Source organism: Pistacia vera, unplaced genomic scaffold, assembly GCF_008641045.1.
Source record: "Pistacia vera cultivar Batoury unplaced genomic scaffold, PisVer_v2 Contig891, whole genome shotgun sequence".
In the NCBI taxonomy this organism is placed as follows: domain Eukaryota; kingdom Viridiplantae; phylum Streptophyta; class Magnoliopsida; order Sapindales; family Anacardiaceae; genus Pistacia; species Pistacia vera.
The window spans coordinates 232,515-304,603 of record NW_022196769.1 but is presented as its reverse complement, the minus strand read 5'-3'; the positions used below and the strand labels follow the sequence as shown (position 1 = coordinate 304,603).

The 72,089-nt window shown below is 38.2% G+C and overlaps 1 protein-coding gene and 1 non-coding gene across 2 annotated transcripts; one reads left to right on the top strand and one right to left on the bottom strand.

The window, feature by feature from the left end:
- Positions 1-32,047: 32,047 nt before the first annotated feature.
- On the bottom strand, positions 32,048-32,154 carry LOC116119529. The gene has a single exon (XR_004126407.1). It is a non-coding gene; the product is annotated as a small nucleolar RNA R71 (small nucleolar RNA).
- Positions 32,155-38,084: 5,930 nt separating this feature from the next.
- Positions 38,085-41,700, top strand: LOC116119512 (hydroxymethylglutaryl-CoA synthase-like). Its single transcript, XM_031405454.1, has 5 exons — positions 38,085-38,492; positions 40,220-40,285; positions 40,722-40,862; positions 40,943-41,092; positions 41,304-41,700. Exons 1-5 carry the CDS (start codon positions 38,085-38,087, stop codon positions 41,508-41,510), a joined length of 972 nt encoding a protein of 323 aa, XP_031261314.1. The 3' UTR covers positions 41,511-41,700.
- The last annotated feature ends 30,389 nt before the right edge of the window (positions 41,701-72,089 follow it).

Below are 72,089 nucleotides of genomic sequence, written 5' to 3'. Positions count from 1 at the left end.
TTATATGAAGGAAGTGGTAAAACTCTTGGATGCAGACATCATCTACCCTATTTCAGATAGTCCTTGGGTGAGCTCGATGCAAGTGGTTCCAAAGAAACAAGGTATCACGGTAATAAAGATTGAAAGCAATGAATTGGTACCGACTAGGATAGTCACGGGTTGGAGGGTATGCATCGAGTACAGGAAGCTGAATGAAGCAACAAGAAAGGATCATTTTCCACTTCCTTTCATTTATCAAATGTTAGAAAGACTTGCGGGGCATGCATATTATTGTTTCTTGGATGGCTATTCAGGCTATAATCATATTCCCATTGCCCTTGAAGATCAAGAAAAGACGACATTCACTTGTCCATATGGTACCTTTGCTTACAGAAGGATGCCTTTTGGGTTGTGCAATGCACTGGCGACATTCCAGTGATGCATGATGTCGATATTCGGTGACATGGTGGAGCGGTTCATAGAAGTCTTCATGGATGATTTCTCTATATTTGGTTTTCTTTTGATAGTTGCCTGTCTAACCTTTCCTTTGTTTTGCAGTGATGTCAAGATACAAATCTAGTGCTTAACTGGGAGAAGTGTCACTTCATGGTTCAAGAAGGAATAGTACTCGATCACCGAATTTCAAAGAATGGCATTAAAGTGGATCGAGCCAAAACAGAAGTGATTGAGAAGCTACCACCACTTGTAAATGTCAAGGCACTCTGGAGTTTCCTGGGGCATGCGGGGTTCTATAGAAGATTTATAAAGGATTTCTCCAAAATCTCTAAACCTTTTTGCAATTTGTTGATTAAAGATGCCTTTTTTGATTTCGATGATGAATGCATGCATGCTTTTCAAACTCTTAAGAAATTATTAGTGTCTGCACCCATTATTGCAGTTCCCAATTGGGAACTCCCATTTGAATTGATGTGTGATGCTAGTGATTTTGTATTAGGAGTGGTTTTAGGACAAAGAAGGAATAATGTTTTGTATGTAATTCAGCATGCTATCAAGACACTAACCGATGCACAGTTGAACTACTCCACTACTGAAAAAGAGGTTTTAGCCATCATTTTTGCATTTGACGAATTTCGCTCTTATTTGTTAGGTGCTAAGGTGATTGTCTACACAGACCATTCAACGCTCAAGCACCTGCTGGCAAAGCAAGAAGCAAAACCAAGGTTAATAAGATGGATCCTACTACTGCAAGAGTTTGAATTGGAAATCCGAGACCAAAAAGGGCCAGAAAATGTGGTAGCAGATCATCTATCAAGGATTGAACAACCAGCACAGGGAAGTGAAAAGGAAACTCAAATCAAGGAGACATTCCCGGATGAGAAATTGATGAGAGTTGAAGAAGCACCTTGGTATGCGGATATTGCAAATTACTTATCATCAAGAGTGCTTCCAAATGGCATGACTTTCCAGCGAAAGAAGAATTTTTTCTCTGACTTGAAATTCTATTTCTGGGAAGAACCGTTTTGTTATAAACACTGTCCAGATCAGATCATACGAAGGTGTGTCCCTAAAGAGGAAATAGAGAGTATTTTAAGGCATTGCCATGAGAAGGAAGTCGGTGGTCACTTTGGAGGAACTAGAACAGTAGCTAAGGTCCTTCAATCTGGATTTTATTGGCCAAGTCTATTCAATGACGCTTTTCGATTGGTTCAGGAATATGACCAATGTCAACAGAGTGGAAATATTTCAAAGAGAGATGAGATGCCGTTGAATAACATTTTAGTCGTTGAACTTTTCGACGTGTGGGGGATTGACTTCATAGGCCCTTTCCCGAATTCATATGGAAATATGTACATCTTGGTGGTTGTTGACTATGTGTCGAAATGGGTGGAAGCAGTTGCATTACCCTTTAACAATGCCAAAGTGGTGTTGAACTTTCTGAGGAAAAACATTTTCTCAAGATTTGGAGAACCACGGGCAATCATCAGTGATGGTGGAACTCATTTTTGCCGAAAATATGGAGTGACACATAGAGTTGCTACACCATACCATCCTCAGACTAGCAGGCAAGCAGAACTTTCAAACAGAGAGCTGAAAAGAATTATAGAAAAGACGGTTAAGGCATCTAGGAAGAACTGGTCATGAAAGTTAGATGATGCATTGTAGGCATACCGTACTGCGTTTAAGACTCCAATTGATATGTCTCTGTTCCGTTTAGTGTTTGGGAAGACATGTCACTTGCCGGTGGAACTCGAGCATAAGGCATATTGGGCAGTCAAGTAGCTAAACATGGATTTACAAGCTATTGAGGACAAAAGAATGCTGAAATTGAATGAACTTGATGAGTTTCGTCACGAAGCTTATGAAAATGCCCATATTTACAAAGAAAAGACCAAGATGTGGCACGACAAGCATATAATGTTAGAGTAGATGCCCTAGAGCCAATCAATTATTGTAGATTGACTCTTTGTAATAATGTTCATTAATCAATAAAAGGCATTTTATTCTATACCGCGTAAATCATTATTATTGCATTATGTATTGATATATGTCCTTAGAATGGAAGAATTGTGATGAGGGTATCAAGTGTTTCAAATCTTGATAGTGAGAACCCTATGAGCACATATGGTGGCCATTCTAGAAACGTTGTAGCCCTAGTATTATTCTGAAGTAAGGGCACAGATAATATAGTAAGGCTATCATAGTGTTGAACAACCCTGTCGAAAGGCAGTGACTGATCTCACTTGTCAAGGTTGTTTGGTGACAACCTAGTGCAACAGATGGGTGCTTGCTGTAGGCGGATATACCACAACAAGTTCACTGGACTGACCCACCAGAGGATTCCATATGAATGGTAACCCCAGTGTCTACAGAACAAATCCTCTAATGAATGGTGGTACATGTGATCCTTCGACTTGAGATCACCGAAGCGCCTTGTGCACCGATTGGTGCAGTTTGACACTAGCCTAACGCAGTTCTATTCAGAGCTATCAATACTGTGGTGATTGGCTGCATTAAGGAGTGTATCAAGGCTACGGTGGATTGACAGAGGATTCATCACTCCCAGGTACGGGAGAAGTTATCTCACGGTGTAATTCAGTATATGGCAATGACACTAAAACTGTGGCCACGGTGGGATTGAGTTGTTGCTCTATCCGGTTTATAATACAGGTCATTGGTCCAGAAACTGAATAAATAATATCGAGAGTAACTGGAGGTTGAAAATATTTATATGCCTTTGTCTCGTCGAGATACAGTATGATGAAGGGATCTAATTGTATAGTAACTATATCGTTGACAAGTAGCTACTTTGCTGAATCCGAATCTATCGGGTGGCCATGATGCCTTGCTAGGGGCCAATCTTGGTCTATGTATTAGTGAGACGATTAATTGGTGTTAATCGCGATACTATACACTGTCGGTATGGTAAGGAGCCTATGGGTCACACACATAGAAGATAATTTAAGAGCCAAGAAGAAAGAAGGGCGTTTTTCGTCTTTTTGGGCGAAAGGGTATTTTGGTAATTTCACAGTGAGATTAAATTTGCTGGGGTCGTAGCCTTTATTTAATTTGTTAGAAAAAATTAAATAAGTGAAATTACGTTTAAATGTGTGTTTGCACATATTTAATTAAATCATCATTATTGTTAAATGTTAATTAAATATTAATTGATTTTAATTGAGATAATGATGAATTAAATTAAAATATCTAATTGGAAGTGTTTGGCAACATGGGGTGTTTGGGTTGGAGCCCAAGCCCATTCCATGTGGGAATAGGGCAACTAAGTTTGCCTATAAAAGGAAAAGTGTTTGTGTGATTTGTGAATAATTAAATTTTGCCCTTTTGAAAGAAAAGAAAAACACACAACACATACACACTCTCCCACGCCACTTTCACTATTTGATTGAAAAATCAAATATTTCTCTTTTCTTCTTCTTGATTTCTTAAGACCAAGGAGGATTTAGCAAATCCCTCCTTGGTTCCTTGCGATTGTCTTCGTGTGGACTTCTACAATTCGATCCTAGACTTCTACGGTTCGATCCTATACTTGGATCGGTAGCAAACACGTTCAGAGACAATATTGGTGGAGCCTCCAACGTGGGTATGAATCTAAACTTTAGATTTATTTTTCTGCAGATTCTTGATGTAACATAAACTGTAATTTCTGTACCCTGATTTTGGGTTCTAAGGAACGATCCATTGTTGTAAAATTTTTGTTTTCTGCTGCGCAATAGGGTCGTTTCCTAATAGTGGTATCAGGGCCTAGGGTCCTAGATTTTATAGTTTTTATGAATGGTTGATTACATGTGTTTGTTGATAGCATGTTGCCTTGATGAATCTACCATGAAAAACTTGTTTTTGTTAAATCTGTAAATCTACTGTTGATTGAATGATTCAAATGATAAAATGGTTTAATAATGTGTTGATGGATGTTATGTTGGTTGGTTGATATTGTAGTTGAACGTATATGCGTTCGATTTGATTTGGATTCGTGATATTGCACAAAAACTGCAAAAAATGCGAACTGTACGATTTGGGGATTTCTAAGTTTTGCTGCGGCGAAGTGCTTTCTGGAATTTTTCGCCGCGGCAAAGTCTATAGCTTTTCCAATTTTCTGTTTTTCGCGAAGGGACTAAACTACAGTTTTTAAGAACATATAAAGCCAATAATCATTCTGCACATTTAAGAGGGTAATTAATAAATAACCCACCAAATTCAAAAATTGATTGTTTTTGAAATGAATGCTATTTACTTGTTTGTATATTGCATGGTACCCGGTACATGAGCCTTAGACCTGAGGTGAATGTTTTAAAATTTTTGGGTATGTATGGCTATAAATTTTTAAATAGGGCCTGCGTGTCCTGTCTTTCTCCTCTTCTCAATGTACATTCTCTTCTCATCTCATTCCCCTCGAATGTAAATCGAGGTTTCTAAATTTGTTGATGTAAAATTAGTTTAAGATTAATTTTATTGTAAATTTAGAATGATGTATTTGTAATATACTTAAAGACGGAGCAAAGGACGAGGCAACCATACTTGAAGACTCAAGATATTTATTACAGGGACCCTAGGTGACCCATCAATTCCTCTAGGCTCGAGGAAATCGGTTTTAGTTGGGCCATGTACCGACACATTTTAATATTGAGTTTAGAATGCATGCTAAGGTTGAATGTTGAATAACATGCCAAACAATGTCATTCTAACAAAGATAATAATCTGATGAGACATTAAATAGCAAACCCTCAATTAAAGTATATTAAGTCACGTAAGCCTTCCATCACTATGGTTTTAATCAAACCACTGTTCGTCGAAACCTTGTTTATCAAAGCGAAGGGTACACTTCTACTAGTGGGAGGTTAAAATGCATTGGAGTTTTCCTTAATGGTGATGGGTCGACTTAAAATGACGGTTTTGCTTGTTCACCAAAGCGAAGGTTGATAAACGTGTCATAGGCATAGTAGAGTAGTATGTAACGCCCCACCTAAGGTACGTCATTATTGTTTCCTCTTTCGTTTGGTATATTGTTTGATTGAGTGTTGTTTGAATGCTTGCCCTGAAATTGGTTGAAAATAGAAGAGTTTAGTGTACCAACGTTCGCCGGGCGAAGAAGAATCTTCGCCGCGGCGAAGATGTTTTGAAACCACGGGAAACTCTCGGACAGTTTTGCCGCGGCGACAAAAGTTTTCTTCGCCGCGGCGACAGGCCGATTAAAATGTTTGTTAAGTTTTAGATATTTTCTCTCTAAGGGCAATTTGTATTCTACCCCTAATTAGCAGGAAAAAGTGGGGAGTTAATTTAGGATTTTTCATGGAGAATATGTTGTTATGGGGGTGAGTTTGTAATGAATCAAAGGATATAGATGGAATTCCCAAAGAAGATAAGGCAAAATGGGAATGCTTTGGTATAAATTTCATTAAAAGGAATTAAGAGTTAGCAACCCCTCATTCTTCTTCTCAAAACGCAACTCTCCATTCTTGTTCCTCTCAATTTCTCTTTCTTTGATCAAGGAGTTCCAAGGGGTTTTTGAAGTGAGTTGTGGGTAGAAAAGCAACCTAAGGCTCCTAAGTAAGGATTTCTACTGTGATTGTGAAACCTTGTGAGTTTTAGTTTATATTGAAGTTTGAGGTTTTTGTTCTTTTGGTTAAGAATAGAGAAAATCAAGCAAACCAAGTGAAGGAAGGGTTGGTGAAGTCTCTTCCATAACAAGGTAAGTAAATCCCAACCCAAGTTGAGATTTAAGAATTTTCTTGATTAGGGTTTTGATAGAAATGATGTATGTATGTGATATACATGTGATATGCCATGTATGGAGGTTTAAATAGAGATTTCTATGCCTTGTGAATGTTTACACCTTGCAAATATGAGAAATGAGTTTGTTGGGTTAGAAAGGTAGTTTGAGATGGAATTGAAGGGGTATTGTGATCCCTTTTTGGAAGTGTTTTATTTGACAGGTTTTGTGGTTATGTGAAGGGGTTCTCCCCATTTTGGATGGTTAGAAAAAGTTTAGAATTATTGCTATAGTAGATTTTTTAGGGCACTTGAGTTGTTTGATGAAATGCCTAAGAGAGGTTTGAGTATGAGTAGTGAACCTTAATTCTTGCAACATTGCATGTTGGCATTTCATAGGTGCATTGGTGGAGTTGAACCATCCATAGGCACTAATTGTCATTGAAAAGTGACCTAAGAAAGTGTAGGAAATTTGTGTATGCAATTACCCTATGAGTAAAGCTTGGTGGATACAACTACTCTAAGGGTAGAGAGATTGAAAAATGCTACAATATAGTGAATTAGAGTAGTATAGTTGGGATGATGCTTTGTGATCATCACCCGACAGTTTGGGAATCGGGTTGATGCTTTGTGATCACCACCCGAATAGCCCTTAGAGATGGGTCGATGCTTTGTGATCGTCACCCATGAGTAGTAGAATTGGTAGATGCTTTGTGACCACTACCCGGTTAATTGTTAGATAAGTGGGTTGATGCTTTGTGATCATCATCCAACATTTAGTAGAAGTGGGTTGATGCTTTGTGTCCATCACCGACAGTGACTAGAGACGGGTTAATGCTTGGTGATCGTTACCCAAAAGTCATGAAAACGGGTAGGTGCTAGGTGACTCCACCCATAGTTAGGAAAACCGAGTAGGTGCTTTGTGATCCCCACTCAGTAGTCACTAAGAACGGGTTTGGTACTGTGTAATTCCACCCGATAGTCATGGAGAGTGAGATGGTGCTTTGTGAACGCCATCCGACCGTACCTCCGGTAAGATGAGGCCATGATGTTTAGTAGAAACAGAAATAGAAACAGAAATAGTATAAGGAAGGAATTAAGAGTTATACACACGGGGACAGACAGATAGAGGGTTTTACTTACTGAGCATTATTTTGTGCTCACCCCGTTATTTTCCTTTGTGGATGCAGGATCTAGGTGTTGATGCAGTCGGAGGGGCGTCGGCAAGCGAGGAGCAATAGCTACCACTGTTTTCCCCTGTTTTTGTCTTTTAAAATGAATTTTTGTAAACAGTCTCTTTATGTATAAAAGACATATGAATTATAATGAAAAAAAACTTTGGGCCCTTTTCTATTGTTATTATGCATACATGTACTAGTTTTCAGCAGTTGTTCATAGTACACATTATGTGTACGTGGTGACATGTAGTGGTTCACTCTACTGATACTGAGAATCACACCTAAGGACAATGGTTGGAGCCATTGGATTGTGTGATTGGCTTGTTGGCTTTTTCACATTTGAGGTTGATAGTGGGAGCTATCAACTGGTGTGGATTAAGTTTGTTGGCCTACCTAATCAACTCATTTTGGCTTGTTTGCTAAAGCGAAGGTTTGAAATGGGCAGGATGGTACTCGGTCCACTAAAAAGTCAACGGCTTTCTGGAGTTATAGTGAGGGCTATTGGCTTGAGTAAAATAGTGGGAGCATCATTTAATAAAAGACCATATTAAATAATAATGAACTTTATAATAACTTTATCTTTTCTACAATTGTAGATTCACCAAAATGAGCATTATAAATCTGCGACCGATAATCGAGGAAGAAAACGGTTGGATGGATCCATATTCTCATACTGGTATCATAATCTTCGGACTATACTCAAGTCAGAAAAGAAATTGTATATCCTTGAAAAGCCTACATGGCTGAGTCTATCCTGATGCCACTCAAGAAGTTAAGGATACTTATCAAAAGTTCCTTGAGGATGCGATAGCGTTCAATGCTTGATGTTAGCATCGTGACACTATGCTGCAAAAGCACATGAGAATATGGATGATTCTTCCATTATTCTACATCTCAAGGAGCTATTTGAAAACAAATGCTTGACTGAGAGGTACAAGGTGTCAAAAGCACTGTTTGGGAGTCGTCTAACTGAGGGTGCCCAAGTTGGTCCTCATGTGCTCAAGATGATCTAGCACATAGAGAGTTTCAGACTTTGGGATGTGGCTTGGATGCAGAATTACAAATGGATTTAATTCTGCAATCCTTGCCTGACTCTTAGCTCCGTTCATAATGAATTTCAATATGAACCACGATGGAGAAAACCTTGTCAGAACTTCTGAACATGCTAAGGACTGCGAGCAAACTTGAAAAAGTCCAAGCCTGTTTACGGGTTGCTGCCAGTAATGCAAAGGGTAACACAAGGTAAGGCCAAGCAAACCCAACCCAAGCCCAAGCCCAAGCCCAAATGACATGTTGCTCTTGGGCCTAAGAGTGGCATAGGGAAGGGCAAGGTAGTTTGCTTGTTTTGTGGCAACCCTGGCCACTGGAGGAAACACTGCAAGCTTTCCTCGCAAGCAAGAAGAAGTCAGAGGCTACGACTTCAGTATTTTTATGATTGAGATTAATTTCTCTCCCAACATCTTGGGTCATTGACACGGGATGTGGTACTCACATTGTATTGATGTGTAGGGACTAAGGCAAAGTAAGTGCTCGCCAAGGGAGAGGTGGACCTACGAGTTGGAAATGGAGCACAAGTGGCTGCATTGGCTGTAGGGACTTACTGTTTTTCTTTTCCTATGGGTTTGTTATTGGAACTACTAACTGTTATCACGTACCTTCTATTCTAGAAATTTATTTCAGTATCCGCTTTGGATAATATAGGGTATCATTTTGAGATATCTAATGGATTGTTGTCCTTTAGCTTGAATGGTATTCTATTTGGAATTGCAAGGTTATATAATGGATTATATGTTCTTGATTTAAATAATAAAGATATTCTCAACATTGAAACCAAAAAGCTAAACATAGTGATCAAAACTAGACATATCTCTGGCACTGTAGATTGTCATGTTAATAAGACCCGCATTGCAAAACTTCTAAGGGATGGAGTTTGGACCCTTTGCTTTGATTCTTGAGGCATCGAGTCATGCCTGTTAGGCAAGATGACCAAGTCTCTCTTCAGAACAAGGTGAAAGGGCTACTGAGCTGTTAGGCATCATCCATGTGATGTATGTGGTCCACTAACAGTTGAGGCCAGAGGTGGATAATCATACTTCATCACATTACATATTTGATGATTTCAGTAGATATGGTTATGTCACCTTATGAGACTAATATGAAGCCTTTGATAAATTCAAGAATTCAGAAATGAAGTACGGAATATGTTGGGCAAAAGTATTAAAGCTCTTCGGTCGGATCGAGGAGGTGAAACTTAAGCTTAGGGTTTTCAGAATACTTGAAGGAATGTGGGATAGTATCACAACTCACCCCTCCTTATACACCCAAACATGGAGTGTCTGAAAGGAGGCACGGCCCTTACTTGACATGGTTAGGTCCATATGAGTTTTAGTGATTACCTGCACGTTCTGGGGTTATGCCCTAGAGATTGCGACTCCGTTTTGAACCCGTGTGCCATCAAATCTGTAAAGACTCCATATGAGCTATGGAGTGGGCAAAAGACCAATTTGTCTTATCAAAGGATTTGGGGTTGCGAAGCTATGTTAAGAAATTGACTTTGAACAACTGGGCCTAAAATCCCGTAAATGTATATTTGTGGGGTATCCAAAGGAGACCAAGGATACTATTTCTACCACCTAGAAGAGCGAAAAATTTTTGTTGCCGAGCTGGTGTCTTCCTAAAAGGAATATTTCTAAAAAGTACTAGTGGCAGAAAATATAAACTTGATGAAGTTCTAGAACCACAAGATATACTAGACGAAGGACGTGATGATGTGCCACAGGAAGTGGTTGACATCATGAGAGATAATCCACAACTTGTGAACAAGTGAACCACCTCAGGTAGCACAAAGCTACAGATCTAGGAGAGTACCCATGGGCCTAAGAGATACGGTTATCTCGTGACTCAACATGGTGACATACTAGTCTACTAAGACGATGAACCCAGAACCTATGAACGCTATATCGGGTCCAGATTCCATTAAATGGCTTGAAGCCATGAAATCTGAGATGGACTCCATGTACAGAAACCAAGTGTGGTTTCTGGTGGAACCACCTGAAGGGTAAAACCCATATGGTGTAAATGGGTCTTCAAGAAGAAGACTGACATGATGGCAACGTGCATACTTATAAAGCACGACTGGTTGCCAAAGGTTTCAAACAAATTTATGGCATTGACTATGAGAAACCTTTTCATCAGTTGCCATGATAAATCTATCCGGATTATACTTGCAATAGCTGCATATCATGACTATGAGATTTGGCAAATGGATGTCAAAACTGCTTTCCTGAACGGAAACCTTGAGGAGGATGTGTATATAACTAACCTGATGGTTTTGTTCTTGATAGTCAAGCTAATAAGGTATGCAAGTTGCAGAGATCTATTACGGACTCAAGAAAGCTTCAAGGAGCTGGAACATTCGTTTTGATGAAACCGTAAAAGAATTCAGTTTTATTAAGAACGAATAGCCCTGTGTTTTCAAGAAAGTGAGTGGAGCGCAGTAGCATTCCTAGTGTTGTATGTCGATGACATACTTCGTCGGGAATAATATACCAAACTTGCAGTTGTAAAGCCTTGGTTATCCAAGTGCTTCTCCATGAAGGACATAGGAGAAGCAACCTACATCCTGGTATAAAGATCTATCGTGATGATCACGTAGGTTGCTTGGCCTAAGTCAGAGTGCGTATTGACAAGGTACTAAAAAGATTCAATATGGAAGAATCCAGAAGGGATTTTCTCCGATGTCACATGGTGTTTATCTCTCTAAGGAATTGTGTCCTAAAACCCAAGATAAGAGATAGGATGAAGAGGATCTCATATGCATCAGCAATTGGATCCATCATGTATGCCATGCTATGTACTCAATTGATGTCTCTGCTTTGAGCACTTGTATAGATATCAATCGGATCCAAGTGAGCGTCATTGGATGGCTGTCAAGAATATTCTTAAGTACTTGAAGAGGACTAAAGATATGTTCTTGGTTTATGGAGGGAAAATGAGTTCATTGTAAGAGGATACAATGATGCTAGTTTCCAAACGAACAAAAATGATTATGTCACACTCAAGGTTTGTATTTTGTCTCAATGGCGTTGCAGTGAGCTGGAAAGCTCCAAGCAAAGCACTGTAGCGACTCTACAATGGAGGCTGAGTATATTGCATTATCAGAACGGCCAAAGAGGCAGTCTGGATTAAGAAGTTCATTATTGAACTGGTATGGTTCCTACGATTGTTGATCCTACAGACATCTATTGTGACAACAATGGAGCAATTGCTCAAGCTAGGGAACCACGATCTCATTAGAAGTCCAGACACATACTCAGACGTTTCCATCTTATCAGAAAGATAGTTGAGAGGAAAGATGTGTAGATTAGTAAGTGCATACTGACGACAATCTCGCAGATCCATTGACAAAGCCTCTGTCACAGCAGAAGCATAAGGCACTTAGATCTTTTGGTATTAAATACAGGAATGATTGGCTATAATGCAGTGGGGAGATTGTTAGAGTAGATCCCTAGAGCCAATCAAATTATTGTGAATTGACTCTTTGTAATAATGTTCATTAATCAAAAGACATTTTATTCTATATCGCGTAAATCATTATTATTGCAATATGTATTGATATATGTCCTTAGAATGGTAAACTGTGACGAGGTATCAAGTTTTTCAAATCTTGAAGTGAGAACCCTATGACACATATGGTGGCCATTCTAGAAACGTCAGTAGCCCTAGTAATATTCTGAAGTAAGGGCACAGATAATCGGTAAGGCTATCATAGTGTTGAAGGACCCTATCGAAAGGCAGTGGCTGATCTCACTTGTCAAGGTTGTTTGGTGACAACCTGATGCAACACATGGGTGCTTGCTGTAGCGGATATACCACAGCAGTTCACTGGACTGACCCATCAGAGGATTCCATATGGAGGGTAACCCAGTGTCTATGGAACAAATCCTCTAACGAATGGTGGTACATGTGATCCTTAGACTTGAGATCAACGGAGCGCCTTGTGCACTGATTGGTGCAGTTTAGCACTAGCCTAACCAGTTCTATTCAGAGTAGTGAATACGTGGTGTGTTGGCTGCATCAAGGAGTGTATCAAGACTATGGTGGATTGACAAGATTCATCACTCTCGGGTACGGGAGAAGTTATCTCACGCGCAATTCAATAAATGGCAATGACACTAAACTGTGGCCACGTGGGATTGAGTTGTTGCTCTATCTGATTTATATACAGATCATTGGTCCAGAAACTAAATACATAATATCGAGGGTAACCGGAGGTTGGCACTATTTCTATGCCTTCGTCTCATCGAATACAGTATGATGAAAGGATTGAATTGTACGGTAACCATATCTTTGACAGGTAGCTACTTGCTGAATCCGAATCTATCGGGTGGCCATGATGCCTTGCTAGGGCCAATCTTGGCCTGTGTATTAGTGAACGATTATGGTGTTAATCGTGATACTATACACTGCCGGTATGATGAGGAGCCTATGGGTCAAACACATAGTAATTTAAGAGCCAAGAAGAATGAAGGCGTTTTCGTCTTTTGGGTGAAAGGGTATTTTGGTAATTTCACAGTACAATTAATTTGCTGGGGTCGTAGCCTTTATTTAATTTGCTAGAAAAAATTAAATAATTGAAATTACATTTAAATGTGTGTTCGCACATATTTAATTAAATCATCATTATTGTTAAATGTTAATTAAATATTAATTGATTTTAATTGAGATAATGATGAATTAAATTAAAATATCTAATTGGGAGTGTTTGGCAACATGGGATGTTTGGGTTGGAGCCCAAGCCCATTCCATGTGGGAATAGGGCAACTAAGTTTGCCTATAAAGGAAAGGTGTTTGTGTGATTTGTGAATAATTAATTTGCCCTTTTAAAGAAAAGAAAACACACAACACATACCACACTCTCCCACGCCACTTTCACTGTTTGATTGAAAAATCAAATATTTTCTCTTTCTTCTCTTGATTCTTAAGACCAAGGAGGATCTAGCAAACCCTCCTTGGTTCCTTGCGATTGTCTTCGTGTGGACTTCTACGTTTCGATCCTATACTTGGATCGGTAGCAAACACGTTCAGAGACAATATTGGTGGAGCCTCCAATGTGGGTATGAATCTAAACTTTAGATTATTTTTCTGCAGATCTCTGATGTAAAACATAACTGTAATCTTGTGCCCTGATTTTGGTCTAAGGAACGTCCATTGTTGTAAATTTTTGTTTTCCGCTGTGCAACCTCGTTTCCTAACATATAATGAAGAAAAACTTGAAGTGGGTCAAAAAGTACTGCTTTACAATTCTAGAATTACTCTTTCCTGGAACTTAAGTTTAGATGGTCCGGACCCTTCATAGTTACCCAAGTCTACCCATATGGAGTTGTTGAGATCTCACATGAGGAAAAGGGTACATTAGGTGAATGGGCACGATTGAAGTCATATATAGATGGGCTTTGAGCTACGAGTCACTGCCTATCAAACTCGACATTCCAGAATGAGATCCCTGGGAAAAGTCGAGCTTCCAACTATAAACAAGCGCTTCTTGGGAGGCAACCCAAGTGTTTTTCAATTGGACTATTGTAACGACTCCATTCTTATAAAACCATCATAGTAAAGTACATGTAAAAATACCATAAAAAATTGGGCCCAAAATTTTTCTTTCATTAAACATATGATTCTTTATACAATATATACAAGATTTGTAACATATGTGAAAACCATCAAAATAGGGTGACAGTGTAGCCATTTCTCTTCGTGTGCCGATGTCCATCCGACGGTGTCCTCATCTAGAACCTGCAAAACATAGGGAACAACTGGATGACACAACATGCTCAGTAAGTAAACCCATCTACTCAATTATCCCCGTAACTCTCCCTCTAATTCTTTCCCTACCATTCTACGGACTCTTCTCTTATGAACTCTCTATTTCCTCTTCTCATAACTCTTTTATACTAGCTCTCTTTCTAGTAAGTCACGGCCCCATCTGATCGGAGGCACGACTGGGACTCGCTCCCACTCCCTGTGACTTCTACTCATTCTAGCCGATCGGACTTGGTTATGCATGGATTCGGAACCTTTGGCCATGTGAGTGCATAGAACTCTCGGGTAACTCGGGTATAGCCCTCATCCGCATGTACTCTACGGCTACACCACTTCTCTTTCTGATACTCTGCCGCTTTCTCTATCGGCGTACATGCGGGAATACTCTACCCGTACTCACAGGTTCCCCATCGCACAACCTACTTATTCTCTTATTAACCACTCCTCTAGCTTTTACTCTATGTGCTCATTCCTCATTCTCTCTACTCTTAGAGTAGTCTAAACTCAAAAGTCTCTACTCTTTCTCTACTCTCTTTTCTAATGCATAAGTAAAGCATAGTTAATGCACATCAATGACTCATACTCATTAATGCATTTATGAAAGTAACTATGACATGTAGCAACAATTAAGGCTTTCTACCCTTACTTATGATTCTCTTGAGCATTTCATCATACAACTCATGTGCATAAATAACTCTACTCTAACTCTAACTTTTCTGTTTTCTTTAATCAACCAAAGGGAGAAAACTCCCTCATAAGCTCTAAATTTCCTGTCAAAGAAAAACACTTCCATAAGCTTGCTCAAAACTTCCCCAACTTCATCAAACTCAACCCAACATCAAGCAAATAAAACACTTCTCATAACTCAATCAACTACTAATCTCATTCAACACTTCTACTCAAAGAGTTCTTAAAACTCAACTAGGTTAGTTTACTTACCTTAGAAATTAGCTTCTTTAACACTTCTCTTTTCCTTGGGAGCTTGCCTTTTCTCTACACTTAACCAACAACCACAACATGAGACTCTAACAAAACATAATAAAACTCTCATCTAAAACAAGAATCCTTACCTTAGGATGCTTTGGATTAAAACCCTACAAAAGTTACTCAAAAAGGCTCTTGGAAATCCTTACAAGATTGAAGGAAATTTGAAGAGTTTGGAAAAATGAGAGGCGGTGGAAAGGGAAAATGAAGAGTTTCCAAAGACTAAACCCCTTTAAATATCTCTTAATAACTCATTCTTCCCATTTTGCCTTTGCTCTTTCATGGAATTTCCATCCATATCCTTTGATTCCTTACTAACACACCCCCATACTAACATATTCTCCTTGAATTTTCTTACATTTCACTCCCCACTTTTCTGCTAATTAGGGATAGAATGGTCCAATTGCCCTTAGGAAGAGAATATCTAAAACTTAACAAACATTTTGGTCAGACTGTCGCTGCGGCGAGGAAGCTTCTGTCGCCGCGGCGAAACTGTCCAGAACATTTCCCCGTGGATTCAACACCTCTTTGCCGCGGAGAAGATTCTTCTTCGCCCCGGCGAAGCTTGGCACACTGAACTTCTTCTATTTTCAACCAATTTCAGGGCAAGTATTCACACAACACTCAACAAAGGTCAACCAAACAATATTACCAAGAGACCAACTCAATAAGACAAAAGAGGAACAATAACTACGTACCTCGTGGGGCGTTACAACTATTTTGTGATGTTTTTTATTTTTTTTTATTATTTTATTTTGAAAGTGTTTTTGTTGAGTTAGAAGATAGTTAATTGAGGTTGTTTGCGTTGTTTCAGGTGAAAATCGACAGCTTTAAGAAGAAAAACATTAAGTCCACATTTTCGCCGCAGAATGAAATCTACTGGATGGAGAAGAAATTAGTTTAGACTTCGCTGCGGCATGAAATTCACTGTAATTATGGACAAAATTTTGCAATTTCTCGCCACGGCAATTTTTAATTTCACCACGGCATCGAGAACTCAAGGTTAATTATTGCATATGAAACCTAGGTTTTGCCGCGGCAACACAGACAATTATTTAACAACAATTTCCTTCACCTTTCTTCACACAATCACACCCTAGCCATCATAGTACATCCCTTTCTTCTAAAGTCTTTTGCCCTTCCCAAGCTTTTCCACTACAAATCACACATCTCCCAATCTCCTGAACAACCTTCATTATTATTTTCGCACGATTCATAGGGACATTTGCAAACCTTGGCGAAAACCCAAAGTTTCTGACATAAAATTTGGGGCTTTTACGGTTTTGAGGCAATGTGGTGTGATTGAAAACTGATGCTTGGTTGATTTGGTAAGGAGTCTTTCCCTACGGTGTTAATTTATTGATTTTGATGTTAACCAATGGTTTTTCCAAGTTCATTGAACGTTGAGTTGTGGGGGTTTTTGGAGTTGTGAATTTGTGGCCTGTTGTGTGATTTTAGGTGTTTTATTGTTTGTTGTGAAGACCTTTTGGTCGTTGTTGTGTTGGGGTGATTTAGATAGGATTGGGTTTGTGACATTTTGAGTTAATTGTGTGGAAAGTGTGAATTTGGAGTTGTTTGTAGTAATTTTGTAACGCCCCTTAAGGTACGTATTTAAGATTGCTGTAATACTTAAAAGTTCATTGATTCAGTTTCAATTGAGTTGTATGTTGTCATTGGTCAAGAATTTGCTTTGAGTTTGGTTGAGATTTGGTGAATTTTGGAAATCTAATCTTCGCCGCGGCGAAGGCTTTGAGTTTGGTTGAGATTTGGTGAATTTTGGAAATCTAATCTTCGCCGAGGCGAAGGAGACTTCGCCGCGAGTAGGTGCACACCCGCGGGTAGGTTCTGCCCTGTTTCGCCAGGGCGACGGAAAGTTTCTTCGCCGTGGCGACAAGCCTAATAAACGTTTCTTGAGTTTTCTAGAGAATTCTTCCTTTGGGGCACAATGACCATTCTACCCCTAATTAGTAGAAAAAGTGGGGAGTAAATGCAAGGAAATTTAGTAGAGAATGTGTTGGTAATAAGGGTGTTTTTTGCAAAGAATCAAAGGATATGGATGGAATTTCCAAGGAAGAGCAAGGGCAAAATGGGAAATGATGGTTATAATATGAGTTAAAAAGAGTTAAAGTGTAGAGAAACCTTTTATTCATCCATTTCCACCCCATAACCATTCTCTAACTTCTCTCATTCTCCATCCATCTTCCAAGATTTCCAAGACTTTTTGAGTAGTTTTGAGTAGATTTTTAATCTAAAGCATCCTTAGGTAAGATTCTTGCTTTAGATGGAGTTTTAGTATGTTTTGGTTAAAGTCTTATGTGTTGATGTTTTTGTTGTTAAAGTTGTAGAGAGAAATCAAGCCAAAGGAGGAAAAGTGTTAGAGAACTATTCCCTCACAAGTATAAATCCAACCAAGTTGAGTTTTGAATAAGCTTTGAGTAGAGATTTATTTTCACTATGTGTATATGTTATCTTACTGAAAATTGAGATGAGATGTGTGCTTAGTCCTGTTGTTGGTTATGATTAAATTATGAGAAGAGTTTTTAATATTGGATGAGAGAGTGAAATTGAGTTGAGTTGGAGGATTGTGTATAATATTTTTGGGAGTGTTTTCTTTGCCAGGAACCTATACTGTATGAGGGAGTTTTCCTCCTTTTGGAGATTAAGAGAAGAGTAGAGTATAGATAATGACTTGGGTATGCACATGAGTTGTTTAAGGAAATGCCTAGTGAGATCTGCCCTGTCACAGCTGTGATTTTCTAAGTATTTTGGGCATTTTACAAATTGAACTGGGCTGAGAACCAAAACATCTAAGTTGTATCCCTGTGTTTAAGCTTTAAAACGAGACCAAAACCGTAGCAATCTGAATGTATAACGCAAGTTATGCCCTTTTTATTGCAACCTGTGCAGAATGACGTTTTTGATGCAATGTTGCATTCAGCATTTCATAAGTGCATTAGTGAGCATGAGTTTGTCCTTACACATTTTCTTATGCACTTAAGAAGTAGCTTGAGACATAGTAGAGAATGTATATAAGCTACTTTAAGAGTAAAGAGAGAGAAAGAGAGTATGAGCACTAGAGAACGAAGAGAAAAGGAATAGAGTAGGTTATGCGATGGGGAACCCGTGAGTAATGGGTAGAGTTTCCCGCATGTACGCCGCATTGAGAGACGGCATGAGTATGAGAAGAGAAAATTGGTGTAGCCCTGAGAGTGCTACGGATGGGGCTATCCCGAGTACCCAGAGAAAGATTATACACTCACATGGCCAAGGGTTCCGAATCCATGAATAACCGAGTCCGATCGGCTAAAATGGGCAGAAGTCACTAGAGTGGGAGCGAGTCCCGACCGTGCCTCCGGTAAGATGAGGCCGTACTACTAAAGAGAGTTATAAAAGAGTTATGAGAAGAGAGAGTAGTGAGAGTATAAAGAGAGGTAATGAGAATTGTAAGGAAAGAATTAGAGAGAGATAGTTACGGGGATTTATGTGTAGAGGATTTACTTACTGAGCATTATTTGTGCTCCCCCCCCTTGTAGTTGTGCTCACCCCATTGTTTTTCATGTTTTGCAGGATCTAGGTGAGGACACGGTCGGATGGGCGTCGGCAAGCGAAGGGAAATGGCTACACTGTCCACCCTGTTTTGATGTTTGGTACATGATACAACTTTTTGTATTTAAAGAATGTATATATTTAATAAAAGAAAAATTTGGGCCCAACCTTTTTATGTTATTTTATATGTATTTTATTATGTACATGTTTTATGAGGATTTGAGTGGAAAGCGGCTATTACAATTTTGGTGAAGTTTTGTGTGGGTTGAAAGTGTGTGGGATTTTTTGAATAACAAGAAAATGCCTTTTAAGAGAACGGCTAAAGGAAAGCAAGTGGACAATAGATTTGCAAATGATAGGGCCAGAGAGCAGTATGAGGCTAAGGCCAAGAGGAAGGATGGAAAAATCATTCCTGAGAGGGGGTTAGATGCTCTTTATGCTTCCGATTGGGCTGAAGAATTAGATTGGCTCACTTTCGTGAAGGAACCACCGCAGCTAGCCTTGGAACCACTTGTTAGAGAATTTTATGCAAACCTCATTGAGAGTCAACACGGTTGTGTGTATGTTAGGGGTTTGCAAGTGTCGTTTACTGCACAAATTATCAATGATTTTTATGGGTTGCGCCCCATTGAGCAAGATGAGTACAAAATGTACAAGAACAATCCAGATTGGGACGAGATACTTAGGGTCATTGCCAAACCAGACGCTTATTGGAATGTTAGTCCGAAAGGAACAAGAAAATTGAATGGGAGCGATCTGACTACGGTGGCACGGATTTGGCAATATTTCATATGTATAAGGTTAATGCTTGAGACGCATTTTAGTTCATTAAATGCTGAGAGGGTAGTCCTGCTCTACTGCATCACTACAAAGAAGAAGATGAATGTTAGAGAGATCATTTTCAATTACATGAAGCATGCAGCAAAGCTCAGTCAACCAAATTATGCCTTCCTAAACCTTATCACGGACATCTGTAAAAAAGAAGGGGTGACATCTTATCCTTATGAGATAACCATTCATGCAGCACCGATTCTTAACGTGGCATTCTACTGTAAGCTAGTTGGAAATGTAACGCCCAACATGGAGGTACATGATCTAAATTATGTTTTATAGCCCTTAGTTAATTTTTGTTAGAATTATTTTAAGAGAATATGAAGAAAATGCCTTAAACTTGTATTAAGGGTAAAATAGTCTTTTCACTCAAAATTAGTTAAAATTGTGGGGAGTGAAAAGAGCTAGAATTTCATAGAGAATACAATAAAAATAAGGGCATTAAGGTAATTGACTAAGGGACAAGGATGAAATTTCTAAAAAAGTGTAAGGGCAAAATGGGAAAGCATGTTTATAAAATAAGATGATAAGGGTTTGTAACCCTTATTTCCTTCATTCCACTGCCACTCTCCTCCTCCACTTTCTCTCAAATTTTCATTCACTTCTCCAAGGAATTTGAGGGCTTTTGAGTAGATTTTCATAGGGTTTTGATTCTAGGCATCAAAAGGTAAGAATTCATGCTCTTTATCTATGATTTATTTGTGTAAAAGTTGAGTTCTTATGAAGTTTATGCTTAGGGTTAAGAGAAGATTTGAATCCAACAAGAGTAGAGAGCTTAGGAGAGAACTACTCAAGCATAAGGTAATAAATTCCACTCAAATCCAGCTCAAGTTAAAGTTTAAGAAAATCAAGTGAGAAGAATTTCCTTTAAATATGTATATGTTATGATTATTGAGAAATTGAGATAGAATGGATGATTATTTATGCTTGTTGTTGGATTATTGATTGAGGAGTGTATATGATGGTTTGAGGATGGGTTGAAATTGGAAGAATTGGAGAAATCTTTTGGAGTGTTTTGTGCCTGTAGGTATGGTGATGATATAAGAGAGTTTTTCTCTCAATTTGGGTGGTTTAAGAAACCAATAGAATGATAATTAAATTAGGGTTTATTCATACACAAATATTGTTTGATGAATGCCTAAGAGAATTATGGGTGGAGTAAAACCTAATTTATGTAACATTGCATATGTGCATTTCATAAGTGCATTTAAGTAAGAAATTTAAGCATGGACCATCCATAGCATTATAAGTGTATGTGTAGAAACTTAAGAAAGAATGAAGAATAAGGAATAAAGAAGAAAGATAAACCTCTAAGAATAAAGAAAAGGAAGAATAAACATTAAAGAATTAAAGAGTGTAAAGAAAGAAAAGAATAGGTTGTTGTGATGGGGACATGAGTGTTAGAAGAAATTCCCACATACATGCCACCTTAATTGAGTGGCATAAGAAGAAGAAGAATTGTACGGCCCGTAAGAGTGTATGGGATGAGTTGTACCAAAAGAATTTCCTATATGCACGCCACCTTAATTGAGTGGCCTAAGAAGAAAGAAGAAAGAAGATTCGTACGGTCCGCAAAGTGCATGTAGATGAGACTATTTCATTCACACGGCCAAGGTTCCAAATCCATACGTCAACTGAGTCCGATCGCAAAGATAGAAAAGAAAGAATGAGAAAAGAAAGAATAAGAATAAAAAAAATAGAAATAAGAAATAAGAAGAATAAGAAAAGAAAGAATGAGAAAAAAGAATAATAATAAGAAAGAAGAGCAGCTTGAACAAGCAAAAAAAAGAAAAGAAAAGAATAGATAAGAAATAGAACAAGAAAATAGAAATAAGAAAGAAAAAGCATTTTATGCATTATTGCATATGCATTTTATTCATGCATATTGCCATGAATTTCATCATGGTTATGAAGAATAGAAAGAATAAGAAAGAAAGAATAGAGAGAAGTAGAAAGAAAGAAAAGAATAGTAAGAGTTAGAGACAGAGACAGAGAAAGAAACAGAGAAAGAAAAGAGAACGAATTAAGTAAGGAAAGAACCTAAGAAGGAGAAGAGTTAAGGGATTTACTTACTGAGCATTTTTATGCTCACCCTGTTTTTTTTCCATATTTTTGCAAGAAATAGGTGAGCAGCGATCAAAAGGACGACGACAAGCAGGGAGGATTGGCATTACTGTCCACTGTCTCTAAGTTTTTGTACTCGTTATTTTGATATATGTAAAGAATTATGTTTTGTAAGTAAAGAAAAATTTGGGTCCAACTATTTTCATATACTAATTATGTATGTTTTATTGTATATGTTCTAAAGTATACTGGTAGAAAGTAGTTATTACAGGAAAACAGAGTGGCAGAGCGTCGAGTACAGGTACAAGTGTTCAACGATCAAGAGTAGCTGCAACCACATCCAAACCGATAGTAAATGATCAATTGCAGTAACTCCAAGCTAAGATGAAGATAATGAAGCTACAATAAGCATGGATGAGTGATCAAATGAAAGATTTTCGAGATGCAACAATATGTCTACAACCTTTAGGGTTATGATGTAACACAATTCCAATGGCAAGATTGGAATGAATACAGTGAACAACACCCTGAAGATGCCATGGAAGAAGATGAGGAGGTTGACGAAGAAGAAGTAGAAGAAGATTGATTCCTGAAACACCTTTGTTTTAGTTTTTATTTCTTTTTATGTTGTTAATTGGAACTGATGCTGATTTCCTTTTTTTAACTCTTTATGTGTGTTTGTTTCAACTTTAGGTTTAGTTCAATAAGGTTGGGATCAGTATGTAATTCTTTCATATTAATCAATGAAGATATCTAACACAATTGGCAACCTAGATTTTCATTTGTTTGACAGATGAGGATGATGAGGAAGCCAAGGATTGGATGCCAGGATTTTGCACAAGAATCAGCCTTTACGGATTAATCAAGGGAGTATCTCTTAAATTTAGTTTTTCTACTCCTTAGATGTGCATGATGTGACATTGGGGACAATGTCATTCTAAGTTGGGGGTAGAAGAAATTTTGATCTAAAAAAAAAAAAATTTGTGTTTGGATAGTTGTGTGTTTTAGCTTGAATTTGTGTTTCTTTTTGTTTTAAGTTCTTTGATCATTATTATGTTTAGTTTATCTTTGTTTTTTTTTTGTTGTTGTTCCTTGGATAAATTGCACAAGTCTATGATGAGATGTTGATTGTTGGGATACTATCGGAAAATGCGAAGCATTGCTTCAAGTTAGGTTGGTTGACTAGATTGATCTAGAAGTTTGTTGAGTGGTTCAACCACCATTTTCAATCTTTTGGCATGTTTAGATTCATTTTATGTGGTTAGGTGAAATTTTGATAATGTTGGTAGACTCTAGAACCTAGTTGAGAAGTGCTTGATGCGAAATTCTAGGATTAGACATTGTTGAGGAAATGATTTAGGCAATTTTTCGGAACGTTTGAGCCTTTCTAGCCAACCCATGAATGAATTATCCCTAGTCACCCATTTGAGCCTTATGAGATTATCATTGCCTTATTTTTCTTGCAAACCAAAAAAAAAAAAAAAAAAAAATTGTCCAATCCCTATACCCTAAACACTTGATCATACCCTTTAAGAGAATTATGGACCGAGTGTATGACACAACAGAGCTTGGAGAGGTGTGTGAATAAGTGATGGACCAAAAGCGTAAGTTTGGGTTGTAAAAAGGGTAGGAAGAAAGGGCAATAGACCTCAATGGTGTTATAATAGTTGTTTATAAAAAAAAAAAATTAAAAATATTTCTTTAATTCAATTCAAAATCAAGAATAAGAAATGCATAAGTTTGAGGGTTGTATAATGGTTGACACTTTGATTGGCGGTAAAGAAAGAAAGTGGAGATTGATGCAGCTCTTAGTGTTTGCATGAGGACAATCGAGTTCTCTTACTTTGTTTATCCTATGCTTTCCCTGGAGTCCACTACCCGAGTGAAATGTTATAAGCTTGCAAAGACCTTTCGATACTTATTGATGTCTAGTCCACATTAATGGAGAGTTGTTCGATACTTAGGCTTATGGAGTCTACCACCATTTGATAAACTTCACATTCTTGAATAAAATAATCCAAGGAGTCAAAAGGTGAATTGAAGTAGGGATCACCGACTTAGGGGACCGATAGAGAAAGATAGTCAATTCAATTATGACTTCTTGGAGTGTTGAGTATTTTCCCGTAATAGTATTTCAACAGTTTTTGAGACTTGCATTTTAAATCAATTCCAGGTTACTTGTCTATTTTTCATAGTTTTCCTCTTTGGTCATTTTGGTTTAAGTTTGTTTTTCCTTACGTTTGTTTTGTTGTTTTTGTTGTTGATGCTCGAGGATGAGCATTTCTTAAGTTTGAGGGTATTTTATAATCTGTGGATTATACTGTTTTTCTTTGCTATTTGGTAGGATTTTCGAATACTTTCCTTTGCTTTTAGGCTCGAACTACCACTTTATTCTTTCATTTCATATTTTAGGTCGGAAACACATTTCCAGATTAAAACGGAGCAAAAACGAGGTCAATCGATTCAAACTCGAGAGTTTTCACAGTCAGGAATGTTCGAAGGTTGATTGGAAGCACCTTTGAAGCTCAAATGAAAGAGAAGGAAAGAGAAAACCGGAGATTCAAGCATTGGAGCATGCAAGGGTAGTTCTGTAATTTCAACTATTTGAAGACAAGTTTTCGCCGTGGCATGAATCTCACGGGTTAACTTGGCATTTTAAAGTTTCGTCGCAATGCCGCGGCGAAAATTAGTTTCACGTTGGCGAATCCTGGAGTTATTTGTTTTGTAAAAACGGTGCGTTGTGCAATTTTGGTCTTGAATCCTAGGGTTTTGGCCGACTATTTAAGAGAGCCTTAGCTCATTTTGTAAGGGAGTTGGAGATTGTTAGGGAAGAAAAGGAAGAAAATGGAGATTGGATGTAACAACTTCTTTCTTGTAACATCTACTGAAAACTAGTACAATGCATGCATGATAACAATGTAAAATTGGGCCCAAAGTTTTCTTTTCATTATAATTCATGTGTCTTTTATACATAAAGAGTGCTGTTTACAAAATGTATTTTAAAAGACAAAACAGGGGAAACAGTGTAGCTATTTCTCTCATGCCGACGCCCCTCCGACTGCTTCATCACCTAGATCCTGCATCCACAAAGAAATAACGGGGTGAGCACAAAATATGCTCAGTAAGTAAAACCTCTAACTGTCTGTCCCCGTATATAACTCTTAATTCTTTCCTTTTAATTCTGTTTCTTTCTACTAAATACCATGGCCTCATCTTACCGGAGGTACGGCCGGATGGCGTTCACACAGCACCATCCACTCTTCATGACTATGGGTGGAATTCACACAGTACCAACGTTCTTGGTGACTACCGAGTGGGGGTCACAAAGCACCTACTCGGTTTTCCTAACTATCGGGTGGAGATCACCTAGCACCTACCCGTTTCTCATGACTTGGGTAACGATCACCAAGCGTTAACCCGTCTCTAGTCACTGCGGGGATGACACAAAGCATCAACCCGCTTCTACTAACTATTGGATGATGATCACAAAGCATCAAACCACTTATCTAATAAATAACGGGTAGTGATCACAAAGCATCTACCCATTTCTATTACTCATTGGGTGACGATCACAAAGCATCGACCCATCTCTAAGGGCTATTCGGGTGATGATCACAAAGCATCAATCCGATTCCCATAACGGTCGGGTGATGATCACAAAGCATCATCCCCAACATATACTATTTTAATTCATTCTATGTAGCATTTTCAATGCTCTCTACCCTTAGAGTAGTTATACCACCAAGCTCTCTACTACTAGGGTAATTGCATACACAATTTTCTTACACTTTCTTAGGTCACTTTCAATGCACAATTAGTGCCTATGGATGGTTCATCTCTACAATGCACTATGAAATACCAACATGCAATGTTGCAAGAATAAGGTTTACTACTCACACTCAAACTCTATTAGGCATTTCATCAAACAACTCATGTGCACTATAAAACTCTATTATAGCAATGATTCTAAAACTTTTCTCACCACCAATTGGGAAAAAACCCCTTCACAAAAGTCATAAAACCTGTCAAAGAAAGCACTTCCAAATAGGGTTCCATAACACCCTTCAATCCATCTCAAATACCTTGCCAACCCAACAACTCATTCTCATATTTGCAAGAAATAAGCAATCACAAGGCATCAAAATCTCTATTTAAGCCTTCATTCATGGCATATCACATGTACATCAAATACACACATCATTTCTATCAAAACCCTAATCAAGAAAATTATAAATCTCACTTGGGTTGGGGTTTACTTACCTTGTATGGAGAGACTTCACAAGTTTCTTTCACTTGTTTTGCTGACTTTTCCTCTACTTTAACCAAAAGAAAATAAAACCCTCAAACTTCATATGGGTTAAAACTCCCAAATCACTCAACTTAAGTGAAATCCTTACCTAGGAAGCTTAGGTTGCTTTTTCTACCCAAATCACTTCAAAAACCCCTTGGAAATCCTTGATCAAAAGAAAAGAGAAGTTGAGAGGAGTAAAGATGGTGAGTTGCGTTTTTGGAGAAGAAGAATGAGGGGTTTTCTGATTCTAATTCCTTTTAATGAATATATACACAATCATTCCCTTTTGCCCTTACTCTTCTTTGGAAATTCCATCCATATCTTTGATTCATTACAAACTCACCCCCATATCAACATATTCTCCATGAAAATCTTTACAATAACTCCCCACTTTCCTGCTAATTAGGGGTAGAATGGTCAAATTGCCCTTAGGGAAGAAAATATCTAAAACTTGAGCAACATTTTAACGGCTGTCGCGCGGCGAAGAAACTTCTGTCGCGCGGCGAAACCGTCCAGAGAGTTTCCGATGGTTTCAACAACATCTTTGGCGGCGAAGATTCTTCTTCGCCCCGCGAAGCTCGGCTAATTTACTCTTCTATTTTTAACCCATTTCAAGGCAATTAATCCACACAACACTCAAACAATAATTACATCAACAATATTACCAAAAAAAAACTCAAATGAGGGCGAAAGAGGAAACAATAACTACGTACCTCAAGTGAGGCGTTACATTTCTACTATAATATTCGTAAAATAATTAATAAAGACAAGTATATTTATCAAAAAGGTGGGCCCAAAACTTTTCTTTACTTAATAAATACATTCTTTCATAGTACAACATCATTTGTACAAAAAAGACTCTAAAAAACAGTGGACAGTGTAGCCTAGTCTCCCTGCTTGTTGACGGCCACCGACCACGTCCTCACCTATGTCCTGTAAAACATAGAAAACAACAGAGTGAGCACAAAGATGCTCAGTAAGTAAATCTTCTAATCTATAATCCCGTGCATTAATCAATTCGTTCGTATTTTGTCACTTTCTCTAATTCAATCTCTCTTGTTCTTTCTCTACTTCTATTCTCACTATTCTTTTCTTTCTTTCTATTCTATCACCTATGGAGAATATAACCATGCATGGATGAGACACTAAAGCATAACAATGCATTTTCTTTCTTTTCTTTTCTTTCTATTATTCTCTTATTCTACTTTGCTGGTCGTGGTCGATGCATGGATTCAGAACCTTGACCATGTGAGTGTACTCCCTCGTGTATAGCTCTCCTCCGCATGTATTCTCACGACTATACAAATTCTTTTTTCCATTCTCATTCCGCTCTCTCATGTGGAGACCACTCTCTCATGGCGGTTACATGCAAGGAAACTCTACAACTCACAGGTTCCCCATCGCACAACCTATTTTTTTTCTTCTGTAGCACTTAATATTCATTTTATTCCTAGCGCTAATTCTTTCTCTTTATTCTAGAGAATTGGTTCTTTTTTTATCTTTATTCTTAGAGTGTTTCTTTCTCATTTCTCATATTTCTTTCTTATGTGATTACTCAATTAAACATATGCATATGGATGGCTCATGCCTAAAATCTTTCTTATATGCATTCAGAAATGCAAATGTGCTATGTTGATAAAGTAAGGTTCTCTACTTCTACTTATGCTTCTTTTAGGCTTTCATCAACAATATGTGTGCATACATAAACTCTATTCTAACTTAATTTATTTCTTTCTTAACCTTCCAAAATGGAGTTCAACTCCTATAAATCATCACACATCCTGCAAAGAAAACACACTTCAATATTCCTCTCAAATTCTTCTAATTCTATCCATACTTCTACTAAAATTTATCAACACAATCCACCCTTCTCATGGTGGAAATTCCTTCGTAAAAAAACATTGAACTCTCAAAATTCATCAACTCATTTCAAACATAAAAACCAAGCATTAATCATATATAAATCTCTACACCTCATTCAATCATGCAAATCACAACTTAGGTGGATTGACTTACCTTAGGCTCAAGTAGAATCCACTTAAGCTCTCTACTCTTGATGGCTTGATACTCTCTTAAACCTTCAATAAAAACTCAATAAGGACCTACTCTTTCAATAATAAAATTCATCTAGGTAAGGATTCTCACCTTTAAGTGCTTAGGATCAACTTGTTCAATTTTAGTCAAAGCTCTCAAAGATCCTTGGAAAATTGAATGAAAGTTTGGGAATTGAAGGATGAAGAGGCGGTGGAGAAGAATGAATGAAAGGGTTTCTAAAGCAAACCCTTAGTATCTCATATTTCTCCACTCTTTCCCAATATAACCTGCTCCTTTTTGAAATTCCACCTATGACCTTTAATTCTTTGCAAAAACAACCCCATTCAAACTATTCTCATGCAATTTCCTTGCTTTTCACTCCCCACTTTTCCTGTAATTAGGGGTAGAATGGTTATGAGTCCCAAAAGAAAGAATTCTCTAAAACTAAGGGAAAATTTCAGCCGAGTCTTTGCGCGTGCGAAGCTATTTCTTCACTCGGCGAAAACTCACATCAGCTACACCGGGGATGTAGCACTTTATCACCGTGACGAAGCTTCTTCTTCGCCTTGGCAAAGACTGTAACATCAAGATTTCACCAGTCTTACCAATTTTCAGGGCAACCACTCAACCCAAACCAATACACCTTAACCAAGGGTAACCAAACAATATTAACAATACAGACTCAAATGAGAATAAATCAATAAGAATCAAGCCATCATCAATCTTAACTACGTACCTCAAGTGGGGCGTTACATTGGAAGCATTTTGGGTCTTCAATTAGGGAAGATTTCATTCTTTTCTTATTGTTTTAGCATGTCGACCTCTTTATTTACAGTCTATACTCCGATTTTCTTTAATTTGAAATGAACCAACTCACTTTGGGTTAGGGTTTTGACTAACTTGGATTACAATGGTTTAATCTATAAATAGATGTTGTTTTTAAGTTTTATTGCTTGGATTATGTGTTTATTCTTGTTCTTAATGCAATTGAATGTTGAGTTTTCTTGGTTCAATTAAATGTTGAGCATGATGAGACTGAGAAGTGATTCATATGTTAGCCCCTCAGAGTAAATACCATAGATTGAATGAACGCTAGAGATAGGTTCGAAGATCTATAAAATCACTGGATTCACTTGGCTTAAAGACTTGGAACTGTTATTCTTCATTTTGTTGGGCGCGGGAGCTTATAGGGATAAGTGGAGATATGCCTAAGAAGGTATATTTTGCAGATTAGGGTGTTAGATTTATAATCCTTGCATGTGAGTTTGAAGGCAACAGCAATCGTGATTGAATCAAAGTATCCTAGTGAGGTCAAAATCCTAATCTCTTTGTCTTGTATGATATTTTCGTAATTAATTGATATTTCTTAATTAGTTAGATTTTAATTTACGTTATTGATTTGTTGTTAAATTATGCTTTTAGTCTCTCGCAAATCCAACAATCTTCGTGTTCTTCAACTAGTTACAAAACTAGGAAAATTAGTACTTAACACACAAATCCTCGTGGGAACGATACTCTTCTCATCATTTTATTACTTTTCGCGACTAGTGTACTTACTACATTGCATGTTGTCAAAATATGCATTAAAATATCAGCAGGATCAGATGGGATGTAACAAGCAGCATCTCTAATGTATTGCCCAGTATCACTCCCAAAAGTACATCAACAAGGGAAACTGAGCATCAGACACTCTCCATTTAACTTTTCTGAAGGAAAAATCCTAGACATCAAAGACAAACTAAACTTAATGGTGATTTGAAGGAAGATTTGAACCAGCATATTGCAAATTTCTTGGAAATTTGTGACACCTTCAAGTCGAACGAGGAGTGTCGGATGATGCAATTAGGTTGAGGTTATTCCATTCTCTTTGTGGGATAAAGCCAAAGGGTGTGTAACGCCCCACATGAGGTACGTAGTATTGCTGCTTCTTTCGCTCTTATTGAGTTGGTTTTTTGTATTGTTTGATTGAGTGTTGTGTTGAATGCTTGCCCTGAAATTGGTTGAAAATAGAAGAAGTTTAGTGTGCCAAGCTTCGCCGGCGCGAAGGAGAATCTTCGCCGCGGCGAAGATGGGTTGAAACCACGGGAAACTCTCTGGACAGTTTCGCCGCGGCGACAGACCGTTTAAAATGTTTGTTGAGTTTTAGAATTTTTTTCCCTAAGGCAATTTGACCATTCTACCCCTAATTAGCAGGAAAAGTGGGGAGTTAATTGTAAGGATTTTTCATGGAGAATAGTTGATATGGGGGTGAGTTTGTAATGAATCAAAGGATATAGATGGAATTCCTAAAGAAGAGTGGGGCAAAATGGGAATGCTTTGGATAAATTTCATTAAAAGGAATTAAGAGTTAGCAAACCCCTCATTCTTCTCCAAAAACGCAACTCTTCATTCTTCTTCCTCTCAATTTCTCTTCTTTTGATCAAGGAGTTCCAAAGGTTTTTGAAGTGTTTGGGGTGGAAAATCAACCTAAAGCTTCCTAAGGTAAGGATTCCTACTTAAGTTGTGTGATTTGTGAGTTTAGTTCATAGTGAGTTTGAAGGTTTTTGTTATTTTGGTAAGAGTAGAGAAAAAGTCAAGCAAAACTAGTGAAAGGAAGAGTTGGTGAAGTCTCTCCATAACAAAGTAAGTAAACCCAACCAAGTTGAGACTTATGAATTCTCTTGATTTGGTTTTGATAGAAATGATGTTGTATGTGATGTACATGTAATATGCCATGTATGGAGGTTTAAATAGAGATTTCTATGCCTTGTGAATGTTACATCTTGCAAATATTGAGAATGAGTTGTTGGGTTGGAAAGGTAGTTTGAGATGAAATTGAAGGGGTGTTATGGATCCCTTTTTGGAAGTGTCTTATTTGACAGGTTTTATGGTTTTGTGAAGGGGGTTTTTCCCATTTTGGGTGGTTAGAAAAAGTTTTGGAATCATTGCTATAATAGAGTTTTATAGTGCACATGAGTTGTTTGATGAATGCCTAATAGAGGTTTGAGTATGAGTAGTGAACCTTAATTCTTGCAACATTGCATGTTGGCTTCATAAGTGCATTAGTGGAGATGAACCATCCATAGGCCTACTAATTGACCTAAGAAAGTGTGGGAAACTTGTGTATGCAATTACCCTATGAGTAGACAGCTTGGTGGATGCAACTACTCTAAGAGTAGAGAGAATGAAAAATGCTGAATAGAGTGAATTAGAAGAGTAGAATAGATGGGTTGACGCTTTGTGATCATCACCCGACAGTTATGGGAATCGGGATGATGCTTTGTGATCACCACCCGAATAGCCCTTAGAGATGGGTCGATGCTTTGTGATCGTCACCCGATGAGTAGTAGAAATGGGTAGATGCTTGTGACCACTACCCGTTAGTTGTAGATAAGTGGGTTGATGCTTTGTGACCATCATCCAACATTTAGTTGAAGCGGGTTGATGCTTTGTGATCATCACCCGAAGTGACTAGAAGGGTTAATGCTTGGTGATCGTTACCCAGAGGCAGAGAAACGGGTAGGTGCTAGGTGATCTCCACCCGATAGTTAGGAAAACCGAGTAGGTGCTTTGTGATCCTCACTCGGTAGTCACTAAGACGGGTTGGTACTGTGTGAATTCCACCCGATAGTCATGAAGAATTTGGAGGATTTGGGGGTGCTGTGTGAACGCCATCCGGCCGTACCTCCGGTAAGATGAGGCCATGATGTTTAGTAGAAACAGAGATAGAATCAGAAATAGTATAAGGAAAGAATTAAGAGTTATACATACGGGGACAGACAGATAGAGGGTTTTACTTACTGAGCATTATTTTGTGCTCACCCCGTTATTTCCTTTGTGGATGCAGGATCTAGGTGATGATCCAGTCGGAGGGGCGTCGGCAAGCGAAGAGGAATAGCTACACTGTTTCCCCTGTTTTGTCTTTTAAAACAAATTTTTGTAAACAGTACTCTTTGTGTATGAAAGACATATGAATTATAATAAAAAGAAATTTTTGGGGGCCCAATTTTACATTGTTATTATGCATGCATTGTACTAGTTTTCAGTAATTGTTACAGGGTGGTTGATGGCATTACCACCGGGAACTATAACAACTTGGAATGATCTAGCACAGAAATTCCTTACCAAGTTCTTCCCTCCAGCTAAATCAGCAAAATTGAGAAATGATATCACATCATTTCTATAAAATGATTCCGAGTCATTGTATAAGGCTTGGGAGAGATACAAGGAGTTAATGAGGAAATGTCCACCCCATGGCTTGCCAGTTTGGCTTCAACTCCAAACATTCTACAATGGATTGATGGGTAATGTGCAAACCATGGTGGATGCAGCTTTAGAAGGGGCCTTGCAAAACAAGACACCAGAAGATGCCTATGAGTTATTTGAGGTTTTGGCAAGCAACAATTATCAAAGACCAAATGAGAGAGTTACACCAAGAAAATCTTCGGGTCTTCATGAAGTTGATGCCTTTATAGCCATCTCAGCCCAACTCACTGCACTTCAGAAACAGTTGGGAACTATGCAGGTAAACTTTATACAAGCATCTCAACTAACTTGTGATTTTTGTGCAGGAAACCATGCGAGCAGCGAGTGTCAAGTTGGGAACACATTTGCTTTGTCATCTTCATCAACGGAGCAAGTGAACTACTTGGTAGGAAATCAGAGGCAACCAAACAACCCGTACTCCAACACATACAATCCGGGGTGGAGAAATCATCCAATTCTGGCTTGGGGAAATCAAAACCAGCAAAATAACCAATGGAACTAGAGGATAGTTCCAAATAACCAACCAGGCGTGAATAATCAACCGGGAGATCCAAGAGTGACAAAGTTGGAAGATATGTTTGGGAAATTTATGCAGGAGACAATGGGATTCATGAATGAGACGAGGACGAATTTTAGAAATCAAGGGGCGTCCATTCGAAATCTTGAGGTTCAGATGGGCCAATTGGCCGAGAAGCTTAATGAGAGACCACAGGGTTCCTTACCAAGCAATACAGTAACTAACCCACGTGACCAAGTTAATGCAATTTTGTTGAGAAGTGGGAGAGTTTTAGAAGAGGTGAGAAATTCAAGGAAAGAGGAAACCTCATCAAAGAAAAATGAAGAATCTGATGAGGAAGTTGATGAAGAAATTGAAGCTGAAGAGAAACCACCCAGTCTAAGGAAAGATGAGCAGAAGCAGGAAGAGGGGAAAAAGAAAAGGAAAGAGAAATTTTCATACCCTGAGATTCCACCAGAGTTGGCGTATCAGACACCACCCGTACCTTTTCCTCAAAGACTCAGAAAAGAAAATCAGGATAAGTAGTTTATTAAATTTCTTGATGTTTTTAAAAAACTGCATATTAACATTCCTTTTGCAGATGCATTGCAATAGATGTCGAGCTATGTGAAATTTCTTAAAGAAATTTTATCGAACAAGAGGAAGCTAGAAAATGAGGAAACAGTGATGCTTACGAAAAAGTGCAGTGCCATTCTCCAGAAGAAGCTGCCCTCGAAACTCAAAGATCCAAGGAGTTTTACTATCCCGTGCACTGTAGGAGATATCTCCTTTGATCGAGTTTTATGTGACCTAGGTGCTAGCATTAATCTTATGCCTTTTTCTGTTTTCAGGAAACTAGGAATTAGTGAAGTTAAACCGACAACCATATGCTTGCAACTTGCAGATCGATCAATAAAGCATCCGAGGGGCATTGTGGAGGATGTGTTGATTGAGGTGGACAAGTTTATTTTTCCTGCGGACTTCTTTGTGTTGGATATGGAAGAAGACAAAGAGATTCCTCTTATCTTGGGACAATCATTCCTAGCCACCGGAAGAGCTTTAATCGACATTCAAGAAGGGAAATTGATCATGAGGATGCAAGATGAAGAAATAACATTTAATGTCCTTGAATCAATGAGAGCTCCACCCAGGAAAGAGTCGTGTTTAAAAATCGATGTAGTGGATCAGTAAAAAATTGAACCCTTCCAACTGAATAACCCTAAGGTGGAAATTAAGAGCTGCATTGTCAAACCGAATCAGTTAGAAATTGAGGACCATTACGGATTGGGCTGCACAAAATTCCAAGACACGCCGCAGCTGAGTTTGAGTTCGCATAAGGAACAGGTCTCTGAGATCAAAAAGGGTGAAGTAAAGCAAAGAAAATAGAAGGTGGTAGGTGAGAAGAGTCGAGCAACCAAAGTTATGACCAAGGGATGGAAATGGGTGGTGAAACTCTCAACAAGGCAACTGTGTGAAAAAGATCATCAGCAATTGAAGCTCCAGTACAAGGGAAATTTTCGGGATGTGATGTACTTGGATAGTCCGGGCTGATGTGAAGGATTGAGAGAGTCAAGCTATCGACTATAAACAAGCGCTTCTTGGGAGGCAACCCAAGTGTCTTTAATTGTTTGTTTTTCATGTTGGTTGTTAGAATTTGTTTGATTTCATTATGAGTTTGTATGATTTTTAATGTTTGTGTTTTTGGGTGTTTCAGGTGAAGTTTTCAGCCAAATAAAGGAATTAAAATGCTCCAGACTTCGTCGGGGCGAAGAAACCTGAAAATTGGGGTAGCTCCTGGAAGTTTTCGCCACAGAGAAAAAGTGAATTTTTTTTTTTTGAAAATTGGCTAAGGCATTCCGCTGCGGCGAAGAAAAATTCTTCGCTGGGGCGAAGTAAGCCGTCTATCCTCTGGAGGTTTTAGCCCTGGCGAAGAATTTTTCTTCATCGCGGCGAAACTTGGGTTTTTTTTAGGGCTCATGAAAGATGAACTTGGCCTTGGTGACGGTCCTTTTCTATAAATACCCACTCTTCTTTTTCATTTTTCACGCAACTTTTCCTTTTCACTTGAGAGAAAAATTTTCAAAATTCAATCTTTTGCTTCCCTAGTGCTTTTCCAACCAAATTTCTTACTCCATAACCTTCCTAAACACCAAAACAACCCATTTCAACAACAATTTTCACGAAAATTTTTGGATCCAAAATTTGGGGCTTTTCAATCCGGGATGTTTCTGGTTCAATTGGTGGCGAATACTGCTTCATATTGGTAAGATCTCGCATACCCAAAGCTTTTTATTGCACAATTTCAAGTTTTTAATTGTAGATCTGAAAATTTTTGTTGCAATTGAGTTGTGGAATTTGGGTGATTGTGAGCATTGATTTTGTTAGAGGAATAGTAGTTTATGCATTAAGTGATTGTGAGGAGTGTGGGTTTGTGAAATTGTGGAGTGTTTGTGTGGATTTGAAAAATTTGTAGTTTGGGGGTAAAGCACAAATTTTTGGAAGTGTTGGTTGCTTTTGCGGGATTAAATTGGTTGTGTGGAACAACTTAGTTTGAATTGTTGGGGTACATGTAACGCCCCACTTGAGATACGTAGCCATTGTTGGGTTACTGAATTGCCCCTACATGAGTTTGTATATTGTTCATGTTGTTTGGTTGGCCCTTGGTTGAGGTTATGTTTTGGGTTTAGTTGAGTGTTTATCCTGGAATTGATCAAGACTTAGCGGATTTTGGAGTTACAGCCTTTGTCGGGGTGAGGAAGAAGCTTCACCGCGGCGACGTCGGCTTTGAATTGGCAATGTCGATTCTGTAATTCTTTGCCGGGGCGACAGAGAATCCTTCACCGTGGCAAAGGGCCTGCTGAGTTTTTGTTTGAGTTTCTAGAGAATTCTTTCCTAAGGGTAAAATGACCATTCTACCCCTAATTAGCAGGAAAAGTGGGGAGTAAAATGTAAGGAAATTTCATGGAGAATAGTGTAAAATGGGGGTCAGTTTGTAAAGAATTAAAGGATAAAGGTGGAAATTTTAAGAAAGAGTAAGGGCAAAATGGGAAAGATTGTATATTATATGAGCTATTAAGGGTTGAGTTCTCTAAATCCATTCATTTCACTCATTTCCACTGCCTCTTCATCTCCCATTTTCTCTCAATTCCTCACTCAATCTTCCAAGGGATTTTTGAGAGTTTTGAGTTGGAATTTGACAAAGGATTGATCCTAAGCAAGAAGAGGTAAGAATCATTACTCTAGATATGAGTTTTATTTATGTAAGGGTTAAGTTCTTACTAAGTTTATGCTTAGGAAATAAGAGAAAGCTATGAGTCAATAAGAGTAGAGCTCTTTAGTGGAGACTACTCAAGTATGAGGTAAGTAAATCCCAACCCAAGTTGAGATTTGAGAATTCTATTGAGTAGAGATTTAATAGAAATGATGTATGCATGTTTTATGTATGTATTTGAGAAATTGAGTAGAGATATATGTCTACTTGTTGAGAAATTAAGTTGAGATAAGTATTCATGTTGAGTTTGTTGAATACTTTCCCTTTATAAGAAGTGTGGATGTGTGATGAGTTGAGATGAAGTTAGATGAGAATGAGCATATATTTTGGGAGTGTTCTTCTATGGTAGGGATTATGCCCATAGAAGGGAGTTTTACTTCCAATTTTGGATGGTTAAAAAGAGAGATAGAGTTGTAGTTAGAAAAGTGTTTTATATGCACATGAGTTGTTTGATGAAATGCCTAAGAGAAGCATGAGAATGAGTTATGAACCTTAATTATTGCAACATTGCATATTAGCATTTCCTAAGTGCATCAATGAGCATGAACCATCCATATGCATTAAGTGTGCATTGAGAAAGAACTTGAGAAAAAGTTGAGAAAGAGTAGAGAATTACTCTAAGAGTTAAGCTACATTATGATGAGTAGCTAGAGAAAGAGTAGAGATCTTGTGCACAAGAGGTAAAGAAGAGAATAGAGTAAGTTGTGCGATGGGGAACTTGTGAGTGATGAGTAGAGTCACGAGAGTGGGTGCTTTGTGATCCCCAGCCATGCCTCCGGTCAAATGAAGCCGTGACCTTCACGCAGAGTGGAACATGAGGTTCCAACCGTGCCTCTGGTAAGAAGAGGTCGTGACATTTGAGAGATAGAGAGAAAGCATGTACACTCATATGGCCAAAGGTTCCGAATCCATGCATGACCAAATCCAATCGGTAGAGAAATGAGCCGAAGTCACGTAGAGTGGTAGCGCCCAGCCGTGCCTCCGGTCAGATGAGGCCGTGACATTCTAATGAGTAAGAATGAGAAAGAACTTAAATAGAAAGAATAGAAAGAGAAAAAGAGTAAAGTCAAGAAAAGCGGGTTGAGTTCCAGACCGTGCCTCCGGTAAGATAAGGTCGTGACATACACCAGAGGGTGTATAGTAAAGAATACGAGAAACAGAAACAGAAAGAGAACAGAGATGAGAAAAGCTAAGAGTTAAGTTATATTATGAGTACTCGCTTGAGAAAGAGATGAGAAAACATGAGAAAGAATAAAGAGAGATAATGAGTAGGGTTACGAAGAGTGGGATGAGTACCTAGCCGTGCCTCCGATAAGATGAGGCCATAACCTACAACAGAGAGTTAACGGAAAAGAGTTATGAGAAAGAGAAACAGAAATGAGAATGAATGAGAAAGCTTGAGAAAGAATGAGATAGAAAGAGAGAGAGAGTATGAGAAAGAATGAGAAAGTTTGAGCTAGTAAGAATAGAGAGTAGAAGAGAGAAACATGCAGTTCTTTTGTATTAATTGCATGTATAGCTCATACAGGCAGGCACCATGATTTTCCTTCATGGTGAGTATGATGAGAATAAGAGCGAGAACCATGATTTTCCTTCATGGTGAGTATGATGAGAATAACAGAGAACCATGATTGTCCTTCATGGTGAGTAAGAATAAGAGAAAAAGAACAGAGAATAAGAACAAAGAGAAAGAAAGAATAAAAAAGAGCAAAACAGAGTTAAAGGAGAATAAAAGTATTAGAAAGAAAGAGAAAAACAGTGAGAAATAGAAATAGAAGAACGATAGAGTAAGGAAGAACCAAAAAGTGAATTCGGGGGGACAAGTAGTAGAGGATTTACTTACTGAGCATTGTTGTGCTCACCCCGTTGTTCTTCTCTGTTTTGCAGAAAATAGGAGCAGCGGTTGGATGGACGTTGAGGAGCGGAGAGTATTGGCACCACTGTCCACTAGCTATGATATTTTGTATTAATTAGAAAGTTTTTAATACATAGTCTTTTGTATTTGTAAAGAATTACATTTTATGAGTAAAGAAAAATTTTAGCTCACTATCTTTCATACGCTATGTATCTCTATAATTTACTCAGTATGTATTATAAGAATAGTAGTAAAGAGGAGGTGTTACAGTACATTTGTTGAGTGGATTTTTATTGTGAACAATGGCTCCCAAAGTTAAGCATCAATGCAAGGGTAAGGGCAAAGGAAAGAATGTTGACGACCGTTTCGTTAATGAGGAAGCCCGTAAAAGGTATGAGGGGGCAATCCAAAGAAAGGATAAGGGTATTATTCCTGAGCGCGGATTGACCGCGAGTCAGGCCTTGGATTGGAGTAGAGGGAGACGTTGGGAGATGTTTATGAGTGCTCCTGCACAACCGGCTGTAAAGCCGCTAGTAAGGGAGTTCTATGCCAATCTCCCGAATTGTCCGGAAGGTACAGTTTTTGTAAGAGGGACTGATGTGCCATTCACGGAAAGGGTGATCAATGAGTTCTATAACCTGCCTGAAATTCTCACGGATGAGTATGTGAAGTTTAAGAGATCACAGTTTGAGGACAGTGTCATCCCTCTGGTCATTGCAAAACCGAATGCAGATTGGGCAGTTTTGAAGAAACAGAAGAAGACACTGATGGCTAGACTGTGGCAATATTTTGTCTGTGCGAAATTGATGTCGGAATCGCACTACAGCACAGTTATTCACGAGAAGGCAGTACTGCTTTACTCAATTGCCACAGGGAAGAGCATCGATGTGGGAGACATGATCTGGAACAGCATTAAGCTAGCGGCCAAACCAGGGTGAACAAGTTACGGTTTCCCACATCTCATCATAGCCTTATGCCTTAGAGCTAGAGTCAAGGTTCAGGGTGACGAGCACCGTATTCATGCTGCCCCAGTTCTAAACTCAGAGTATTATAGGAAGCACCTTGACCGTCCGGAAGCTACGCAACCAACAGTAGGGGTAAAAAGGCAGAGAACAGGCTTTGCCACATCATCCAGCTCAAAAGCTACACAGAAAGAAATGATGCAGCAAATGATGGGTTTAATGAAATATATGAAAAAAAGTCAGGATTGGTTGGTTGAGCAGACCCAGATGACGCATGAGATGTAGAGGAATAGCTTTAAGGAGCTCAACGTTGACACTTCAGCATACCAATGGGCCAACTGGAACTCAGATGAGTGGATGGACTCCGAGGAAGAAGAGGAAGATGAGGGAGATGAGGAAGGAGAGGAAGAAGAAGAATGAGCCGGAGCACCTGTGTTTTTTGTCTTTATGTTTATTTGTTTTTATTGGATTTTGTTGTTCATTCTAAACATTAAACTCAGTTTTATTTTTGTTTTGGATTTTGTTTAGTTGTTTAGTTGATTGCTGTTAATTTGTAGTTGTTGAGAGAACGAGATTAGGTTGTAATGTTTTCAAGTTAGTTGTGAATTTGTGCTAACATAAGGGACACCACAGTTTCAATTGTTTTGACAGATTATGGGTGATGAAAAGTCCGAGACTGGGTGTTCATTGTGGAGCGACACTTCATGGATTATCTAGAGAGCATTCTCGTACCTTTGTTGTTTTTATTATTCTCTATTCCTGATTTATGCATACTGGAACATTGGGGACAATGTCATGTTTAGTTTGGGGGTAAGAAATAGAAATAAAACCTAGTTTAATGGTATATTAGCTAGAAACCAGTGCCTGCCTTAAAAACTGCCTAGCGGTACTTGGCAACCTCTGGTATAACAACGCCACGTACACCTTAAACTGAAAAAAAAAAAATTAGTTATGTTTTCTTTAGTTTGTTTGCTTTTGCCAATGATGAATTTTATAAATCAACGATGAGAATAGGGTTGTTGCAATTTTATTGTTGAGAAATGTTAAGCATTGCTTCAAGTTTATCTTATTGACTGGATTTTGATTGAGGTTTGTTGAGTGGTTCAGCCACAATTTTCATTTATTTTGGCATGCTTAGATTCATTTTATGTGATTAGGTGAAATTTGATAATGTTGGTGGACTCTAGAACCTAGTAGAGAAGGCTTGAGGCGAAATTCTAAGATTAGACATGGTTGAGGAGATGATTTAGGCATTCTTGTTGGAACGTTTGAGCCTTTCTAGCCGACCCAAGAATGAAATTGTCCCTAGTCACTCGTTTGAGCCATATGAATCAATATTGCTTTATGTTTCTTGGCAAACCGAAAATTGTCCGATCCTGTTACCCTAAACACTTTTTCGTACCCTTAGAAGAATTCGACCTTATTGCAAACACAAAGAACGGAAAAAGAGTTGTACGAATAAGCCAAACGAATAGTTTGGGGGTTGTGAGAAGGGCAGAAANTCCAGTGATGAAAGCTACCAAAGCCGGGATCTGGAAAAGGTCTGCTTTGAACCCTGGCTATTAGTATTCTGAGGAATTTTTTCTTTTTCTTTTTGTTTATATATTCTAGGGGACAGTGAGGTTGGTGACTTTGAATTCTTTACGTTTGACAGCAAAGTGACAGTTAATTGAATATCTTCTTCAAGTACCAAAAGATGTTCACTTTCATCATTTACCCTGTTCCATATATGCTAATAGGTCTGCAATGGCAAGGCACTTTTTGGTTTTCACCTTGCATGTCTCCCTATTAATTTTTCCTATTCCATATATGCTAATAGCTCTGCAATGACAAGTCACTTCTTGGTTGCTACCTTGCATGTCTCCCTATTAATTGCCCTATTACAAATTGTCTACAATGGCCAAAGTTTCTTGAATATATATCACAAAATGTTTAAATGTTGAAATTGGCGCTCCTGCTGATATCATGGTTCTTCAGGTATCCCAACAAGTTGCAAAGCCCCTTTATGATGCAAAGGTTCAGCCAACCACTTTAATACCAAAGCAAATTGGTAACACATACACAGCATCTCTATATTCAGCATTGGCTTCCCTTATTCACAACAAGCACACTGAACTGGTAATTGCTTTATGTTTCCTAATTTCACATTCTGAGTCTGTTAGTACATACAGATCCTAATTCTGTTTGATAACTTGTAGGCTGGCAAACGGGTGGTATTGTTTTCATATGGTAGTGGTTTAACTGCTTCAATGTTCTCTTTGAAACTCAATGAAGGTCAAAATCCCTTTAGCTTGTCGAACATTGCATCTGTGATGAATGTTGCCGCGAAGTTGAAGTCAAGGACTGAGGTAATTCCAATTGCTCCCTTCAGATGTGCTCTGTAAAGAACAAATCTACACACACACATCAACTTTTTGGGACTGTTATCAAGTACATATAGTTGACGCATCTAATCTAGTCATACAAGGGAGTCCTGTTGGTGTTGATAAGAACTATAACTGAATATATTATGTATATTATCCTTGAAACTTTTCTCATGGATACGTGCTTTTGATGCAGTTTCCTCCGGAGAAATTTGTTGAGGTATTGAAGGTAAATGAACATAGGTATGGAGCAAAGGACTTCCAGACGAACAAAGACATTAGCCTTTTGGCTCCAGGAACATATTATCTCACCGAGGTTGATTCAATGTACCGGAGATTCTATGCTCAGAAGGATGCTGAGAAAACCAGCTGTGAGAATGGTTCACTTACCAATGGTCATTAGTAGTGAAGCAACTGTTTGTGGGTGTCTTGTTAGATGTAGTGGCTCACTGGATGATGTTGACGTTATTGAAACTATCCCAGATTCCATAAGTTTGTGATGTTTAAAGCAAGTGTAGTTTGTTCATCAGCTCAAATCTTTTTCTTTTTAATAAAAGCTCCTCTAAATCCTCCTCTAGTTTAACCAAAGTAGTCCACCGGGTTTCGACGGTACGTGTTACGTAGTAGTTAAGATATTGAATAGTTTTTACATAATTGAACATTATTCTCATGTAAGCTTATATTTATGATGAAATAAGGATATTTTAAGTAATTATTTTTTTAATGTGTACTACAATAGTTAAAGGGATAAACCTTTGACAGGTTCAACATTCAATCTTCAAAGCCTACGATTAAGCAATGTGTGTTAATGGGTTACTATTGAGGTTGAGTGGAACTAGTCGTTAGTTGTTTCTAGTTTGTATCATTAAATCAGTATGCACTTTCTTCTGTATCTTATCCATGATTAGGTAGTTGTTGATCATCTTGTAATGTTTGCCCTAGTTAGTAAATACGCGTTTTATACGTGAATTATACGGATGACCGTATAATTCACGTATAAAATGCGTATTTACGCACTTTTAAAATAACTGTCGAATTATTCGCGAATTATTGGAACATCTGTATAATTCGTGAATTATTGCAAAAGAAAACAAACCTGATTGAAACGACGTAGTTTTGGTGGGAGAAGAAGAAATCAGTGGATAAGGGAAGAGATTATTCGCGAATTAACCACCATCTTACACCTCCCCACTTCCAGCGTAGCCCTTCACCGAGTACAGCCCCCAATGATTTTCATCCCCGTTATTGAATTTCAGGATTTCTTTCATACTTGTTTCATTTGTTGGTTCTGATTTCAGTGGCTGATGATTTTAGTTTAAAGTGTTATTTTGGAAAGGAAGGTAGGCTGGGTGGCCACTGGGGATCCGCTGGAAGGTGGAGGCGCTGGGAAGGAAGGGGTGAGGGTCCATGAGGTAGTTGGGCTTTGCGGAAGTGGGAAGGGTTGATGACGGTTTGCTGCTTTGCGGCAGCTGTGTGGTGTGACTTGTGAGACAGTGAGAGTGAGTTGGTGGGTCATGGGTGTTGGTGAAGAATAAGCATTAAGCGGTGGCGTTTTATCCAGAAAAAGATTAATAAATCCTTTTATTGAATTATTTTATTTATTGATTAATCTTATATTTCAGGTTGCATTGTAACACTAATCTTTTATATAGATTTGTGAGGCAAAATTTTAGTTCTTGATTTAATATAATTTAATGGATTAATGGGAAGTTAAAATTGGTTGCATTTAATATCAAACTTATCAAGTTTTAAATTAGTAAAGAATCATGGCTAAATATTGTGTTTGAGTCTGGAGACTATAATTTGAATATCAGTTATATATTGTATATTTGTGTTATTGGTTAATTGAATACTTTGCATTTGAAATGCTATATTGATTTTAACTAGGTAATCCATAAAAGTGTTAAAACTAAGATTGATATTGCTGTATTTTTTAAAACGTATTATTGACAATGCACCGTATTAAACCCGTATATACCCGTACCGTATTTTTCCCATATCCGAATTTTATTGCCGAATTTTTATAAACGTATTTTTTACCGTTTGCCGTATTATACCCGTAAAATTCCCATACCCTTTTTTTTGCCGTACCTGTATTTATTAACTAGGATGTTTGTTATAACTATCAATAAAATCTTAGCAAAGTCTATCTGAGAAGTTATCTCTAAAAGCCTTTTATTTTGATTTGGTATCAAAGTTAGTCTTGACCAACACCATCAACGATAACAAAAACAAACACAGACCCATCACCCTCATGGCTACTCCTCCAAACACTCTAGGCAACAGTAAATCACCAGGTACCAGTGAACCATCTTCCTTATCCGATTTGCAAATTTCAAACAAAATCTCACTTACTCCTTACAGTTCAATCAAACTTGACCGAACCAACTATCTGTTAGGGAAACATTGGTCCTACTTGTTATTAGAGGCCACAAATCAGCTGGCTATATCTTTGGCACAAAGCCCTGCCTTTCTTAATATTTGCCAAGAACCATACCACGCAGTACAGTGAAAATACCAAATCCAGATTATGAAGACTGGATTTCAAATGATCAGTTGCTCTTAAGATGGTTATACAACACCATGAATCCAGACATAGCTTCTCAGCTATTGCAGAAATCAACTTCTAAAGAGCTATGGGATGCCATGAAGGAGCTCTCAGGTGCACACACCAACTCAAGAGTCATTTACTATAGAGGTGAATTGCAAAATACCAGGAAAGGGGGAATGAAGATGGAGGAATATTTGACCACCATGAAAGCCTTTTCAGACAACCTTACCTTAGCAGGTAGCCCAATATCCTTGTCTGATCTAATCACCCAAATTTTGATTAGTCTTGATGCAGAGTACACCCCAATAGTGGTTCAACTCGATGACAAAGAGTCACCATCCTGGATTGAGTTGCAGACTACTATACTAACCTTTGAAAACAGGTTAGAACAATTCAATACCTATCAAAATGGTGGCATCAATCTGAGCCAAGCTACAGCCCACATTGCAATAAATAGACCTGAAAATAGGTCATCTAACTTCAGTTATGGCAGAGGGCAAAGTCAACCACCAAACAACAACAATAGTAAAGGCTCTAGAGGCAGATTTCGTGGAAGAGGAGGAAGAAGTAATGGAAGTAAACCAACGTGTTAAATTTGCAACAAAATAGGGTACACTGCCTCAATTTCTTAGAACCGATTTGATCAATTTCATGGGCAACACATCAAATCAGTTCAACCAGCCCAAAAACTAGTCACCAAATGATTTTATTCCCTCACCTGAAACACTTAAAGATCCTTCATGGTATATAGATACTGAAGCAAGTCATCATGTCACTAATGATTTGGGAAATCTGCATCAGAAACAAGATTATAATGGTAAGAATTTTCTTGTAGTAGACAATGGAAACAAGCTTGATATTAGTCACATCGGTAACTCAAAATTAACCACTCAGCAGAAAGATTTATTACTTAATAATGTGTTATGTGTACCTAATATCACAAAGAATTTGCTGAGTATGTCTCAGTTGGTAGCTGATAATAAAGTAAATGTTGAGTCACTACAAGAAAAAAGGCATTTCTTGACAGGTATTACTTGTCAAGAAAGGGTCAATGACATTGTAGCCCCTGTCAAGAAAGGGTCATGATAGTTTTTGAACTGTCAAAGACCTCTTGACAGTTCGATAACTGTCAAAGAGGATTTAAATTATTTTTAACTAAATCCTTGCAGTCCTCAAACTGTCAAGAGTTTTTAACCAAAAAAAAAAAAAAAAGAATAATAATAATAATTGTAAGAAATTGAGAGAGAGGTAGGCAAGAGAAGCAGTTCTGGATAAAGACACTGCTAGAGTATTCCAAAGAGAAAGAGAAGAGAGAAGAATTTGTATTTTCTATATATCTTTGTGAGCCTGTACAATGGTAAATATATACAATTCTTGTAAATGTAAAATAGGAAAAATAATGAATTACAAATCTGCATTAATTCAATCAATCCCAAGGATTAAGGTGATTGATTGAAACTGTAATCATCCCTTGATCTCAGCATGCATAAATTAAGGAAAAGTTGTAATGGAATAAATTCATATCTCGTCACTCCCCCTCAAGCTTGTGGTTTGTAGATGTCGAAAACTTCAAGCTTGCTAAGAAGATATGAATGTTGTCTACTACACAGTGGCTTTATGAAGATGTCCGTTGGCTGTTCTGAAGTTCGGGTGTGTAAAGTTTTGATTACCTCTTCTTGTATTTTGTTTCTGATGAAGTGGCAATCAATTTCTATGTGTTTTGTTCTTTCATGAAATACTAGATTTGCTGCTATGTTGTTGGCAGCTTTATTATCACAATATAAGAGAACAAGTTTTCTTACTTGTACTTCTATATCTTCTAGCAAACTTAGAATCCAAATGATCTCCCATGTCGTTTTTACCATGACTCTGTACTCAACTTCTATAGAAGAGAGAGAAACTATGGATTGTTTCTCTGTTTTCCAAGAACTAAGAGCTCTCCTAGCTTGGTGCAGAAACCAATGAGTGATTTTATTGTCATCGGACATGTGGCCCAATCTGAGTCACAGTGGGCTGTGATATCCAAACCTTTGTCCTGAGGTGCGAGGAGTCCTAAGCTAGGACATCCTTTTAAGTATTTCAGCACCTTTATTGCTGCATCCATGTGAGATTGTTTAGGTACATGCATGAATTGACTGAGAATGTGGACAATATAACTTATTTCCGGGCGAGTCATGGTAAGATAGATTAGCTGGCCAACAAGTCTTTAATAGTTTGTGGGATCTTCAAGAGGTGGATCATTCTCTAAGGAGGATATCCCAGTATCATATTCTTGAGTGATTAGCTTGGTGTTTTATTTAACCGGAATGACACTTGGTTTACATCTAGATAATCCAGAATCAGAAATGAGTTCCAGGACATATTTCCGTTAACTGAGAGATATTCCTGCCGAAGATCTTGCAAGTTCAATTCCTAGAAAAATATTTTGGTTTTCCCAAATCTTTAATACAGAATTGTTTATTGAGATGCTCTTTCAAAGATTTGATGTTGACTTCATCATTTCCTATGATAAGGATATCATCGACATAGATGATAAGAGCAATGAATATTTTACCTTTGTGCCAGGTAAATAATGCATAGTCATGTTTAGAATGTACAAATCCTATGGTAGTGAGGGCTTTGCTAAATTTCTCATTCCATTGCTGGTATGGTTGCTTTAGGCCATAGAGGGATTTTCGTAGACGACATACTGTATTCTCCCATTGTTTGCGAATCCTGGGAAGAAGATTTGTGTAGATTTCTTTATGAAGGTCTCCATAAAGAAAGACATTATGGACATCTATTTGATGAAGAGGCCAGTCACAAATGAAAGCATTAGTGAGGAAAGTACGAACAGTGACATGTTTAGCTACCAGAGAAAAAGTTTCCTGATAATCAAATCCCTCACGTTGAGTGAATCCTTTGGCAACTAAGCGAGCTTTGTAGCATTCAATGGAGCCATCAACCCGGTGCTTGATTTTGTAAACCCATTTGTAGCCAATAGTTTTCCTATGAGGAGGATGAGGTACCAGATCCCATGTATGATTCTGACTTAGAGCATTTAGTTCATCAGACATTGCTTGGCACCATTGGGAGTGTTGGACTGCATCTGAGTAACTAGCGGGTTCTCAGTTGGCAGAGATATGGCTAACACAAACTCGGTGAGTAGGAGAAAGACGATCATAGTTCACATAGTTGGAGGTAGGATATAGTGTACCTATAGAATCTAAAATGATGGGACACTCATAATCGGTTGTCCAGATGGGCGGTCAGGTTTGGTGAGTACTGTGCTATGTGAGAATTACTGGAACTAGATCAAAAGATATGGGAGAAGAAACTGTAGTGGGTCTTAGGAGGCAATTCTGTCAGAGAATCATCAGGAATTGCTATATCAAGTTCTGAAGTGGGAGTAATATCTGGCCCAAGAACCTAAGGAGCAGGTATCAAATCAAATAAGGGATCCAGTGGAGGAGAGTCATCAGTTGCAAGGGATCGTCGAGGAGATGGGGAGAGTACTATATCTGTTATGGCAAATGGAAAGATGTCTTCATGAAACGCAACATCTCTAGAAATCAGGAATCTGTTTGTAATTGGATCATACAACCTGTAACCTTTCTAGAGCATTGATTATTCCATGAAAATACGAATAGCTAGAGGTGCAAACTTTTCACGTGACCCAAGATTAGCAGCATAACATAAACATCCAAAAACTCGAAGATGATCAATATTGGGTTGTTTCTTGAATAATACCTCATAAAGAATCTTTCCACAGAGAACTTTGGTTGGCATGAGATTGATCTGGTATGTAGTTGTGATCACACATTCACCCCAAAAGGAGAGGGGAATATTGGCTTGGTGTTTGATGGCACGAGCTACTTCTAATAAATGATGGTGTTTTCTTTCGACAACCCCGTTTTGTTGTGGGGTATATGTGTAGGAACTTTCATGTAATATGCCGAGTGATAAGAAAAGAGAAGAGTAACTATGATTAAAAAAATCTCTAGCATTATCAGTCCTAACTCGTTGGACAGATGTACGAAATTGGGTGGTGACCATGGATAGGAAGTTTTTTATGTGGGTAAGTGTTTGGCTTTTGGATTACATAAGGAATGTCCATGTACCCTGGGAGAAGTCATTGACAATAGTGAGGAAAAATCTTGATCCATCGTGATTTGGGGTGTGATATGGTCCCTAGATATCAAGATGAATTAGGGCAAAAGGTTGAGTGGTGGTGGATGTGCTTTGTGGAAAGGTAATGCGTGCTTGTTTGGCTAATGGAAAAATTGGACACTGGGGTTGTGGGATAGTGGCAATATGACTTAATCTTTGATGATAAATAAAAGAAGTTTTATTAATCATTGTATTACAAGTGGAAACTTTTTTATTTGTAATACAAGTAGGTAAATTAAAAGACTCAGCAGGTGCCTAGTAGTATAGACCTCTATTGCCTCTACCTAAGCCCATCAGTTTCCTAGTCGAAGGATCCTGAAATTCACATGTATTAGGACAAAACTTCACAATGCACTTATTGTCCTCACAAATTTTAGAAATGGAAATGAGGTTGAAATGGAATGTAGGAACACATAATACATTCCTAAGCATTAAATATGCAGACAATTGGACATTCCCTATATGAGTGGCTAGGGTTATGTTGCCGTTCAGCATGCAAACATAAGTTGATGATGTGGTGGAAACAATAGTAAAAAATTTTGGTTGGCAAATAATGTGATCACTAGCTCCTGAATCAATAATCCATATATCATTTGTAATAACATTTAAGCAGTAAGAAGTAAATGCGTAAGATGCTATGGGCGTATTTGTCATGTTATTCAGCATTTGAACAAATTGATTGTACTAATACAAATTAAGAGTGGGAGCTGGTTGATTTCTAGAATTAAGAGTATTAACTTGAAATGATGAGGTATTACCAGTTTTGTTCTTGGTGGAGTTTGGACGACCATGCAACTTCCAACAGTGGTCTCGATCATGGTTCCACCTTTTACAATAATCACAGTATAGTTGCCCTTTTCCAGATTTTGAATATCCTGACCCGTTTGACCAATTTCTAGAATTATTGGACTAAGAGTTTGACCCAGTTGACCAGCCTGTTGACTTAGTTGACCCAGATTTTGATGTGGCATTGTTTGGGCCATTGGATGCATTTAAAAACGCAATCAGTTTCTACCTGTTAGATCACATCAAAGAAGAATCTAGGCCTTTGATTTCTTCATACAAAATAGACCCTTTTGCAATCTCCTATTGCCCTAGCATCACTTTCGTTTCCTCTCATCCCTGTAAACACCTCCTATTAGAATCTTCGCCGAAGTGTAAGTGGTGATGAAGTGGCCAAGATCTGAGCTCTAAATGCCAAATTTTTTTTGTTTAGGCTAAGGAGGAAATGCAACAGTCTGTCGCAATCTCTGATTCGCTGGTATTGTTGAAGAGTCTTCAGTGAGCTTTTAAAGGTCTCTTCGACAACATCTAACTTGTTCCAAATGACGAAGAGTCGATTGAAATAAGTGGTGACAGTTTGGTTCCCCTGTTTGAGTTCGACGAGGAGCTGTCGGAGTGTGAAAGTCTTGGCCAAGTCCAATTTTTCATACATCTCCCATATATTTGCCCAGATCTCAGTGGCCATTTCTGTTGGTGGGAGCCTCGCCGCCACTTCTAGTGAGAGAAAATTGTTGATCCAAGACCTAACCAACATGTTGTAATGGTTTCAATGGCGTTAAAAGTGTGGTTGAGACGACAGTTGGAAAGACCCATTGAGAAAAGGATCTTTGCCCTTTGTAATAAGAGCTCGTCAGAAGTCTCGTGACCAAGAGGCATAATTTTCAGATCCCGTGAGAACTTATTTGATGAGGACTAATTTGGGACTATCTACCACCGGGGAGAAGAGCACATCGCCTGGTTCAGGGTGATTGCTGTCGGCGGCGGGTACAAGGTGAAAAGGATATGAGTAGGGATTGGTGTTTGGATCCTGACCCGATTGAGGGAAAGAACTCGGGAGTGAGGCTAGGTCAGGCCTTGAACTGGGAAAGTCGGGTTGTAACCTGACATTCCAAATGAGTAAAGGGCTGGGTCAAGTCTGGATATGTGGGTTGGATTAGGCCTTGGTTGTGTATGAGCTGGATTAGGTCTTGATTGTGTGATTGGGACGTGTGTGGTGTTTGGGCTTTCTGTGTTGGTTAGGCCATGTGTAGTGATTGGGTTTTCTGTGTTTGTATTGTTTTCCATTTTGGAATTTGATAGATTGTGATGGTAATAAGAGAGAAAAGAGAAAACAAATACTAACCATGTTTAATTTCAGGGACATAATAGAGAGGTCAGATTGATGTGAAAGCTGGTTGTCAGTGCTCTGATACCATGTAAGAAATTGAGAGAGAGATAGGCAAGAGATACAGTTCTGGATAAAGACACTACCAGAGTATGCCAACGAGAAAGAGAAAGAGAAGAGAGAAGAATTTGTATTTTCTATATATCTTTGTGAGCCTGTACAATGGTAAATATATACAATTCTTGTAAATGTAAAATACGAAAAATAATGAATTACAAATCTGTATTAATTCAATCAATCCCAAGGATTAAGGTGATTTATTGAAACGGTAATCATCCCTTGATCTCAGCATGCATAAATTAAGGAAAAACTGTAACGGAATAAATTCATATCTTGTCAATAATAATAATAATAAATTTATTTATTAATAATAATTGCTTCATGTACAGTCACAACATATCTTGGAATATTATATAAATTGATTGAGAAGTTAATCTTAATACAACGCTAAAACAAAACAATACAAATTCAAACAAAAAAATAGAATGATAAACAAAGAAAAACTACATACATGCATTCCTAAAAGATTTTTAGGGTTAATCTCATCACTGTAATCTTGCAAAAAGTACTCAACAAGACGAGGTGTGTGGACTAAACATTGAAGGGCACTATTCATAAAGATTTATTAGTCACATTGGTAACTCAAAATTACCCACTCAGCAGAAAGAGTTATTACTTAATAATGTGTTATGTGTACCTAATATCACAAAGAATTTGTTGAGTATATCTCAGTTGGTAGCTGATAATAAGGTAAATGTTGAGTTTAACTCTTTCGGTTGTTTTGTGAAGGACAAGCTAATAGGACTAGTGATGCTACAAGGGAAACTTGAAGATGGTCGATACAAGCTTGAAGTTGTTTCCATTTCAAATCAGTCCAACATCACAAAATCAAAGCCCCACGTTCTCAAATCATTTCTCTTTTTGCTAATTTGTCAAGTCCAGAGTCATGTGTCAGTCCTTTTAATTTCTCAAAAGAGGATGAATGGCATAGAAAACTAGGCCATCCATCTAAAAGAGTATTGTTTCAAGTTTTAAAACAATGCAATGTCAATTTCAAATCAAATGAAATAAATTTTTGTGATGCTTGCCAATTTGGAAAATCACATGCTTTGCCCTTTAACAATTCTGATTCACATGCAAAATTTGTATTGGAATTAATTCACACTAATCCTTGGGGACCTACACCATTACTTTCATCCTCTAGATATCAATTTTATATACATTTCATTGATGATTTTAGTCGTTTCACTTGGATTTGTCCTTTCAAACTCAAAAGTGATGCTATTCAAGCTTTTAGTCATTTCAAAAATCTTGTTGAAAATCAATTTGGAACTAAAATAAAACAACTCTACTCTGATTGTGGAACCGAGTAGCTACCCTTTTATCAAATAGTTCAACAGTCAGGAATAATTTTCAAACACACTTGTCCTTATACCTTAGTCCAAAATGGTAGAGCAAAAGGGAAACACATGCATATTGTTGAAATAGGATTAACTCTTTTAGCACAGGCTAAAATGCCACTAACATTCTGGTAAGAAGCTTTTGAGAGTGTTGTTTTCTTGATAAATAGATTGCCAACCCCTATTTTTCAAAACATCTTACCAATGCAAAAATTATTTACCAAAGTTCTAGATTATTCATTTTTAAAGATTTTTGGTTGTAGTTGTTTCCCATGTCTTAGATCATATCGAACTCATAAATTCCAATTTCATTCAACAATGTGTGTGTTTCTTTGTTCTAGTGAATTCTTCAAGGGATATAGATGTCTCAGTTCCACTGGAAAAATATATCTCTCTAGATATGTAGTATTCAGTGAAAAAGATTTTGCCTTCCATTTTGGGTTCCTAAATACCAAGACAACAATGAGTCCTGTCATTATTCCTTCACCATTATCATAGCACTCACCATTAAGTTCTTGTCATCACACAACAGATTCTGCTCGTACAGGCCAGCATCAAACTTCCTCAATAGCATCATCAAGTTCCCGAGGCTCAACTTCTATCTCACCAAGAGATTTATCTTAAGATTTTGCCACTGCAGTTCCCTTGAATGCAGAATCTGTACAGCCCTCAATTCAAGTAGAAATAGATGAGTCACAAGTTGAACCTAAAAAAGAAATTGGTGCCACAAATGAGAGGCAAATAGGTAACGACACTTTCAACAGAACAGCCACTCTGTGATGACTTGAGGGAAAGTGGAATATTCAAGTGAAATTTCCCTTACGTAGGTATTGTCGAGACCAATGAAAGTCTGAATTTTATGGAATCTGTGACTGTTTCAGCAACTCTCAACAATAGTAATTGGAAGAAGGTCATGCAAACTGAATATAATGCTCTAATACAAAATCAGACATGACATCTAGTTCCATCATCTGCAGCTCAGTCCTTGGTTGGAAGCAAATGGGTTTTCAATCTAAAATACAATCCTGATGGGAGTATAGAATGCTACAAAGTGAGGATAGTTGCCAAGGGATTCCACCAAACCCCTGGCATTGACTTCTTTGAGACATTTAACCTTGTCATCAAACCTTCTACAGCTTGAATTGTTACTCACTCTAGCTGTCTCCAAAGGATGGGAGGTAAGACAACTAGACATAAATAATGCATTTCTTAATGGTTTACTTGCTAAAGATGTCTATATGGTGCAACCAAAGGGTTTTGTTGATCCTAAGATGCCAGATTTTGTTTGTAAATTTGACAAGGCTATTAATGGGCTGAAACAAGCTCCATGCACTTGGGTTGACAGGTTGAAGAACACTTTAATTGATTGGGGGTTTTGTAATTCCAAATGTGACACCTCTCTATTTTTCTTCAAGTCTACAACCAAAGTCTTGTTTATTCTCATCTATATTGATGACATTTTGATAACAGGCAATGACAACAAACTTGTGCAAACTTTCATTCACAAGTTAAATAAGGTTTTTGCTCTCAAAGACATGGGGTCTTTACATTATTTTCTTGGAATTGAAGTTTGTAGGCATGAAACTGGGATGTATCTTACACAATCAAGATATATTTGAGAATTACTTAACAAAGCTGAAATGGGACATGTCAAAGCCTGCCCAACAACACTTGTAGTAGGCAAAAATCTATCTAAATAAGATGGTGAAATCATGCAGAATCCTAAATCCTATAGACAGATTATAAGGGCTCTCCAATATCTTACACACACTCGCCCAGACATAGCTTTCACTGTCAACAAACTGAGTCAATTTCAGCAACAACCCACAATGGTTCATTGGCAATTGGTGAAGAGAGTTCTTCGTTATTTAAGCAGATTTATTTCTGTTGGCTTGCATATTAAGCATAGTGATAGACTTCTTTTAATTGGCTCATTCGATGTAGACTGGGCTAGTTGCCTTGATGATCGTTGCTCAGTAGCAGGTTATTGTGTCTATTTTGGTGACACATTAGTTTCTTGGTCTTTTAAAAAGCAACATGTAGTAGCGAGATCAAATACAGAGTCGGAGTATTGATCACTAGATAATCTTGCTGCAGAATTGCCTTGGTTGACTTCTCTCTTGAAAGAGTTCTCGTTTCCTCTCTCTTCAAAACCAATTGTATGGGTTGACAACTTAAGTGCAGCTATGCTTGCAACAAATCCCGTGTTTCATGCTCAAACTAAGCATATTGAGATCGATGTTCACTTTGTTAGAGATATGGTTCTGAGGAAAGAGCTAGAAATAAGATATGTACCTTCACATGATCAGATTGCAGATTGTCTAATGAAGGCCTTATCACATTCTCGTTTTGAATTCTTGCGTGACAAACTTGGTGTGGTAGAATCACCTCTTCATTTGAGAAGGAGAGTTAAGGCAGTTGGATAAAACTTTGACAGGTTCAATATTTAGTCTTCAAAGCCTATGTTTAAGCAACGTGTGTTCATGGGTTACTGCTGAGGTTGAGTGGAACTAGTCTTCAGTTGTTCCTCTTTTGTAGCACTAAATCAACATGCACTTTCTTCTGTATCTTATTCACGATTAGGTAGTTGCTGATCATGTTGTAATATTTGCTATAAATAATTAAATATGAATAAAATCTCAGCAAAGTCTATTTGAGAAATTATCTCTAAAAGCCTTTTATTTTGTTTGTCTTAAAGAATTTGTTTCAAATATCATTTGAAATGGAAATTTTCTTTTTAAATTTATAAATGTATGATGTTATCAGTCTAGGATTTCTAAGCATCCATATTGTCATAAGTCATTGTATTGGGTGTATTCAAAAGTGAAATGAAATTTCCAAGCAATGTGTCTCCACCGATTAACTAATAAGTAAGCCATAAAGCCAACTCATTCTTGGCCCATCTTTCAAATGCTTTGGCTTTACTCTTTAAAACTTGGCGTAAAATGGGTTGGGGGTCCATTGAACACCCTACAAGGCCAAAGGACTAGGTAACCCTACGGAAAGGAGCAAACTTCTTGACTGTGAGGCCAACCCTTTAGGGTTAGTTTGCATATATTACTTTCTTTATGTGTTTTAAACATATTAGAGGTGGGCAAACCAGGCTCGGGCCCAAATTGGTTTGGATCGATCCTAAGCCTGTCACTTTTGTGAGGGCCTGGACCAGTCCTAGGCCAGTTTGATAAATATCAGGGGGGTTTTGGTTATTTGTTAGAGAGGTTTTGGCTATTTGTCAAGGGTTTTTGGTTATTTGTTAAGGAGGTTTTGACTATTTGTCAGGGGGTTTTGTTATTTGTTAGGGAGGTTTTGGCTATTTGTCATGGGGTTTTGGTTATTTGTTAGAGGGTCTTGGTTATTCGTCAGGGGGTTTTGGATATTTGTTACGGGGTCTTCTGAAATTAATTGGTCCCATGCCCAACCCTGGAGGAGGGACTAGCCTGGGTAGGTCACCATTCTCACAGTTTTAGGACTGGGGTCCTTTGGGCCCGGGCTTTTTGCCCACCTCTAAAACATATTGCTTAAGATATTTATTATTCTTTTATCTCATTACAAGAATAGACAAAGAATGGAATGGACCTCTATTGTTAAAAGTTTGGACCATAAGTACCAAATTAAATTAAATTAAATTCAACTAATTAATTTTACAACACTATTCCACTATTTTCTTACATCACCTTCAATCCCTATTGGCTGAAACTCACACCATATGTCCCACTTTTACATTCCTCCATTTATTATGACCTTTACCATATGCTCCATAGTCCATACTTACTAATGCTAAACCATCTACCTTCAAACACTTTTCATCATCTCATCCCTCCGCACTTATCTTATATCATTCTCCCCATCTTACAATTCATCCTCCTCCCTCAATTTCCATTCCAATTTATTTCAAACTCCATTCACTTCCCTTCTTTCTCAATCTTTCTTACACCTAAACTCATTTTATTTCCATTTTTTTTTACTTCACTTCTTATAAAAATGATGTCATTTCAAGGAAATGAACCAGACGACGTTGTAGTAGCCTCTGATCGTAGCACTAGAAACCTCTAGAAAGTGAGAGGAAGATCGAGTACACAACACCGTTACAGGGCTTGCTGTTGAAACAAGAGCCCATAGACTCAGACGACTTAGATCAAAAGCCACCGCCACCTGTCTGTGTAGTTCTAATAAATATGTAGATGCAAGTGTCAATGCAAATACCTATGATGATACTTGTCATAGCCTGCAAACGTTCATTGATGAAAGACCGCCACACTAAGGTTGAAGGCCGTGGCTGTAGGATTCGAATACCAGCCACGTGTGCGGCTCGAATCTTCTAACTCACCTGCGAACTCGGTCATAAATCTAACGGTGAAACCGTCAAGTGGCTCCTTGAACACACCCAACCAACCATCATCGAAGCCGCCAGAACGGGAACAATTCTATCTATATACATGTTCATTAGTGGGACCCTTAAAATCCCAACAACAAAAGATGATAATTCATCTAAGGACGAAACAAACAAGACAAAGAAAAGACATAATCCTCAGTCATCTAACGATGTGTTATCACATAATGGAGTTACAGTGTCACAAGCGTGTGGATTGGCCCCAGTGGCCCCACAGGGATTGATCCCTGTTTGGACAGTGGGAAATTGTGGGATGAATATGATGGTATCGACAGTAGGTAATGCTTTTTGGATGATTCCACAAGTCTAGAGTGGGCCGTCTAACCCTTAGTTATGGGCATTATCGCCATCAGTGGGACCAGTTTTTAATTTGGCGACAAGGCCCATGTCATCATTGATGGATCCAGTAGATATGAGCATGAGCGTGGTGGGGTCAGTGGTGGTAAATGGAAGTGCGGTGACAAAACAGTTGAGCATAGTGCTAAGTGTTAGTACTAGTGGTAGTGGCAAAACCCAAATGCTTAGAGATTTTAGTTTGGAGATTTATGATAAACAGAAGTGTAGTTGATGCAAAGACAAGTTAGAAAGCCATGAAACAACAAATTTTCAGGGTTTAGTGTTGGTCCACTGAAAAAATAAAGTCTGACAACAAAAGAATTAATAATCTATGTTGTAATTTGTGCTTCAAATTCTGTAACTGCATTACAAAATGTCTTGAAGCCTCCATGGTTTTTTAGTTTTTACCAGGGAAAATTTTATTAACCCATTTCAACTATAAGAAATTAGATACAAAAATTCTCGTCTATAAATTAAATTTTAAACATATTGAATTTTATTTTAACAACGATTAACCAAACAAAACTACGCATTTTAATGGGTTTGACCATACCCATATGCAACATGACAAATATGAGCGTTCACATGCTTTTGAAAAGCACGTTTAAATTACGTCCCTTTTTAGTGGTTTTTCATTCAAGAGTGTTGTTCATGTTCTTTTTGGGTGCATTAAAAAACTTGTGGGTTCCCATTACTTAAGGGCCTATATGATGCACATGGGGCCTCCTCGTTAATGGGCTAACATGGTGTGGGCCCAGAATCAAACAAATTGGGTTGTTGGAGAAACATTTTTGGTGGACCCGTGAGAATAGGATAAAGGGCTATTATTAGTTGTTGTGGGGGCATTAAGTATATAAGTGTCCACCTAGGGCGTGTTTGGTTACGGCTAATCTCCAATTACTGAGGTAATGTCATCTTTTATTACTTGATTACCACGTTTGGTTGTCAAGTAATATAAAATTTTGATAATCTTCCAAAACCAATAGTAGTCACTGTTGGAAATACAGGAGGTAATCAGATTACCTCCATTTTTTTAGGTATTTTAAGATTACTTGGTAATCTTATTTTTGTTACAATTTTACCCCTTAGGGGGTGTTTGAATCATATATGTTTTATTATAGGGGTATATTATATTAACGGAAAAAAAGATCACCTTGAAGATTATTGGGAATATTTAGAAAATGTATTTGGTTGGTTCGAATGAATTGGTGAATAATATGTTTGGTTGGAAGGATAAATGGGTGGGTATGTTATATAGTCATATAGATTACTAAATTGCCCTCCTTTTTAAATATTAATATAATAGTATATATTATTATTATTTTTTGAATAATTTCTTTTAACCCCATATGTTTGAAATTTTGCTAAAACACCCAAGCCATATAAAACTTTAATTTGTAGCAAAATCACCCCCACCCACCCCAAGCCATTGTCGGTAGCCAACCACCACCGCTGTCGGTAGTCGATGGAATGGTGCACAATTGGCCGTATATGGTTGACCATGCATCGGCAAAGCCGGAAATGGCTATCGATCACAAATCCATAGCCGAAAAACGGCCAGATTTGTGGTCGTTTCATGGCCAAAGATTTGGTTGTGAAACAGGCATAGAAACGCCAGATTTGGTTGTTTCTAGATCCATGGCTGAAAAAGGCCTTACCGATGCACGACTGGCTAGATCCCGCTAGTCGTGCACTATTACGGTGAATGACATAGACGGTCGGCAGTGGTGAGTCACGATCGACGATGGTCTTGGGTGGGTGGGGGTATTTTGTTAACTTTTAAACTTTTTGTGCCTAAGGTGTTTTAGCTAATTTCTCAAATGTAAAGGGGCTGGGTAATTGTTATTTAGTAGACATTTGAGGGCAACTATGTCCAAAATGGTTTTTAATTAAGGGCAAAATGGGAAGAAAAATCATATTACCTTGGTAGTGTTTTAATAACACCCCCTAACAAGGTAATAAGATTACCCCCCACATTACTAACAGTAAACACTATTTGCAATAAAAGATTACCGTAATATTTTATTACTTGCAAACCAAGCACAAGAATCTTACAAAATAAACGAATATTACCTCCATTATCTTATTTACCCCCAATCCAAACGACCCCTTATTAATAAATTTTTTCTACAATATTGCCCTTATTTTAAAAAAAAATTTACAATAATCTGCCATTACAGTTTTACCCCTATTTAATTAAGTTTTTTGACAATAATGCCTTTATATTTAAAACAAATTGTAGGCTCCCTAGGACCACCACTACCACCTAGCCACCACCGCTGCTTGAACTCATCGGAAGTCGTCGAAAATGATCATCGTGCTCCGATATGGTTGTTTTCAGCCATATTGATGGTCGTAGATCTGGTCGAAAATGGCCAGATCTATTCTGGCCATTTTCGGCTAGGTCAACAACTTCTGGTTGTTAATGACGGCTTAAACTTTGGCCATTTCCGACCAGACGCATGATGGATTTGGTCGAAAAATTGATCGTGCGCCGTTACGACCACTTCCACAGACACCGATGGTTGTGATGGGCGACTGATAGTGGCTTGGGGTGATTGGGGATGTTTTTGTTAAGTTTTAAACTTTTTTGGTTGCTGGGGTGTTTTAGCAATATCTCAAATGTAGGGGGTTAAAAGAATTATTCAAAAAATAATATTATATTAATATTTAAAAAGGAGGGCAATTTAGTAAATTATATAACATACCCACCAATTTATTCCTCTCAACCAAACATATTAATATAACATATCCACCAATTTATTTCAACCAACCAAATACATTTTCCTAAACATTCCCAGTAATCTTCAAGATAATCTATCTTTCCATTAATATAACATTCCTGATAATACAACATTCCCTGAACTAAACACACCCTAAGAGTATGAAACCATTTCAATATCAAATTTATCCCATCTTTTGTCTTAATGTTCATATTTTTTAATTTAATTTTAAATAAAATTATTATAAATGACAACACCCGATGTAAGTATACCACAAATTTTGACTAGTTTTATTTACTTACACCTCAATAATTAGATACATCTAGTTTAATCTTTTACTTAGATGATCATATCTCCATGATTAGAGTTACTAAAAAACACATTTTATATTTTAGTTTCAAAATGTAAATACTAGATTTTTTTATTGTTTATTATTTTGCATTTTGGGCCCATCCTCATATCTTTATTTATTTTATGAAATCTTTTTTCATCTACTAAGAATTTACTCTTAAATCTTGATATAATATAAGATTATTGAAAAAAATAATGTTACTTAACAAACCTCTATACTGTACTTTTAGAATAATAAGTGTACATATATTCTATTTATTAATTTATTAGAGATTTAAAATTAAAATTAAAATTTAATTTCATATCTTATTTCCACATGTAGAACCCAATTATTGGATTTAGCTATCAAAAATAAATATTATCAGAACAATTTTTTTTTTTTTTTTCAATCAAAACAAAAAATAATAGAAAATTTAAGGTTTCAATAATATTTGAACTCCTCCAAAATTTTTATTTTGTTTGTATTTTTTATTTATATTCATCCACCTTACAATTTAAATCCTAACTCTATCCTTATAAAAAGAGTAGAGATCTAAGAACAAAGAGTAATGAAGAAATAAAGCTTAGAGAATGAAGATAAATCAAATCTTTCTACGCGAAGATCGGTACTGATTTTCTTCCTTTCCTGAAAGTTGATCGATAATTTAGGGGAGAAATGGTGCAAAAAATAAAAATAAAACTTTTAAGTTTAAAGGGTATTTTTTGTGTCGAGTTGAGTTTAAAGAGATATTTTAAAGTATAAACATGTACTTAGTAACTAGAATTCTAATAAATTATAAGTTTACAAATCGTTTCCTAAATTAAAAGAACCACATTGGTCACAAGTCCTAATCCTAATTGTTTACTGTTGATTTTTTTGGCCTTTTATGGTTGCATAGATAATGGTAAAATAGGCTCAAATGTAATTTACTTAGAGTGATCCTAATATTGTTGTTAACTCAATAGTCACCATACTCTCATTTTGATGTTAACTGGTATGAATTCAACACCAGGGGAGCCTAAATTTCATTAGTCGGGCCAAGAAAAATCCATGGAAGAAGTCATTTGTGATTCTAGCAACAATTTGGCCCAAATAAGCTTGATAGAAGAAGTCAATGCCAAGCCCATCCTCAAGTCGGCTCAAGAAGGAAGAAATGTGAAAGATGAGAACAACTTATCCAAGGGCAACCCAATCCGCACAAGTATGCCATGCTTTGGTCTAATAGGCCCAATTCATGTATTTGGGTGCAATTAATCACTTGGAGCCATTCCCTTCAAAATTGACCAAGAAATTCAAGAACTAGTCAAATGGGAGCCGTGTGAGCCATTAATGCAAGGAGATAAGGAAACACGAGTGACTACAAGCCTTTCCCGTTTTGGCAAAGACAAAAAGGGAGCATTGGGCGGCTCCATGTCTCTTTCCACTTTGGGAAAGTCCTAGGTTACTTGTGAATGTGAATTTGACTAATTTTTGGGGATGATTTTACTTGTTTGCAAAGTCCCATTAGGTTATTATTATCTTGTATTTTCATATTTTCTCTTTCCATTTTGGCACCCAAGTGTAGACCATATATAAATGGTTATCTCTTTCATGTAAGAGGGTTGTTGAATATTCATGAATTGAAACTCTTTGAGAGTGTTTATCCATTTTCCTTTATCCAATCTTTTGCCTAGTATTGGTGGTGGTTTCCATTGACTAGTGGCATAGCCTTTAAGCTGTGGGTTATTAGGCTTCTATCTATTACTTTGTCTTATGTATTTTGTGTGTTGTTTGTGTTATTTGAAGTGTTGTTTGATCTTCCAATTGGAGCTAGTTGTGTTATCACTTGTTATTGCCATTTGGAAGCATTTATGGACTGTTGTGTTGTCTAAAGTTGTGGTAATTGTTGTTTGCCGATTTGAGAGTAGTTGGTGCTCAGTTGAACATTGTTATTGTCCAGAACTAATTAAATTCACTCTAAATTGTTGAATATGGATCAAGTGGTATAAGAGCTTAGGTTGATAGAGTGAGTCTTTTTTCGTCTTAGTTTCACCTTTTTCCTTACCTATTTTTGCATTGTCCGTTAGAAATTAATCATTTTGCCGGTTTTGCATTTCTAAGCCTATTTCAAGCCTTTTACACCTTTCACAACATAAATCCACTCAACTCCAACCCATACGCACTGAAACCATTCACTACAAACACGTTTACACTCAAATCTCACCTAAACACTTAAACCAAAGCACTTTCACATGAATCTCACCCCAAACACTAAAACCAACCCCTTTCACCTAATTATATTGTCACCATGTCACGTAAAAGTAGTTCTTCATCCCTAGTTCCACCATGGGAGTTAGCTACAAGAAGACTTCATAGAGAGGTTGACGAACTTAGAGAGCAATTAATTGAAGTTCTCCAACTTTTGAGAACTCAAACCCAAAACCAACAAAACTGAGAACACACCTCACCTAACCATGAACCAAACCGACACCAATAAAGACATTCACCTCACCTAGACCTCCTCCACGGTCAAACTATTATGAAGAGGAAATCAACATTGAAGGTGATTCTAGTGGGTCCGGAATGGATCGGAGGACGAGGAGAAGGGAGAATGATGACGATAAAGGGTTGAAAGTTGATATACTCGAATTTGAAAGAGGTTGAATCTGGATGATTTCTTGGATTGGTTGAATGAAATTGAGTGGGCTTTTAAGTTTAAAGAGTACTCAGATGTGAAGAAATGCAAGGTAACGATTCTTAAGTTCAAAGGTTATGCGTCTTTGTGGTGGGAAAATGTTGGAAAACAAAAGGATAGAGAGGGGAAAGATAAAGTTAGATCATGGGAGAAATTGATGAAGAAAAGATTCTTGCCTGAAAATAATAAGCAAGATCTTTATTTGAAATTTCACACTCTTAAGCAAGGAGATAAGCATGTAAAAGAGTAGATTAGGGATTTTGAGCGGTTGATGATGACAAGTGTGGTAACCGAACTCAAAGAGCAAACCATTGCAAGGTTTTTGGGAGGCTCAGACCGAGATATTGCTAATCTGGTGGAGTTGCAATCCTTTGCACTTTTGAGGACATTTGCAAATTAACAATCAAGGTGGAGAAGCAAAAGAAGGCATTGTAGGCTTCGACACCCAAGAGTTTCAATAGAGGAAATTCTTTCTACAAGAGATCTTCCTTTTATAATAAAATTGAAGCTACTACCAGAGACAAAGGAAAATAGAAGATGATAGAGACAACCAAGGAGAAGCTGAGTTTCGTGAAGCAAGACCGAGGGTATAAGAAATGCTTCAAATGCCACGGAAAAGGGTGATGACATTGAAGGAAATTGAGGAGATTGAGGAAGCTTTGCAAGGAGAGAGAAGTGAAGATGATGAAGTCGATAGTGAAGAGGAAGCAGCAAAGGAAGCGGACAATGGTAATATGCTTGTTCTAATGAGAGTTTTGCATGCCCAATTCGACCCTAGTGAAGAATAAAGGGAGAATCTCTTCCAAACCCAGTGTACCATCAAGGAGAAAGTATGCATGACAATAGTTGATACTGGGAGCTCTACAAATGTAGCATCTACAACACTTGCAGAGAAATTGAGTCTACCAACCTTATCTCATGCACAACCTTACAAGATTCAATGGTTGAGCAATGTGAGCACACTTTAAGTTAATAAATAGTTCTAATTCTCTTCTTCATTGGTAAAATTTATGTTGATGAAGTAGTATGTGATGTTATACTAATGGATGCATGCCACTTGTTGTTGGGTAGACCATACCCAAAGGAGTCCAAGGAGTTGCAAAGGCAAGTGGATGAATTGGTTAGTTGAGGCTATGTAAGGGAGAGTATGAGTTTTTGTTCAGTTCCAGCATTGTTGGTTCCCAAGGGTCGTTTAGGATGTGTGTTGATAGTAAAGCCATTAGTAATATCACCATCAAGTATAGATATCCCATTCCTAGACTTGATGACATGTTGGATGAGTTGCATGGTTCTACCATATTTCCTAAGATTGATTTGAGAAGTCGATATCACCAAATTAGAATGAAGGAGGGTGATGAGTGGAAGACAACCTTCAAAACAAATAGAGGATTCTATGAATAGATGGTTATGCCATTTGGGTTGTCAAATGCATCTAGTACTTTCATGCGGTTAATGTGAGTGAAACCTAGTACTCATGGGATTGCCTATACAGAGACATTTGCACCCGTAGCTAAAATCAACATAGTACATGTCTTGTTATCTTTAGATGCAAACTTGGATTGACCATTATAATAATTCGATGTGAAGAATGCTTTCCTACATGGAGAATTAGCTAAAATCAATCCTATATGGATACTCCATCACGGTGTATTTCACTAGGGAAGTATAACCAAAATGTATGTAAGTTAAAGAAATCACTTTATGGGTTAAAGCAATCTTCGACAGCATGGTTTGGAGGTTCACAAAGGCTATGACGTCTTTTGGCTATCATCAAAGCAATTCAGATCACACATTGTTCCTAAAAAAACGACAAGGAAAGATTACTGCACTTATTGTATATATAGATGATATGGTGGTTTCAGGAAACTGTTCAGAAGAAAGGAAGGCTTTGCAAAAGTACTTGTTAGAAGAATTCGAAATGAAAGACTTAGGTTCTTTAAAATATTTTCTTGGAATCGAAGTGTCTCGATCTAACAAATGTGTCTTTCTATCACAAAGAAAGTATGCCTTGGATGTTTTGTAGGAAACTGGAATTTGAGCATGTCAATCAGCTGATACACCAATCAAAGAAGGTTTGAAATTATGTGTCAAGACTGATCAAGTACCAGTTGACAAAAGAATATACTAGAGACTTGTGGGTGTTAGGAAACGATCAAGTCATGGCAGCGGAAAACAAAAATTATTTACAACATGGATCGTTCCTTAGAACCAAGATCAGAGCACAAATTTACAGTTTATACATTATATTAGAATCTGTAGAAAATTCAGTCTAGAGTTAAGAAGTCATACGCACGTTTAGAGGCTCCTCCAACTTGTCTCTGAACGGGTTTTGCTACCGACCCAAGAGTAGGATCGAACCAATGTAGTCCACACGAAGATAACCCTAAGGAACTAAGGAGGGATTTGCTAGATCATCTTTAGCCTTAAGAACCAAGAACAAATCAAGCAAATTTTGTTTCAAGCAAAACGACAATTTGGCGTGGGAGAGAAAAAGGGGCTGGAGGTTTGTCTTTTGAATGAAATGAAATGAATTCAATTTAATTCACAAAGTGTTGCACTTATATAGTGCACACTTTGCCCTATTCCATCATGGAATGGGCTTGGGCACCAACCCAAACACCCCTTGTATCCAAACAACCCCATTTAGATATTTTAATTTTAATTATCATTATCTCAATTATATATATATATTAACATTTAACAATAATGATAATTTATTTAAATATATGCGAACACATATTTAAACGTAATCTCATTTATTTAATTTTTATATCAAATTAAATAAAGGCTACGACCTCAACAAATTTAATTGCACTGTGAGATTACTAAAATATCATTTTGTCTAAAAAGACGAAAACGCCCTTCTTATAAACTGGTTCTTAAATTATCTTCTTGTGTGTGACTCGTAGGCTCCTTATCATACCGGTAGTGTATAGTATCGCGATTAACACCAATTAATCGTCTCACTACACACAGACCAAGATTGGCCCTTAGCAAGGCATCATGGCCACCCGATAGATTCGGGTTCAGCGAAACAGCTACCTGTCAACAATATGGTTACCGTACAATTCAATCCTTTCATCATCCGTTATCTCAACGAGACCGAGGCATAGAAATAGTGTCAACCTCAGTTACTCTCGATATGTATGTATTCAGTTACTAGACCAATGACCAAAATTATAAACTGGATAGAGCAACAACTCAATCCCACTGTGGCCACCGTTTTAGTGTCTTTGCCATTTACTAAATTGCACCATGAGATAATTTTCCCGTACCCGGGACTGATGAATCCTCTGTCGATCCACCATAGTCTTGATATACTCCTCGATGCAGCCAATCACTACCGTATTGATAGCTTTGAATAGAACTGCGTTGGGCTAGTGTCAAACTACACCAATCGGTGCACAAGGCACTCCAGTGATCTCAAGTCTAAGGATCACATGCACCACCATTCATTAGATGGTTTGTTCCATAGACACTAGGGTTACCATCCATATGGAATCCTCTGGTGGGTCAGTCCAGTGAACTTGCCTACAACAGGCACCCATGTGTTGCACCAAGTTGTCACCAAACAACCTTGACAAGTGAGATCAGTCACTACCTTTCAATAGGGTCGTTCAACACTATGATAGCCTTACCGTATTATTTGTGCCCTTACTTCAGAATAATACTGGGGCTACGACGTTTCTAGAATGGCCACCATATGTGCTCATAGGGTTCTCACTATCAAGATTTGAAACACTTGATACCCTCGTCATGGTTCTACCATTCTAAGGACATATATCAATACATATAATGATGATTTACATGATATAGAAGAAAATGTCTTTTATTAATCAATGAACATTATTACAAAGAGTCAATTCTACAATAATTGATTGGCTCTAGGGCACCTATTCTAACAGTGGGAAGATTGATGTACTTGTCACACACTAGGCTAGATCTTGCCTATACATTTAGTATAGTAAGCCAATTCATGCATAATCCTAAAAAACAATAGAGATGGCAATGGGCCAGGTCAGGACCAGGTACTGCTAGGACCGAGCTCGGGCCTGGGCCTAGGCTTGGTCCAAGCCCTTTATGGGGATGGCAGATAATGCTTAGGCCTAGCCCGACGGGCTTTTGTAACTTCTAGTCTCAGCCCATGTTAACTTTTACAATTTATTTTCTCATGGGCAATCTTTGATATATCTTTCTTTGTCATTCATATTAACTTAATTAATAGTATCTCTTGCTTTAATCACGATATTTTTTGCATGTATAGATTAATATGGTGGATAGGGGATCTTGTGTTTGACTAAAATCACAATTGTTTGTTATCATAAATTCATTTCAAAATCACAATCAAATAAGATAAAGTTTTAATTTCTTTTCTTTTAAATGATAACTTAAACATTGAATGGCATTTTCATTTTATTTATTTGGAAAATAAATGGAATGCAATTTAACATCATCAAATAAAATTACATTCTTGGACAGAAATTGGACTAAGCTTTAATTTTCAAGGCTTATAAATCTAGGCCTGTTTTAACGACCCAAACTGCAAGTAGGAGAGACGTGTACAACTAATTAACTAGACTCCAATGGCTCAAGTCTAAAGCAAAATCGGCATAAAAGTTATTTTATTAAGAAGCTCTTTGTTTTGTTTGATCACAAATGTTTGTAAAGATATAAGGGTGCCTTAATATCAATTTAAAGAAATAATTCTAATATATGTGGAAATATATTGTAGCTTGCTTATGAGAAACCACTATATAATTGCATTTGAGCCTTTGATATCGTTCTTATTGACATATAAAAACAATAGAAACATCTTCAATTGATATTTTTATCTAAGAAAGGAGGAAAAAATACCATGAATTGGGAAGAAGAATTTGCATATACTCATAGCAAGTTACCACTTTGCTTTGTATATATGTATAAAGAGAGAGTTGAGAAAATAAAGTGTAGAAATTAACATGGGCTGGGTTGATACATAAAATAATAAAATTAACAATGGCCCATGTTAAAAACTCGGGCTGGGCCGGGACAATGGCTGTCCTAGGCTCGGCTCGTACCTGGGGGCGAGCTTTAAAACCATACCAAGGCCTATGCCCATCCTCGCAAATAGTGGGTAATGCCCAACTCGTATGGGTCGGGTCGAGCCAGGTACTGGGAAATCCGAATACAATTGCCATATCTAGAGAACAACATATGAATGCAGTCATGTGCATTTTAGTTATTTAAAACATACTCTCGGAAAGGAAATCCTATTTACTAAAAATATGGATTACCATAATGTGGATGCATATACTAATGCTGATTAGGCTGGAGCAGTGGATGACAGGCGATCCACTTTGGGTTATTTCACTTTTGTTATGCCTAGAAAAGTAGGGCTGATGCAGGACCCTATTAGCGCAAGTGGTCAGAGCTTAGGTAAGTCCAGGAGCCATTCAGGTGCAGCCACATCGCGCGCTGACGCAAGAGGCGTGCTCCTGCCAGTGCAGTAAGTGCGCGTCAGGCTAGCAAAAGGCTGGGAGTGATCCATGTATCCAATCCCTGCAAAACTCGAGTGAATTACTCAAGCAGGTGAATAACGGGGCGCAAGGAAGGATTTGCACAGCAACCTGACTCATTCACGGATTTAGTAATCATTACATGATTTCATCCCACTATAAATAGAGGGCTCTTCCCCCGTTTGTGGGATTAGCTAATTTCTCTCTGTAATAGCTTACTTATTTTCTCCTTGTAATCACTTGCAAATTCAGCTCCCTGAACGCAACCTAACCTCAGTATATTAATACAACATCAGTGGACGTATGAGTCACTTTTTAAGCACCCAAACCACTTTAAACACCGTTCTCCATATTTTACCCATTCTTATACCCCTTATCGCGTGTGTTCTCTGGGCCAACTCAGCATTTCACACGTGTGTTTAGTTGGTGTCAAAATCACGCATCAACAGTTTGGCGCTAGAAGGAGGGCCTGATTTAGTATTTGTCCTTCATCAGGAGAATCTCTAACTAACTGGTCCTACAATAGCAAATGGCTCGCAAATTTGAACTTGAGCGACCCGATCATGGTGAGAAAGAAGTACCCGAGGTGCAAGAGGGCACTTCTCATGAAGTCCCCCTAGTTCCGCAAAACCTCATGGGGGATATTCCTTCAAGCTCACAGCTTGACCCAACTGTTATGAGTTACCTAGAGAGGTTCAACAATACTCTCCAAATGGTCAACCAAAGGTTGGACCGTTTGGATCGGGCTGCACCACCCGAATCACATAAGGCGGTGCCACCGCCTAAAATGCCTGCAGGTCGCATGAAGGCGCAGAAAAAGGGAGAAAGCCCACAATCTGTGGGGTGGTTCATACCACCGCGGAGGTCGTGAAAGTTCCCCGCACCATTCATCGCCATCATATGACTCTAGCCAGTGTGTGTCAAGATTGACCGAAAATGTTGGCAGAGGCGAAGAGGAATCCGACCTTCGGACTTTTCTTAACCACAATTGAGAGGGTCAAACCCGCATGGGGAAAAGCAATCCCCAGATGGCTCTGTTGCCTCAGATTAAGGAGTTACAACGAGCTCTAGTTCAACTAAAAGCTTAGCAAAATGAGCAAGGGCAGGTCGCAGAGGCGTCTCCTTTTTCTCTGGTTGTGTTAGTCGCCTCTCTCCCATCCAGATTTAGAATGTCCGATATGCGGGCGTTTGATGGGAATTTTGACCCGCAAGATCATTTGTACGAATTCAACAACCTAATAAAACTTCACCAAGTGTCTAGCTTGGAAAAATGCCAATGCTTGGCAATGACTCTTACGTCTCATGCCAAGCGGTGGTTCAGGTCGCTCCCCGTAGGATCAATCAGCTCGTGGAACCAGATGAGCTCAACATTCTTGAGACATTTCCAAGTGAATAGGAAGTTCTCAATGCCTTTGAGCTACCCTAGCAACATAAGGCAAGAGAGGGATAAATCCCTCCAATCTTACATCGATAGGTTCCATAGAGAGCTCTATAAAGTAGCTCACACTCCCAAAGAGTTCGTTCGGACTCTCATCATAGTGGGAGTTCATCCACAGACAGATCTGTGGAAGGAGCTGCAATCAGAGGACGATGTTTCTCTGACCCGTTTTTACAACTCACGAAGAAATACCTCTGTATTGAAAGCTTCGTGGCGGCGCTCCACCTCCACGACCCCGAAAATTCTGGCAATGTGTCAAGTCATGGGGAAAATAGGAGAGTTGATCGCAGATGGGCTAATGATGATTAACGAAAAGGAAAGAAACCTTAGTTCAAGCCCAAGAAGTCTTATGCTCCAGTTCCTCGTTGCGATCATGGCAGGGCTTAGTATACCTCTTTGAATGCATCTGTTTCGGCCATTCTTGATAAATCAGAAGAGGCCTATCTGCTCAGAGAGCTTAAGCCCATGAAAGGTCTCTCCTTATCTAGAAACAGTAAAAAATACTATCGTTATCATAGGGACAATGGGCATCACACCGATGAGTGCCGAGCTCTCAAGCAGGCAGTTGAAAATCTTATCAAGCAGGGGCATTTCAAAGAGTATGTTGATGACTCTACTCACGCAAGTGAGAAAATCAAGAGGAACCGAGTAAGAAGCATCGTGATCGCAAGGGTGTCTATAGCGTGGGGATAATCTTTGGAGGACCACACCTCAAAGGAAACTCGTGAGGTGCCTAAGAAAGATATGCTTGCGCAGCCCATCACGACCCCATCAGTGTGATGAACACGACGCAGCGACCACCAAAGGTTTGCAGGGAGGAGGAAATCACCTTCTCCGAAAAAGAAGCAGTCCGATTGCAACATCCTCATGATGATGCTCTCATCGTCACCCCCCAAATAGGGCGCTTTGATGTCCACAGAATGTTGGTGAACAACGGAAGCGTTGTGAACATCCTGTTCTAGCTAGCTTTCGAAAGAATGAAGTTGGACAAGGACGACCTGAAGCCCACCTCGATCCCCCTATATGATTTTACAAGGGATCACCTGATCCCCAAAGGAACGATCTCACTTCCAGTCATGCTAGGTGACTCTGATGAGGTGACCAAAATAACTGAATTCTTAGTAGTGGATTGCCTATCTGTTTTCAATGGCATTCTGGGGCGACCTCCACTGAGGAACTTCAAATAGTCACTTCAATCTACCATCTCAAGATGAAGTTTCCTACCCCGATGGGGATAGGGGAAGTAAGCGGATCTCTGTGTGCATCTCGCGACTGCCTTGTGAGGGCAGTGCAGATGGCGTGCAAGGGAAATGCATCTTGCATGGCATTCCCAAACAGGCAATGACGATCAATCGGATCGAACCACAGTCTGGCCCAGTTGAGGACAATATGGATCCTCATATCTAGGAATGCCCTGCCAGTAGGCTAGTTGAGGATCTAACGGAAGTGTTAGTCGACCAGAGCGAGCCGAGAAGAGTGTTGAGGATTGGAAGCAATCTTAACCCCCAGCTCGCTAACGACCTGATCAGCTTCCTCAGAGAAAGTATTGATGTGTTCGCATGGATGCATGCTGATATGGTCGGGATTAGCACGAACATTATTTGCCTTGCCTTGAACATCGATAGTGAAGCCAAACCAGTTTACCAAAAAAGAAGGGCGATGGATCCAGAGCAATATGCTGTCTTGAATATCGAGGTAGATAACCTCCTTTAGAATGGATCCATCCGAGAAGCGCTCTACCTGAGTTGGGTTGCCAACCCAGTTCTAGTAAAGAAGCCTAATGGAAAGTGGTAGACCTGTGTGGACCTCACCGACCTCAACAAAGCCTGTCCAAAAGATAGTTTTCCCTTACCAAGGATCGACCAGCTCGTGGATGCCACCTTCGGACACGAGCTACTGAGTTTTATGGACGCATATTCGGGATACAATCAAATTCTGATGCATGCGCCGGACGAAGAGCATACCTCCTTTATAACATATCGGGGGCTGTATTGCTATAGAATGATGCCCTTCGGCCTCAAGAATGCTGGTATAACTTACCAACGGTTGGTTAACCGAATATTTTCTGAGCAGATCAGGAAGTCGATGGAAGTCTATATCGATGACATGCTAGTCAAGTCACATGTGGCTTCAGATCACATAGCACATCTCGCTGAGATGTTCGACATCCTCCGAAAATACAGAATGAAGCTCAATCCTTTCAAATGCTCGTTCGGGGTATCCTCAGAAAAATTCCTAGGGTAGATGGTTAACCAGCGGGGAATAGAGATCAACCCTGAGAAAATCTAAGCTTTCCTCGATATGAAGAGCCCGACCAACCGAAAACAGGTTCAAAGTCTCAATGGGTAAATAGCGGCACTTAGTCGCTTCATATCGAGGGCCACAGATCGCTGCTTGCCGTTCTTCAACATTCTCAAGGCTAACAAGAAGTTTGAGTGGACTCTTGAGTGTGAATAGGCATTTTAGAGTATTAGAGAGCACCTCGGAAGGCCACCTCTTCTGTCCAAGCCTTTCCTACAATAGATCCTCCTCCTGTATCTGTTCGTCTCTCAATACGCGGTCAGTGCATGTAATGCCCCATTTGAGGTACGTAGTAAATTCTGTTGTATGTTTGAATGTTTATTGCTTTGTTCTCATGTGAGCTTGTATGTCGTTATTTTCAGTTGGTTGATCCTTAGTTGGTTTGGTTGAGTGTTTGCCCTGATTTTGGTTGAGTTTTGGTGAAGTATGGAATTTCAGTCTTCGCCGTAGCGACGTTGGCTTTGTAATTGTAGTGTAGGTTCTGTAATTTTTTGTCGGGATGACAGAACTTTCTTCACCGCAGCGACGGGATGACAAAAAACTGTATTGAGGTTTTTAGAGAATTCTCCAGATGGGTAAAATGACCATTCTACCCCTAATTAACAGGAAAAGTGGAGAGTGAATTGTAAGAAAATTTTATGGAGAATATGTTAGATGGGGGTGTGTTTGTAATGAATCAAAGGATAAGGATGGAGTTTTCAAGAAAGAGCAAGAGCAATATGGGAATGAATGAAGATAATTTGAGCTAAAAAGGGGTTAAGCTTAGTAAACCCTTCATTCTTCATCTTCCACCGCCTCTTTCATTCTCCATTTCCTCTTAACTTTTCTTTCAAGCTTTCAAGGATTTTTGAGGGTTTTTAGTTGGATCTTGGTAGAGAATTAATCTAAGGCATCCGAAGGTAAGGATTCTTGCTTTAGATGTGAAGTTTTGCATATATTTGTATATTAAACTCTTGTGGTGTTATTGTTTAAAGGGTTAGGGAAAAGACAAGCATTTTAAAAGAAAGGAAAGTGCTAGTGAGATCTC